The sequence below is a fragment of the Gopherus flavomarginatus genome, chromosome 2, assembly GCF_025201925.1.
Source record: "Gopherus flavomarginatus isolate rGopFla2 chromosome 2, rGopFla2.mat.asm, whole genome shotgun sequence".
In the NCBI taxonomy this organism is placed as follows: domain Eukaryota; kingdom Metazoa; phylum Chordata; order Testudines; family Testudinidae; genus Gopherus; species Gopherus flavomarginatus.
In genome coordinates this window covers 288,922,969-288,995,057 of record NC_066618.1, presented here as the reverse complement: position 1 = coordinate 288,995,057, position 72,089 = coordinate 288,922,969, and positions in this window count along the sequence as shown.

Below are 72,089 nucleotides of genomic sequence, written 5' to 3'. Positions count from 1 at the left end.
TTCTTCGGGGCAAGAAAGAGTATGATTACATTTGTCAATGGAGAAAAACCCCAGATTTTAAAAGAGTTGGGTCCCTTCCTGCATGAGAAAGATTAAGACAGATTTGCCGACCTTTACCTCCAGTGTTCTCTTCACACCAAGTAATTGCATATGTCTGCCCACGTGCAATCCCATGGCTTGATTCTGTAACCTGTGCCCACGTGTAGCCCCATTGAAGTCATTGTAGGATCAGGGCCCTGGTTGAGAAGGTTGCAGCCAGATCCGTTTCTGACTCACTGAATTTTCTCTGTTCTTAGTCTCTTGCAAGGCTGTATATCTCCCTACCTCAAGTAAAACAACATACTCTTCCATATATCGAAGTGCATGGATTAAATCCAGCTGCCTCCATAGTATGTCACGCACAAGTGATATCAGTCATATAATTCCATGCGCACAGCTGTCTGATAAAGTTACCAGGCAAGGGGCCCATCTTCTACCTGTGCTGGTATAGTGGTGCAGGCAGTGACATACTGCTGCTCCTTGCTGCTGCTTCTCTTCCTTTTTACATTTCTTTTTTCTCCTCCATTAAATCCTCCCTCCTTCCCCTTCCAGCGTGCAACACACTAAGAGCTCTTAGAATGACTGGGAGAGCATTTCCATGTGTGAAGACTCTTGCAAATACCTAGCCACACTTGTATTAATCAAATAGATAAAATGCTACTCACCAAATATTACAAGCAAATGAAAAGGGTGTCTCCTAAATCGGCCAACAGGATGACTGGGCTTGATTTGCAGGCAGAAATGAGAATAATATTCTCTTTGGAGATGTGTAGACCATAAAGCCAGAAGGGACCACTGTGATCATTTAGCATAACTTCCTGCCAGGCAATGGCCATAGGATTTCCTTGGATTAATTCCTATTTGAACCAGAGCTTGGCTTTTAGAAAAAAAATTCCATGCTGGATTTTAAAAAAAATTGCCAGTGATGGACAATCCACCACAGCCATGGATAGCGGATGAACCGGCCGCTGGGGGAGGCTAGCTCCCAACCCCTCCCCTTCTGCCTGAGACTTCACCCATTCTCCCTTCCCTTCCATCTCCTCTTCCCCTGCCGGAGCCCAGAGCACCCCCATCGCAGCCACTGCCCTCCCTGCTCCAGCCCTGGGCCGCCTGAGTGCCCCCAGCCCGGAGTGCCAGGTGGGCGACGTTGCCACAGTGCCCCTGTCCCCAGCCTGGAGTGCCAGGCAGGTGGTGTGGCCCCAGAGTCCCTGACCTCAGCTACGGAACGACAGGCAGGTGGCTCAGTCCCAAACCACCAAGCGGGCACTAGGTCCAGCCTCCCTGAATTCTGACAGTAGGTCATCCTGTACCTAGCCCCAGCCTGAGCCATGGGAGAATGGGAACTCTGGAAGCAGGCTTTCCTGGGGACAGAGAGTGGGCGGTGCCACACCAGGCTATTTGGGGAGGCTCAACCTCCATCAGCCTATGATACGCTCTGTTCATGACCATAACTCATGTTGAATTGTTCCAGTGGTTAATTACTCTCGCTGTTAAAAATGTGTGTCTTATTTCTAGTCTGAATTTGTCTCATTTCAACTTTCATCTCTACTCACTGTACAGCCTGGGGAAACTTATGATACACAGAGAGGTTAGTGGCTCGATCCTAGAGGGGCTGAGCACCTGCAGTTGCCAGGGAGACACCGAATCCTAAATACTCTGAAGTCAAAAGAACTTGCAGGCGCTCATCTTCTCTCAGGATCTCCATCTTAGGACTCGACCCTGTAAGGTGCTGAGCAACCTCAGCTCCCAGAGAAGACAGTGGGAGCTGAACGTGTTCAACTTTTCCCAGGAGAACTGAGCCTCTTAAAGGGCTGAGGCCCCAATTCATCAATCTGTCAGGAAGGCACTTAAGCTCATCCTTAAGTCTTGCTGGCTTCAGTGGAATGCAAGCATGTACTTAAAGTTAAGCATATGTTTATGCTAAACAGGCAGAGTTGAAGCATGTGCTTAAATGCTTTGCTGAACTGGGACCTGATTCCTCACTGATTTGTCCAAGATTGTACTATTCATTTTATATGGTATTTGTTATCTTTTGGAAATAATCCTCTGAAGACAGTGACAAATATTCATTAGCTTTGTGGGTTGTTGAATAGTTTATAGACTAAGGGCATGTATGTTTTTGTAGTAAAATGATAATGTGGAAACAAATAACTTTTATAGTTTTCTGGTTCTTCTTGGGTCTCATGGCTGCAATAACTTTCAGCATCCCTATTACTAAAGGGTTTCTTTCTTTTTTTAATTGTTTTATGTTTCCCTCTTTCTTTTTTTGTGGCAAGGATATTTTGCATCTCCTAGTTCTTGACCATTTTTTTAGTTGCAATCTAAACAGACAAGACAGACTGAGAAAATATCAACACCCCCATTGCAGAGATGAGCAACTCTAGCAGAGAGGGGTTAAGAGACTTCAATCCTGCAAAGGTTTATGCAGATGCTTAATGTGATTACTACCACTATGTAAAGATAAGTACACACACAATTTTTCAAAAGTACCATTGTAAATAAAAGGCTAGCAGGATTTCAGGGTAACTATAGGTACTTAGCCTGACATCGATCCCCAGCAAAAAAATGGAAAAGCAGACAGAGACTTCAATTGATAAAGAATTAAAGGATAGGATGCCAGCCAATATGGTTTTATGGAAAATAGGTCTTGTCAAAGAAATCTTCGATAACATGAAAAGTTTGGTTGATACAGATACTGTATCGATGTAATATACATTGCCATTTGTTCGGTATTTGACTTTCTACCACATGACATTCTGATTAAAAGTTAATCACTCTACAGTACCAAAAAAGCACAGGTTGAATGGAATAAGAGCTGGCTAACTGACCATATCTCAAAAAGTAGTTGCCAGTGGGCAATCATTTTGTTGCTCTAATGGGGATGTTTCTACTGGGGTTCTGCAGGGATGGGTACTGGACCCAATGGTTTTAAACATTTTTGCTTGATGATCTGGAAGTAAACAGAAAATCCCCAATAAGAAAATTTGCGGATAATACAAAGATTGGTGTAATGATAAATAATGAGGAGGTCAGGGCACAGAGAATCTGGATCACTTGTAATTGCTGGGCCCATTCTAACAAAATATGATTTGAATACAGCCAAATGCAAATTTATACATCTAGGAACAAGGAATGCAGGCCATACCTACAGAATGAGGGACTGTATCCTGGACAGCAGTGACGCTGAGGAGGATTTAGCGGTCACAGTGAACAAACAACTCAAAGTGAGCTCCCGGTGCAATGCTTTGACAAGAAATGCTAATGCAATCTTTGGATGTAAAACCAAGGGAGAAGGGAGGTGATTTGACCTCTGTATACTGTGTTGGTAAGTCTGATACTGCAATACTGCGTACAGTTTGAGTGTCTACATTGTTAAAAAAAAAAAAAAAGTCAGAAAATTGGAGATAGTGCAGAAAAGACCCAAAAAATAGATTTGAGGGGCTAGAGAAAATGACTTACAATGAGCGACATAGAGAATGCAATGTGTTTAGTTTATGAAAATGAAAATTGAGAAGTGACTTGTTGAAAGAGATGTCCAGTTCTGTTCAATATCTTGATCACTGATTTAAATAATGGCATAGAGAGAACACTTAAAAGTTTGTGGATGATACCGAGCTGGGAGGGGTTGCAAGTCCTTTGGAGGATACGATTAAAATTCAAAATGATCTGGACAAACTTGAGAAATGGTTTGCAGTAAATAGGATGAAATTCAATAAGGACAAATGCAGTGTACTCCGCTTAGGAAGGAAAAATCAGTTGCACGCATACAAAATGGGAAATGACTGCCTAGGAAGGAGTGACGAGTGAAACACTGCTAGAAAAAAAATGAACATCATTTTGGGATGTATTAGCAGGAATGTTGTAAGCAAGACATGAGAAGAAATTCTTCTGCTGTACTCTGCACAGATTAGACCTCAACTGGAGTATTGTATCCAGTTCTGGGTGCTACATTTCAGGAAAGATGTGGACAAACTGGAGATAGTCCAGAGGAGCAACAAAATGATTAAAGGTCTAGAAAACATGACCTGTGAAGGAAGATTGAAAAAAAAAATGGGTTTGCTTAGTCTGGAGAAGAGAAAACTGAAAGGGGACACGATAACAATTTTCAAGTACATAAAAGGTAGTTACAAGGACAATGGCCAAAAAAGGGTTCTCTTTAACCTCTGAGGATAGGACAAGAAGCAATGGGCTTAAATTGCAGCAAGGGAGGTTTGGGTTAGACATTAGGAGAAACTTCCTAACGATCAGAGGAGTTAAGCACTGGAATAAATTGCCTAGAGAGGTTGTGGAATCTCCATCATTGGAGATTTTTAAGAGCGGGTTAGACAAACACCTGTGAAGAATGGTCTAGATAATACTTTTCCTGCCTTGAGTGTAGGAGATAGGATTAGATGATCTCTTGAGGTTCCTTCCAGTCCTATGATTCTAATATTCTATGATTACCTTTATGGGGAGAAAATATACTGGGTACTGAAGGGAAGAGAAGCATAACAAGAACTGTTGGCCGGAAGTTTGAATCAGAAAAAATCAGATTAGAAATTGGGCAACTTTTCAACAGTAACATTCACTAGCATCTGAACAAACTACCAAGGGACACGATGGATTCTCCATATCTTGATGCCTTCAAATCAAATGACTTTCTGGAAGATAAGCTTTAGTCTGATAAGTTATTGGTCGCAATACAAGGGGAACTCAATGAAATTTAATTGCCTGTGGTATACAGGAGGTCCAACTAGATGATCTAAGGTCTCTTCTAGCGTCTAGGTATATCAGCACTGCAATGAAAAACCGGTGCCACTGAGTCTCAGAACCTGAGTTGGCTGACAGTCTGTGGGGTTAAAAATAGCAGTGTAAACATTCAGGCTTAGGCTGGAGCCCAGGCTCTGAGAACTATCCTCCACAAGGGGTCTCAGAGCCCAGGCTCCTGCCCGAGCCCAAAACATCTGCACTGTAATTTAATACCCATGCAAGCCTGAGTAAGCTCTCATGGGCCAGTTATGGCTGAACCCTGGGTCTTTTAATGAAGCATAGACATACCCTTAAACTCTGTGAATCTATGAGCAGGGCCCTAATCCCTGATTCACAGTCTCCTCCAAGACTACTAATAATCACAAGAACATTAATTGGATAAATGATTGGAAAAATAGATCACCCAGCTATAATCAATAGGACCTACCTAGTCATTTCTAATTCTTGGGAAAAAAAAAAAAAGAATCATTTTAGGTAGTCCAAGCAAATGTCAATACGTAGAAAAGGGTCTGAGGTTTTCTGAGCCTGCAACCAAACAGCAATAATACTGCATGCTCCTCCATGAATTTCATCTTACTGCTGAAGCCAATTTAATTTTCACTTTGCCTTTAAATCTAATGCAAATGTAATGTGTTTTTTTCCCCTTCAGTCCTCTAAGCTGCTACTCAGCCATAGTATTCCTGTGATGGAAACAATTTAAAACATTTAGAGAGAAATGCTAAGGTTAACCTTTCAATTTAGACTCCAGAAAAATAATTATTCAGCCATTACCAATAGTAAAATGTTAATATAACTGCCAGGAACTGTTAAAAGAAGAACATGAGCCACTATTTTTAAAAAAAATCTATTTTAGAGTAAAGGAAAACATATTGACCTAATTTCCTAAGGATTCTAAGGGGTGCATGAAGGAGACTTGCTGCTATAAATTATGTATTTCCCATGTCAGTAATGAAGGTAGGAATGAGGGTCTGGTGACCAACTTTCCCCCTGTTACTAATTTTTTTTTCCAGTGGCCCGTCAGTGAACTGGAAAAAATTAACCATGCCACATTATCAGCATGGAATTTAATGAAGCAGGTGACTTCAGGGATTAAAGTAAGAGGTGAAACTGAAAACAAGGAAATAAGAGATCGTGAAAGAAAGGTACAGAAGGCTTGTGTGTGACATAGGTGTTGGACCTAGAGGTGCTGCCGCATCCCCTGGCTTGAAGTGGTTTCTGTTATATATAGGGTTTATAGCTTTGTTCAATGGCTCTCAACACCCCCACTGAAAAAATTGTTCCAGCACCCCTGGTGGGTGATTGGTGTTGTGGAAGCAGGAATCTACAGTATGCTCAGGTACTGAGTACCCTCCCATCGCACTGGAAAGTGAGGGTGCTTAGCGCCTCTCAAGCTTGATCCCTAAAGCCATTGTTTTGCAAGATACTTAGGCAGGTGCCTGACTTCAAGTACGTGAATAGTCACAATGTCTTAAATGGGCTTGAATCATAAAATCATGGAATATCAGGGTTGGAAGGGACCTCAGGAGGTCATTTAGTCCAACCTCCTGCTCAAAGCAGGATCAGTCCCCAACTAAATCATCCCAGCCAGGACTTTGTCAAGCCTGACCTTAAAAACCTCTAAGGAAGGCGATTCCACCACCTCCCTAGGTAACCCATTCCAGTGCTTCACCACCTTTCTAGTGAATTTGTTTTTCCTAATATCCAACCTAAACTTCTCCCACTGCAACTTGAGACCATCCTCTTTGGAACCCCCTTTCAGGTAGTAGAAAGCAGCTAGCAAAGTAGGAGCCAGGACTCTGGGTTCTGTTTCCAATCCTTCCACTAGTCTGCTTTGTGAACATGGCAAGTGTGCTCTATACCTGTACCTATGTACATAGCTAGTTCATTGGAAAGGCGGCTGTAGATGATGCTCAACAGTATGCGATATTGCCCCCAGGGATTCATAGGATCAATACAACTTGTTACTGGCAATCCAAATGGAATCCTCTGGCAGTTCCTTACAACAGGGGAGTCACGTAACCACTCTATGCCTTGGTTTGCCCTGGTTTGACTGTAAATTGAGATTAATAAATCCTTGCCACATAGAAGTGATGCAAGGCTTAATTACTTAGAGAACGTGCCTGCTGTTAGTATGGATTCAAAGTGGAGGGAGGAGTATGAAAGGAACATCTGCTGCCTGTAACCCCTGCATCAATACCCGTTCCAGTAGAAGTCCCTGTACATGGATTACAGTGACTTCTCCTTCCTAGCATATTTGGTGACCAAAATTGTCCCAAAAGGCAAAATGTGGAGAAGTTCTCATGTGTGGTGAGGAGGCAGATTCATGAGAGTCCCCACCCCTCTGTATCATTCAAAGATGCCAGGTAGCTGAGGATCCTACACAGAACATAAGGTGGTACATAAATTACAAAGTGTTTTAGGTGAAAGCTACTAAATGTCACCCACATCCAGCCACAGTGTGACTCTCTCCACCACACTTACAAGCATGCGGAAACCTTTGAACTAACAGAACTAGGTGTTTTAGCTCAGGCAGCTGAGGTTCATTGTTTTAGACTGAGGAGGTCCCAGGTTAGAATCCTACTGCCAATGACCCAAACAGAGCATTGAGTTATATTTGCAAAAATGGTTGTTAAATCAAGAGAGTTGTGTAAATTTGAACTGCCTTCTGCTCTCCCAGCTCAGGCTTGAAGTGCCTGAGACTGTAACCTAAAAATACAAGCATTCCAAGCTGAATCTGTAATGTTAAGGTTTGGATCACTTCAATTCACCAAGTTCAAGTGGGTGCAGATTTCAATACAGATCGTTTCCCAAGCCTTATAATAAACACCTGCATAAATGAGATGTCTAATTTAATTACCCCTTAGCAACTATAAATCTGCTTAGCCCAGAAATGATAAACTAATTTATTTCATGTTCATATTTTAAAGTAATCTCAGGAGATGAAAATCAGGATGTTTAGATTTATACACTATGCTCCCAATATTTCTGTCCTTTCTCACATTAAACTCCAATTGACTTTAAAAATATCAGTATTTAGTAGCTCTAACAGAAAGCTGCTGGCCTTAAAATTATGTCTTATTTGCTGAGAGCCTTTTTATGTGGTCTACAATGTGTCTAGCACAGTGTTGGTCTCTGTAATCCGAAATGAAACAATAATAAATACTTATAATGACATGGGGAGGGTTTTTGGCGACAGTCAAAAGGCTCAGGCAGGTCGAAGGCAGCCCCTTATTCCCTTGCGCTGGCTACTTATATCATGATGGGGTGTGGTGTGGTCCCCAGAACTGCCACATCTCTCCTCCTCCTAACACAGATGGATAGAGTCTGACATAAGAACACGAGAATGACCATACTGGATCAGACCAAAGGTCCATCATTATCCTGTCTTCTGACAGTGGCCAATGTCCAGTGCTACAGAGGGAATGAACAGAACAGCTAATCCTTAAGTGATCCATCCCCATTGCCCATTCCCAGCTTCTGGCAAACAGATGCTAGGGGCACCACCCCTGCCCATCCTGGCTAATAGCCATTGATGGACCTATCTTCCATGAATTTATCTAGTTCTCTTTTGAACCCTGTTATACTCTTGGCTTTCAGAACATCCTCTGACAAAAAGTTCCACAGGTTGACTGTGCCTTGTGTGAAGAAATATTTCTTTTTATTTGTTTTAGACCTCCTGCCTATTGATTTCATTAGTTAACCCCTAGTTCCTGTGTTATGAGAAAAAAATAAATAATACTTCCTTATTTACTTTCTCCACACCAGTGATGATTTTATAGACCTCTAGCATATCCCCTCTGTTATTTGTCTCTTTTCCAAGTTGAAAAGTCCCAGTTTTATAAATTTAGCCTTATATGCAAGCTGTTCCTTATCCTTAATCATTTTTGTTACTCATGTCTGTACCTTTTCCAATTCCAATATATCTCTTTTGAGATGGGGGATCAGATCTGCACACAATATTCAAGGTGTGGGTGGACCGTGGATTTATGTAGAGGCATGTGCCCAATGGTATGGCTTCACTGGCAAATTGTGAGTTGTATGCTGCATGAAGATAGATACAGTAGAGTTACTCCCTCTTTGAATCAACAGGGAGACCAGGAGAGATTATGACTCCCTGAATCACAATCCCTTTCCCACACAGCTCCAGGGGCCTTCACTGCCCTGTGCTCATGGCCGATTGTAAAATCAAGATCAAGCCCTTAACCTGGTTAGTTCCCCAAAGGCCAATGGTTTTGAAGTCTAGAGTAATGTTAATCAATCAGATCACAGGTTTAGTAAATAAAAGGTTCCTGATTTGCTGGAGCTGAATTCAGAGGAAACTGCGCTTACCACAGGGTGAAAGTTAAGTTCTTTTCTGGATCTCTAAATTCATCTCCCCTTTGGCAAGTTAGCTTAAAAAAAAAGTCACATTTTGAAATCAATGGGAAGATTTCAAAATATTCCTTATGAAAACTTCCAGACTATACATAATAACACATGCTGTTTTGGTGGGAGTCACCAGATGATACTATTACTCAAGGTCTTACAAGTTTGTTTTCTTAGAGTGCAGGTTCTTTGGTCTGGGAAGACATGCTTGTGCTATTTTGAGTTTTGTGATCTGGTGTCTTTTGGGTGCTGTGGCAAGCAGCAAGGGTGCCTGTCTGCTATTTGTGACCACCTGTGTTCAAGGCCTGCTGTATATAGTATAAATAAACAAGTTGAACTAAAATATATACCGAGACTCTGCATCATGATTTCTCTTCCAACGTGATGCTAACTTGTAAGGCCTGGACAACAGCTACTCCTTGACAGAGGGGTGATGATATATTGATTATATATTTCAGTGAACAGCAAGATCCATGGTCCCTTGAGATAAATATTTACCTTTTGGTGTATATTTAAGGTCAGATTAGATATGCCCCATCTGCTTTGCACTACTCCAGCAATGCAAAGCAGCCACAAACTAGGCAGAAGTGGCCTGTTAAACCAGGTTTATGGATGCTTTGCATCACTGGACTGTAACAAAGCAGCCGGAGCGGACCAGCGAATATGGTCCATAAATTGCAAGATGCTCAGAGTAGGGATCTTCTTTTCATTTACATTTTGTATAGCTCTGAGGACACTGTTAGCATAAACAACAAATATGAGTGATAATAAAGCTGACACTCACCTCGACAAAAATCAGTGACTGCTTATTGTAACTGTTTTGCTGATGGAGACACTGAAGCATAGGCAGGTGAAAGGCAAAAGTGTTCAAAGCTGAGTGCTTAAAATTAGGCACTGGAAGCCATCAAATACAAATGCGGATTTTCAGGGGTGCTCCCATTATGCAATCTATCCTTTGAAAGTCAAGCTTCCTTTATTTAGGCACCTAATTATGGATCTAGGTCTTAACTTTAGGCACCCAAGCTTGCATAGTGCTTTGCCCAAGGTCATGCACTGAGCTGGGGCGGGGATAAGCATAAAATGCAGAAGCCCTGGGGTCCATTTCCATTACAGATCACAAAATAGAAGTGCAATCGCTGCCTGTTCAACAGTTCCGACGGAAATAAGAAAAAACAGTGATGTTACTCACCTGGGTGCTTCCTGCGGTGTAAACTTTGTTACTTGCTTCTTTGTGCAACACCTGGAGTTCCTGGGACTATGACCTTGATACCACATAATTATGATAAATGCACATATCCCTGCATGGAGCTCTGCAGGTTCAAGCTGAAGATAATAATGTATGCCTGACCCAACGAGAAAATTCCATCTCAGTTATAGCAGGAGCCTGAGCCATCATTTTTATATAAATAAACTTTTCTCTTTTTTTTTTTTTTAAAAAGGGACATACTGGCCTTTCATATACCTTTGGTATTCCCTGATCACAGCTAGCTCAGTAGCTTGTCCCTTGAGCTTCTCTGAATTTCATAGCCACTTGTTCTTCTGGTCTCACAGAGTGATGTACTATCCTAATAAAACTTGTTTTATTATTCTTACATCCACCTCCAATAAACTTTTAAGTGCTTAAACTACTCCAAGGGACACTGTCAAGGTTGGTAAGCCAATAAGAGCTCATGAGCAACCTTACAATAAAAGAAGCAGTAGGTAATACCCACTCCTGGGTGACAAGATTGAGATAAAATTTCGAAATATGTATTTCCAATTATGTTCTGCCTGCAGGTGCTCAATAGGGGATGAATGTAATGTACCCAAATCCACTCCATATCACTGAAACATCTAGCAAATCCTTCCCCGCTCTGGCAAACACCTTAGAGAAAAGGCAGCATAGTCCAAGTACATATAAGTGGTTTAACTCTCAGGACACTGGATAATCCCTTGGAGTGTGTGTCACCTTGAGGATTAACGATTTGACCGGGGTTCCATCTGAGCATCTGGAGGGCATGATGCCATGGAGATTGGTTGCTAGGCAATGGAGGAGGCTGGGACACATGGAATGAGGGAGTATCATCTACTATTCCCCTTATGTGGGGTGCTACCACACCCCCAGGTCTGATCTGTCAGTGACTTCAATGGGAGTTAGTTGCTTAAATACCTTTGAGGATTTGGGCCTGAGTGATCACTGAACACCTCAACCCACAATCCCTCTTGGCCAGCCCATACAAAATGCAGCTGCAAATATCACCTTGCCTCTCCATCCATCTAACAGTGTCACATGCAACTAATCAGCCATGGCCAAGTTTCATCTTCATCACATTACCAGTTTCCCATTTGAGAGCATAAAGTCTTCAGAACAGGGATTGGGGGTCTCACTGTGCCTGCGAAATGCTTATCATGGCTTGAGTGCTACTGTAATATAAATGATGACATATTTTCAGATGCAAACTTTGTAGTTGGATACCATCTTTATAAATGGCTGAAGCCAGAAGCCGAGATTCAAACCAAGCGCACCAACAAATCTTTGTGAAAGGTTCAGATCCAGAAGTGGATTTGCTGCTTGGACCTGATTCTGATATCCGATCAATACTGCAACTTTGAAATAACAACCAGCCAAACACACATGATAGAAGACAAAATATATATGGTGAAGAAACACAGATCACTCAGCTCAGGACAAAGCATGTGAGACGAAGCAGTCTTTGTTGAAGGGAATCAGACTTTGGAAAGAACTTCCAGAGGAGATCAGATAAATCCAGAGTCTGACCATCTTTAGGAAACACTGCAAAAGATTGCTCTTTCATCATTGCAATGACACACACAAAACTGACACTCTCTTCTAACTCAAAACACCAACCATCCCTCACACCTAACAAAAAAGAGTAATTTAATAAAATCTTTTAAAAAACACTCGCAAAATAGTTTGATGCTTCTTTTATGTCTGAGCTACAAATTCATGATGAAGACATTTTAATCAGTAGGCTACTTTGAGCTTCTTTAAAATGTTACTTTTGCTCTTCATTATGCATTCTGTTAATAACAGCAACACTGTTTTAGGGGATCAAGGTCAAGTATACCAGTTCTCCACTACAAATGAGGCTCAACTGTGAGTTTGCTGCTGTTATTAATTTAGCATGTTGAGCTCTGATCTGTCTCATTAAAATATTGTTAATAATTCCACGCATCTCCTAATAATTATGACAGCAACAGTTCATTTATTCCTTGTCCCCGTGTTGGCTGTTTGTTTTGCGTGTTCTCTGGTTCACCTCACTGGCTTGTTCACCTAAAGATTGAATCCAGCAGCCACCATGATAGCAGGTATCTTTTTTTATGTTCCAAATTAAACATTGATAAATGTTTTCAGGTCCTGGAGAAAAGCTGTTTGAAGCTGACGTTAAATTTTCTCTTGCTTCTTTAAAGCTTATTTGTAAAGGAATGAAAGGCTGCAATCACCTTAACTGGATCATGAGGCTCAAGCTAATGCAGAATGCAAGATTATTCTTTGCCTATGGCACGAGATGAATTTGCATGAGTGAAAAGCTGAGATGGGGGAGCCATTCACTCATAAAGCATAGCAGGCTGAGAATACTTTAAACAGGACCTCAGCTAGGCATGGATGGTTGATCCAGGATGTTAAATTAATCAAATAGATACAGTCAAAGGACAAAATACCCTTGGAATTATTACGGTTTGGTGGGGATAATGCAGAGTAATTACAGAGCATTGCATTCAGATGTTCCCTTTCTCTGGTTATGTCTACTCTAGAAACCTAAGTTGCATTGGCATACAGCCACCACCAATAGCACACTGCTTGTGTGTGTGCATACTCAGTGCCTTGTGTCGGTGGTGTGCGTACTCACCAGGAGTGCTTATATCGATGCAGAATGCAGTGCACCGTGGGTTGGGATCCCACTGTGCAACTCGCCATCATCCAGTGCCGTGTCTTTTGGGAAGTTTTTGCAATGTCTGATAGGTCTGGAACAAGTCGCACTGGGATGTTTGGGGTCAACTTCTTGTAATGCAGTGTGCTCCATCTCCTAGTTTCATCTGCATCCCATAATTTTCAAGCCTTCTTTTCAACATCCCACAAACCAGTGCATGCCTCTTTGCTGTCCGCCATCTCTGACAGAAGCATGGAGGTTGCACAGCTCTGCAATATGTCATGAGATTTGCAAGCACAGGGTGCATGGTCCTGCAGTATTTGCAAAACCTCAAGAGGAGCTGTGGGGGACAGGATGATTCCTGGGAGGCTAGCTTGCTGTGGGACATACAAATAAACAATTCAAGGCTGTTGGTGGTGTTCATGGAACAGCTGGAGATGGTGGAGAGCCAGTTCTGGCCCAAGAAGCAAGCACTGGCTGGTGGGATGACATTGTCATGGAGGCTTGGGATAATGAGCAGTAACTGCAGAACTTTCAGATGGGCAAAGCCACATTCCTGGATCTGTGTACTGAACTCGCCCCAGCCCTTCAGCAGAGGGACACCAAAATGAGAGCTGCACTTTCAGCTGATAAGTGACTGGCAATGGAACTGTGGAAACTTGCAATGCCAGATTGCTACCAGTCAGTCAGGAATCAACTGTGAGTCGGGAAATCCACTGCAGGGGCTGTTGTCCCATGCACGTGCAAGGCCATTAATTGCCTCATGCTATGCAGGACTGAGAGTCTCAGCAATGTGAAGGACATAGTGGATAGATCTGCAGCAATGGGGTTCCTGAACTGTGATAGACAAAACACATATCCCTAATTTGGCACCAAACCACCTTGCCACAGAGTACATAAACAGAAAGAACTACTTTTCTGTGGTTATGCAGGCACTGATGAGTCACCGGGGATGCTTCACAGACCTCAATGTGGCTGGTCAGGGAAGGGGCATGATGCTTGCATCTTTAAGATCACAGGATTGTTCAGAAAGCTACAAGCAGAGACTGCCAGTCCCACTTGGCAGATTACCATTGGAAATATTGAAATGCCAATAGTGATCCTGGGAGACCCAGCCTGCCCCTTGCTCCCCTGCCTCATGAAGCCATACACCAGCCACCTTGACAGCACCAAGGAACACTTCAGTGACAGGCTCAGTAGCTGCAGAATGACAGCGGAATGTGCTTTTGGTTGTTGGCATTCTTCTACTCACAAGATTGGATCTCAGTGATAAAACATATCCCAATGGTTATAGCTGCCTGCCGTGCCCTGCAGAATATCTGTGAAGCGAAGGGGTAAAAGTTTCTACCAGGGTGGAAGGCAGAGAGGGGCAGCTGTCTGATGAATTTTAACAGGCCGAAAGAGGGCAATAGAGCTCAGGGAGGCCTTGAAAGACTATTTCAATAGTGAGCCAGTGTAGTGTGTTTTGTTGTAATGTGCTCTGCCTGGCCTTGCTCTTTTGCAGCCTGGTATGAATCTTGTAGTGATTGCTGTGTATGCAGGAATATAATATTGTCAACACACCTATTGAAATTGTTTGTGAATGATGTTATGAGTTGTGTGACACAGTGCAGTAACAAGTAATTGGCTGCTTTCAGAACTGCTCAGCACCAGCCAGCATACGTTGGGAATTAATGAAGATGAATCATGTTCCAAAAACAAGAATTTCATTCTGCAACATGAACCAGCCAATTAAAAACATTTAAAACTTAATAAATTCAGCAACAGAACTTATGAAAGGGAAAGAAGAGTCACGTCTAGCTCAGTTACAGATACACCAACCGTGGCTTTCACGAGTCAGTGTATGTGGAGCTGTGATTGTCTTTGATGTCCCTGGGGTGGATTTATGGGGTAGCACACCAACCCCATATGCCACGTGGAATGTTGAGTGGGGTATAGGAAGGTTCCGATATTGAGTTCTCAACGGGCTGCAGAGAGAGATGTGCATAGGATTGTTGAACTTGCATGTCCACCCTAGTCTGCAGGATCTCTGAGAAATGCAAATATGGGAGGAGGGAGGGATAGCTCAGTGGGTTGAGCATTAGCCTGCTAAACTCAGGGTGGTGAGTTCAATCCTTGAGGGGGCCACTTAGGGATCTGGGGCAAAAATCTATCTGGGGATTCAGTTCTGCTTTGAGCAGAAGGTTAGACTAGATGACCTCTTGAGGTCCCTTCTAACCCTGAGATTCTATAATCCTTCTTGAGGCTGTCTGCAATGGTAATCCTCTAGATGCAGCAGTGGCTTGCAGGATTTCCTGGATCATGTCATCCCAAATTCTCTTCTTTCTCCTCCTTATCCAGCATAGGTGTTCCACAGGTGTGAAGGGGGGGAAACCCTGAAGGCCTCAGCAGTTGCAGATATATCACACAGAGATACCATTGCCAGTGTGTTCACAACAGAAAACTTCAGACACTGAACTCACTTCCCTGGCTCCCTGAAAATTGTAAGCACTACATTCTCACTTCTGCTTGGGATTGATTGTGTATGGCACCAGCCATGAGGAGTATGGCCCTCGGAGGGGTGGGTAAATGAGGAAGAAATCACTCGGTTGCATGATTCTAGATGTATAGTGCAAAGGCACTGAATACTGGCACCATTTTGCACAGGTGGTGAGTGATTTTAGCTGATATCTCACTCCTGAGGGTAACAGAGGGAGAGAAAGCAATGCTGCTGCTGGCATCCTGTAGACACCCCGGGCCCATATGTTGCTAGCTTGTGCACTGCACTGGTGCCTGCTGAAGTTATCACTGAATGGTATGGGAAAGTATCTTACCACAGTGGAAGGAATAAAGCAGCCCTCCTGCAGTGGAGTGGCTGCCCCACTCCATGAGAAAAAGGGCTGGACCAGGCCAGAGAGCCTGTGCAGACCAGCAGCCAAACAGCAAAGGCCTGTGGAGAGCCCATTAGGGCAAAGAAAGAGGCAGCCAATCAGGGCCGGACTGGGTCCTATATAAAGGCTGCCTAGCAAAGGAGAGGGCAGTGTCTCCCTGACTAGCAAGGGAGGAGGACTGGATCCTGAGGTAAGGAGGTAGCACCTTGGACAGAGCAGTGCTGGGCAGGTTTGCGAAGCAGAGGAGAGCTCTGACCCAGTTACCTGCCAGGCTGTAGCACCTGCTAAAAAGGGTCAAGAAGGTGCACAGGAGAAGTGGCCCAGAGAAGATAAGCAGACAAGAGGGGAGAGAAGGAGGGCAGAGGGAGGCTGCCGCTAGAGGGTCCCTGGGTTGAGAGCCAGAGTAGTGGGTGGGCCTGTGTCTCCCTCTTCCCCCTTTGCACTGCACCTGACCATGGAGGAGTGTGGCTGAGACTGACTGAAACTTGCCCCTGAGGTAAGAGGCTAGACTTTGGGGTTGTGGTTGGCCACTGAGGCAGGTGCAAGCCGAAGGCTGTTGTTACCTCCCCCCCAGAAGGGAGTGAAAGTGGAATAGTGGGCACTGCTGGAGGGCAGTGTCCTGAAGTGGACACTGCCGAGTGGGGAGCAACGTGGTTCCCAAATCTGCAGAGCAGACAACGGGTGAGACATCACATGCGGAGGGCACTCCACAGCTGACAAGAGCTAATTCCCGGAGCAACCAGCAGGAGACGCCAGCGGTGGTGAGTCCTGACCCTGTTATACCTCCCCAGAAACCTTCAGCAGAGGATTGCAGAGCGAATCCATGAAAATGAACTCCATGAAAGTTTCATCAAGATCGCTATGGAGGATTCAGGGAACATCTTGGTGCACATAAACAAACAGCTCTGTGTGGTCCCCTCTGCCTACCTTTACAGGGGAATGAAAAAGCAGATAGCAACTCTCTCTCTCAGTAGATCCGCTACCTTTTCTAGCACAAGTGAAAATGAGTAAATCCAAAAGATGTGTCCTGTCACTTTGGAGGTGCCATCCCTGTAAGGTCAAAGTAAACTGCATACTTACCAGAGGTTGCTTCCCCTGCATTGGGCTTGCTAGTCTGGTGAGACTGGCTGGACTGCGGTGAAGTCAAAAACAAGTCTTGGCATGCTGCACAGCTGTATCCTCTGGTCCCCTGTCCCACATACTCCTCCTCCTCTTCCTTGTCTACCTCCTCGTCCTAGCTGTTCGTGGCAAGGACCTATGACTCAGGCTCCTTGGAAGTATACATGGTGCTGTTGGGGGGTGGGGGTCTCCAGGGAGGATGGCTTGCAGCTCTTTGTAAAAGCAGCAGGTCTGTAGCTCTGCACCAGGTTGATTGTTGACCTCCCTGGCCTTCTGGTATGTCTACCACAGCTCCTTGGCTTTCGCACAGCATTGCTGCTGGTCCCTGGGGTATCTCTTCTCCTACATGCTCCAAGCAATCTGTTTGTAGATAGCCATGTTTCTATGGCTGCATTGGAGCTGTGGCTACACAGCCTCTCCTCCTCAGACCCAGGAGTCCCTAAACTTCCTGTCTACTCCAAGTTGGAGTATGTCTGGAGTGTGTAGCCAGCATTGTCACCTGAGCAATTGCCCTCAATAATGGAGCACTGCTAGGTGGATTTCCATGCTGGGCTATCAGGAAAAGTAATATAAAAAATGTGTGGGGCTTTAAAGAGGAGGAGGGAGCTTCTGGTCCGCCCCTGGATGGCGGAGTTCACAGTGGTGACCAGAGTGGTCATTGCAGAGCATTGTGGGATAGCTGCTGGATGCCAGTATTGGTTGATATGAGTAACTCGCTGTCTATGCTCACATTGCATCAATGTAACTATTTTGACTCTGACTGCCTAGGGACATAGTGCTGCTATTAAGTCTGCATGGCAGGGCACTTACATCAGCAGGAGACAAATTTTAAATGAACACATGCACAACTAGGTCATTGAAGCTTCCTTGCATTGACCTATCTTTGTAGTGTAGACTAGGCCTACAACCTCTGCTTCTGTATACATCTGTGACCTTGTTTTCTGCAACAGCAGATGTTGCTCTCCGTCCTCCTGCCTGTGTTCTCTCTTAACTGCTTTCTGTGTGTCCTCTGCCCACTATTGAGTCCATGTTTCTGTTCATGGAGCATTTGCCCTCGAAACCAGCCCAACCCTGCAAAAATCCCTGTGAGTAGTCCCATGGTACTCAATGGAACTGCTCCTGTGTGTACAGTTACTCAGGTACATATTTGCCCCCAATTCAGTGAAGTACTGGAAGACCCATTGAAGACAATGATCAAGGTCAAGTGTTGAAGTTCATAGAATTTAAGATGAAGAGGCACTTGAGTGCCTTGCCAAACCAGAGTCCAAACACCACGGCATTATCTGCTACTCCTATTATTTCTACTATATGTATATCCTTTGTCCTTTAGATTTTAAGCTCTTTAATACATAGCCTTAATCTTCTGCTGCGATATGTGTTGTTTTTTTAAATACTGAAAAAACCCACATCCATCTGTAGCAACATATAGAAGAAGATAAGATAAGCCCAAATGTCAAGTTTGGAAGATGCTCCTAAACTTGGGGCCCAGATTTTTAGAGGTGTTTAGGCATTGCTGCATTCGGCGTTTCAATGCCTAACTGATGTAGAAGCCTAAATCTCATTTTCAAAAGGGATTTAGCCACTTAGGAGCCAAACTCCCATTGATAGATAGTGAATGGCTCATTGTCTAGTTGTCATAGTATCTTTCCCCAATCTGAACCTTAGAGTCCAGAAGTTGGAGTACTAGCATGAATTCCCCTAAGCTTAATTACCTGCTTAGATCTGATAAGCTGCCACCAATCAGGAATTCGAGTGCCTGATACACTCTGGTCCCCCCAAAGCCTTCCCTGGGGACCCCCAAGACCCAGACCCCCTGGATCTTACCACAAGAAAAGTAAACCCCTTTCCTCACCGTTGCCTTTGTCAGCCTTCCCCTCCCTGGGTTACCCTGGAAGATTAGTGTGATTCAAACCCCTTGAATCACAACACAGAGAAATTAGGTCTCCTGGAGAGAGAGACAGATTCACGCTCCGTGAATCTAAAACAAAGGGATTCCACCCTTCCCCTCCCTTCTCCTTCTCTGTTAAGTACAGGCTTAATTCCCTTGAGCCTCAACAAGGGGAAAAAATAAGACAGGTCTTAAAGCAAAACTTTTAATAAAAAGAAAGAAAAAAGTAAAAGGTCTATCTCTGCAATTTAGATGGTAAAAAGTTACAGGGTCTGTCAGCTTAAGAAATTGGAGAAACAGCCTCCTCCAATAGAAATACAATTTAAAATACTTCCAGCCAAATACACATTTGCACATAAAGGAAAACAAATAAAAAGACTATACTGCCTTTCTACCTTTATACTTACAAAATTGGAATAGAAGATTAGAGAGCCTGTAGGTACGTGTGGTCACTCTCAGAGCCCAGAGAGAACAAATCAAAACCCAAAAAACACAAACAAAGGCTTCCCTCCACCGAGATTTGAAAGTATTTTGTCTCTTGATTGGTCCTCTGGTCAGGTATTGCAGGTCACTGTTTGTTAACCCTTTACAGGTGAAAGAGACATTAACCCTTAACTATCTGTTTATAACACTAGTTCCTTTCAACTTCCCCACCCAGTTTACAGATTGTATCTTTTCCCCATTTGTACCTCTCTGCATCTCTTTTTCTCTCCTACCTCATGGGATATTGTGAGACTTCTTTCATGTCACAGTTGAAATGCTTTGAGATCCTTGGTTGAGAAGCCCCTGGGAGCTCCCTAGAAGTGCAAAGCATTAATTTTGTACCACAGGGACTTGTATAAAATATTTTAATTTCTCTGCAACACCATTGTGATGTAGAAACCTCATACTATGGGTAGGGAGTAGTAACTAAGTGCAAATAGGCTAGTTGTTATGGTCCAGGGCCATGCTGTGGGTAGCATTTGTCTGCTAAGACCTGTCATCAGAACTGTACTGTAGTCTGCTCGTTGGCCACATGCAGTCCTCCAGTTGACATCAATATTGCTGAGACAGGAAAAAATGAACCAATATGTGTTCTTTGTAAAGCATCCGCTCACAGTTAGTGTCCTGCATGTTGCATTGCTATAAAGCCCAGCATCTTGGGCTAACTCTTGTCTTAAGGGAATGTGTGGAGCATCATGTGACATTCTCCTCTGGTGTTATCTCGACCGGTGATCTGCTAGGTCACTCCAGTCCTTGACTCTGGGAGCCAGCCTTACCCTGCTCCTGGGCTGTTCATGCACATAAACAGTCCTCCGGCATGTAAGCTGCTGGCATGTAACCCTAACCCAGACACAACCCTAGGAGCCTCCATCTTGCGGTGTCCAGTTATGCCCAATGAAAGCTGAAAGCTTACATGAGTTCATCAATTTAACAAAGAAATTGCTATGCACCAGGCTTGTTAGCCCGAGGGCAGTCTCTGACATACTTTAAAACAAATGCACTGCTTCAGGTGGAGTAAACAAACAGATTTATTAACCACAAAGATAGATTTTAAGTGATTATAAGTCAAAGCATAACAAGTCAGATTTGGTTAAATGAAATAAAAGCAAAACACATTCTAAGATGATCATAACACTTTGGATGCCCTTACAAACTTAAGTGCTTCTCACAACATGCTGGCTGGTTGCCCTTCAGCCAAGGTCTCCCCTTTGATCATCGCTTTAGTCACTGGGTGGTGGTGTCTGTAGATTGAGGTGGAAGAGAGAGGAAGTATATGGCAAATGTCTCTCCCTTTTATCATGTTCTTACTTCCCTCTTGGCTTTACCCCCCTCCCCTTCAGAGTCAGGTGAGCATTACCTCATCGTAGTCCCAAACTGACCAAAGGAAGGGGGTGACTCACTTGAGAGTCCAACAGATCCTTTATTGTTGCCTAGGCCAGTGTCCTTTGTTCCTGTGAGGCTGGGCTGGGTTTGTTCCATACATGCCCTGATGAGGTGTGAACTGCCCCTCTGCTGGAGAGTTTCTGCCTGGGCCTGCTTTAACCCATGAGGACACATTCTCAGCCTTATAACTATATACATGAAATTACAACCTATAACATTACTATGACCAGGGCATGCATCTGAAGAAGTGGGTATTCACCCACGAAAGCTCATGCTCCAAAACGTCTGTTAGTCTATAAGGTGCCACAGGATTCTTTGCTGCTTTTATGACCAGGGCTGGCTTTAGGCCGATTCTCCTGATTCCTGGGAATCGAGCCCCGTGCCTTAGGCGCCTTTTACATTTTTTTTACTTACTCCGGCTGCTGTCTGTCTGCTCCGGGATCTTCTGTGGCCCCACTCCCCTGACCAAAGCGCAGGCAGGAGAGCGGCTGCCCCACAGCCCCGCTCTCCCAGCTGGAGCTCTGACTGGAGCGCGGCAAGCCCCGCGGCCCCGCTCTCCCGGCTGGAGCTCCAGAGTGTGGCAAGCCCTACCCTGCAGCTCCGCTCTCCCAGCTGGTGCTCGGGGCCCTTTAAATAGCCCCCAGAGCCCTGGGGTAGTGGGAGGCTCTGGGGGCTATTTAAAGGCCAGGGCTCCAGCTGCCTCTGCCACCCTGGTCCTTTAAATAGCCGCCAGAGCCCGTCGCCCCCATGCATTCCCGAGGGCTTCCGCAGCTATTTAAAAGGTCCGGGGTGGGGTAGAAGCAGGGGAGCCCTGGGCCCTTTAAATAGCCCCCAGAGGCCTGGAATAGCTGGGGGCTTGGGGGCTATTTAAAGGGTCGGGGCTCCAGCTGCCTCTGCTGCACCCCCTGCCCTGCTCGCACCAGCCCCGCCCCCCCCTGCCTGCAGCTAGCTCTGCACCCCCTGCCCACAACCAGCCCCTGCCAAACCCCCTGCCCTGTCTCCAGCCAATCCCCGCCACACCCCCCAGCGGTCCTGCCCAAAGCCAGCCAGCCCCACACACACCCCTGCCCACACCAGCTCTGCCCGCACCCAGCCCTGCACTCTCTGCTCTGTCTCCAACCAACCCCTGCTGCACCCCCCTGCCTGAAGCCAGCCAGTCCCGCACTCCTCTGTCTCCGGCCCTGCCAACGCCTGCTGCACTCCCCTGTGGCCCTGTCTGAAGCCAGTCCGCCCCACACCACCCTGTCTCCAGCCAGCCCCGCACCCATTGCCTTGCCTGCAGCCAGACCCTACATCCAGTCAGCCCCTGCCCTGCCTCCAACTAGCCCCATGTCCACTGCTGCCCTGCAGTTCCCAGGGCAGTAGCCCTGCAGTTCCCAGGGCAGTAACCCTGCACATCTGCTTCAATGAGGGGGGCAGGGAGCAGCTGGGACCCACACGTGCACACCCTCAGGGATTGGTGGGGACGTGTGGTGGGGACATGTGAAACGACGGTCATTAATAACCAAACAACAGCATATATGATGCAATGTACAAAATGTATAATTTTATTATTTATATAGTTATGGAAAGTAAATAATATATGGAAGAAATGAAAGGCTATTTTTTTACATGATTTTTTTTTTTTTTTTTAGTCATCCCTGCCAGGGCCCTGCCAAAAATGTTTGAATTGGACCCTGCACTTCCTAAAGCCGGCCCTGACTATAACATTAATATAATAATGATTACAATAACATTATTATAACAACAATGCTCAGCGCATCATGAGCCTTCTGAGGACACCCAACATGACAAACTTCCCATTAGATACCACACAATCATATTATAAGGAGGAGCATGGGGGTGCTGGGTGTTCCCTGAGGTACAGAACATCACAATCATTCTTTTGTTTGAAGTGGACTGGAGGTTGCATCCATCTAAACCATTCTTTACTCATGTGCAGATGGGTTTCCTTTCATTATTAACATTTTAAAGTGAATTTAGTGCTCAGTTAACACCTCAGAGAATTCAACTCTCGACCTGTTTGTCCACAGATCAGATCTGTTCCTGCTGCCTGGGGTGTATTACCCACAGTCACCCACCGACCTATCTTAGGCAAAGAACGGGTACACCACAATCAGCAGCAGAGTACACCCAAGGCCACCCAACTATATTTGTCTGCACAAGAACAGCACAGGCAGCAGAGTGAGTTTCCTCCCTCGTAGGGCCCCAGAGCCCGGGCTCCAGCCTGAGCCCAAACATCCACACTGCAATAGTATATCCCCACAGCCCAAGCCCCATGAGCCAGATACAGCTGACACAGGCCAGAGGCAGGAGTTTCGCTGCAGTGTAGACGTGCCTGTAGCATGCAGTATAGACATTCCCTTGGAGGTGCAGCACAGAACTTGCAGCTGATGGGGAGTGCTATGGTGGCTGGAAGCCATCTTTGCATCCACCTTATCCTAGGCTGCTCCAGGGTCTGGTGAGGCCCTGTCATAAACAGATAGTTAAGGGTTAATGTCTCTTTTACCTGTAAAGTGTTAACAAACAGTGACCTGCAAACACCTGACCAGAGGACCAATCAGGAAACAAGATACTTTCAAATCTCGGTGGAGGGAAGCCTTTCTTTGTGTTTTTTTGGGTTTTGCTTTGTTCTCTCTGGGTTCTGAGAGGGACCAGACATGTAAGCAGATTCCTCCAATCTTTCTGAAAAAATCTCTTCTGTTCTAATTTTACTAAGTACCAGGGAAAAGGCGAGTTTAGTCTTTTGATTGTTTTCTGTATTTGCAAATGTGTATTGTTCTGGAAGTATTTTAAACAGTATTTTGCTGGGGGGAGGCTTCTCTCTAGTGTCTATAAGCTGAAAGACCCTGTAACTTTTACCATCTAAATTACAGAGACAACTTTTACTTTTTTTCTCTTTTTATTAAAAGTTTTGCTTTTTAAGACCTGTTTGATTTTTTCCCCTTGTTGAGGCTCAAGGGAATTGAGTCTGTACTTACTGGGAAATTGGTGGGAGACAGGGAGAAAGAAGGGAGGGGGGAAAGGAGGAATCCCTTTGTTTAGATGCACGGAGCTTGAATCTGTCTATCTCTCCAGGATAGCCCAGGGAGGGAACACCTGGAGGGGGAGACAAGGGGGGGGGAAAACCTGATTTCTCTGTGTTGTGATTCAAGGAGTTTGAATCACAGTGATCTCCTAGTGTACCCAGGGTGGGAAAGATCTGGGAGGAAGAAAGGAGAAGGAGGGGAAATGGTTTATTCCCCTTTGTTGTAAGACTCAAGGAATTTGGGTCTTGGGGTCCCAAGGGAAGGTTTTTGGTGGGATCAGAGTGCCCCAAAACACCATATTTTTGAGTGGTGGCAGCTTATCAGATCTAAGCTGGTAATTAAGCTTAGAGGAATTCATGCTGGTACCCCATTTTTTGGACTCTAAGGTTCAGATTGGGGAATTATACCATGACAGGCCCCTAGTGTATTTTAGGTAGCCTTGGGGGCCTGTCTAAGCAAAGGCAGCCTCCCCAGCTGCCTTATGGGCTGTAGTGCTGGCTGGAATCTCCGTACTGCTGCAGCCTCACCCCAACATGACCCTCACTCTCCTGCAGGCATAACCCTCTACGTTGGGGTGTGAGAGTGGTCCTCAGAGGGCAGTCTTACTGCTGTCTTTCTGCTTCCCTTTATTGAGAGAATCCTTTCCTGGCTGGATAGGGAGCTTGTAAGGGACCCTTTGCACCACTCCAACCCTTTTATCCAGGGGATAGGAGCTTGTCTGGGTGTGAAGATCTCATTGAAACCTCAGGGCAGGGGCAATGAAAGCTTGGCTAAGGGCCAAGGACCTTTTGAGAGAGTGTGCCCACTGTTTACAGTGAATCTGCGATGATTAATTCTCTTCACTGAACTTACCCTAATCTTCAGTTTTGCATGATTTAGATGAAAACCAAGCAAATGAGAAAAGTTAAATGCAGAAGCTTTGCCTGCTTTGCCTTTGAGAAATGCATTTTTTGGCAAATTTACCACTTGCTGAATAATTTTGCTTAGCTTTAGGGACAGCTTCTGAGGGAGAGGATGAAATTCACACTAGTCAGTGCGTATACACTATTCATCTCCCAGTTACATCCTAAATTGAACATTTGAATAGTATTTACAGGATACATATAGGCTTTAGCTGGTCCTTTCCATTGATGTGAATCTCAGTCTTGGCCTTTGCACTGACAAGGCTGTTTGTTCAGCCATGCTTATATTGTGGGTGCCTGCCAGTTGGGAACTGGACCAAAACCACCAATCTCATTTGAAGTGCACAGAACTCATTTCAAATAGGCTACCAAAGAGCCATCAGAGAGTGCTGGTGTCATGTTGCCACACCAATGTGGTTGCCACTCTCCCAGTGCCCTAAGGACACAGCCTGTGGCTACAAGAGGCACTCCTGGTGGAGTTCCTTCATGACAAACTCAAAGGAGTTGTCAGCAGCAGGTCATTCTCTGTGAAAACCCAGCCCCTTTGGAGCTCACTCCCCAAACCTGCTGTACTGGAGTCTCTACTTCATAACACTCCAGGCACAATGGAAAATCTCAGTCTGTTGGGATGGGGGCAGGTTGATGACTGGAGATACTGTTCTTGATTTTAATCATCTTATTGTATTTGCATGGAGGGCATTTCTCTCAAGGTGGGACAAGCAGCCCTTTTTTTGGGTTGCTATTTGCACTGTGCATTTCAATTAATGTGATGAGGATGCAGAGCATAGGATTGCTGGCAAAATTTAAATCAAGAATGAATGTTTCTCTAAAATATATGCTGAAATTCAAACAGGAATTGTTCTGGTCTGTGTTATGCAGGAAGTCAAACGAGATGATCACAGTGGTCTCTTCTGGCCATAGAATCTGTGAATCTGAGATGGGCATATAGATAGGCTGCTGTGGGTCATATATGTTATAGTAGAAATGTCCAAGAGAGTGTATAAATAGATTAAATAAATATTTTTAGATACCATCAGGTACCCAGAGAAAAGTCATCATCACAATTCTTTTACTACAATAGCACCTGGATCAAAAACCCTGTTGTGCAAGACACTTTATACACATCTAATAAAAGATGGTTCGTACCCCCAAGATCTCACAGTCTTAATATAATACAACAGTTGAAGGCAGCTTACAGATGTGGAGAGCACAGGGTAACAATGAGACAGTCATAATTAGTGTAATAAGCAGCAGTCACAATACATTAGCTGCCTTGCCATTGTCCCGTGTTTTGTGGACACTGCTGTAGGCACTGGTGAATTTAAAGGAGAGACATGAAAGGGAATATTATCTCCATACCTATCACCTGAGCAGCCCAGGCACCTTTGTAAGAGCTGGTCTTGACAAATGTTTGCAACAAGCTCTGGCTGATTTTCCAGGACAGGTTGCTGGGAGTTCATGACTGTTTATTTTCAGGAGCCTTTGAGGATATATTTCCCATGGTTTGCCTTTCACAACGTCAATGAATTATTCATAAACATTATGTGCTCATTTTATCTGTGCAGAAAATTCATGACCCTTTATTTACCTCTTTGCTACTGCCAGACTGCTCAGTGCTCAAGAACTGTTTTAACAGAATGTCATTCCAGGTACTAGACATCACAGGATATGTGATTTTTCTGAAGCGAAGGAAAGTACCAGTCACATCTCTTAGATTACATCCACATGGCTGTGAAAACAGTGGTCACATTAACGTGAGTGTATATTTCAGACCAAATATAAAACTACATTTTTTTCCCAGGGTTATCTTAAGGGAATGATCAGAAGAATCTTGTCAAAAATATGTCCTTTAAAAAGAGTTTAAAAATAGAACCTTCTGCCCGATATTTATAATCATCCTTTTTAATACATGGACTGGTACATGCGTTCCACTGCCCCATTGCTTGATGTAATTATGCCTGGTATTTTTTGAGAATGTCACCCTCTAGAGGCTGGAGTGTGAATAGGATAAAATTTAATATTAGAGACAAGTAGTAAAGAATCTGTGCCTCATGTCTGAGATTTAACTGATGATTATTGTTTCTGAATGGGCCATAAGTTTGTTACATCTCCTGATATCGTAAGAGAATTATCTTGGTGCTTAGGAGGAAAAAAAGAAGAGACTTATTGAAACAGTTCCTGCTTATCTTAAAGTCACTGACATTCTGAATCTGTGCTCTCAGATTATAAACCCTAATTGTTCCAATTTCTCTAGATCCACCCACAGTTCCTCCCTTCCTTCACATCAGACTCACAAAATGCTGTCTATGTCAGTAAATAAAACTGGTGATTAAATGATGATACTCTAGTATCGCTGCGCCTTATTTACATGAGAATGAAACACAGCAGAAAATAAAAGTAATCACATTCTTGGTTGTATTCGCCAATGTATGTGTGTGTTTAATTATATAAAACAAAATCTGTTGCAAATAAAGAAAAGGGGGAAAAAAAGCTTTCAGTCTTCAAAGTAGCTTGGCAATGTCAGCTTCTGGACATGAAGTGATGGCAGTTTACTGTATGGACACTCTGCTGTACACGGAACAAACACATGCTTTTTGCAGGGGGCTGTGAAACACCATTCCCATGTGAAGCACTGGAAAGGGCTACAGAGATAAAGATACATTTTTGTTTACTGGGAAAAATTATTACTTGAAAAGATTTGTTTTTCTTTCTGCACTTGAGCCTTTCCACAGACAACTGAGTTTAGAAAAAACACCTAAGGGGGGAAAAAAACCCAATGAAGACTCATAGCTTATATGCGTAAAGGGGGATCACATACTATTTAGAGAACTTTGCCATAGTTTGTTATTCTTCAGCAGCTACAATTTCAAAGCCCTCGTTTTCCCTTCTCATCGCCAGCCTGAGGCCCTGTTCCTATAGACACTTATGGAGGCAAATAACTTTAGACACATGAGTTATACCATTGATCCACAAGAGCAACATAACAAACCAACACACCAAGGATTGAACTAGGGACATCAACACATAGACAGCTCCCACCCTCACTGGAGACGGTAACAGCCTATATCTTCTGTGGCTCAGCACAGAGGGAGGCCTGTAACGCGCACTCAGCAGTGGGTTACACAAAGTTACTCATGCAGATGTTTCCAGGATCATGGCCTGATGGAAATTGAGATACTAGTTGATTGACATCTTCAGATTACACTAAACAAATCAACACAATTCATTTATTTTTTCTAAACCATCCTCAGGAATACTTTCTCTCCTTATTTTTGAGCAATTATCCATGAACCCTAGGATATTTTCTTCCTGTGAGGTCAGTTTGACTTTAGAATAGTCTTCCCAGCCTTCCTGGAAAAATTGAAAAAGCTTCATCATTGGATGCATCAGAAACTAGGTTTTTCAAAAACCCTGGGAATGTACAGAAGATACTATTCCAAGACAGGTGGATGGATTAGAATCTAGATCAATATAGGACTAGATCAGTATAGAACTAGAATCAATTTCAATAAAAAACTAGCTCAAAATAGGACTAAATCAGTATTTTGTAATCTTCTCCAGAAAATGTGGCAGTTTAGTAGACTAAGATCTGGATCCTGCAAAGATTTACTCATGTACATAAGTTTACTGAGATGAATATTCCTATTGACATCAAATGCGGCTGCTTATCTCGTAAAGGTAGAGCCCTGCAATTCCACGGATATGGATTTATACCTGTGGTTATCCGCATCCATAGATATAAATTTGTCTCCACTCAAGGCTCTACATAAAGGTTATGCAGGTGCGTATGCCTTTGCAGGACTGCTTCATAGATTCCTACATTATAAGGACATAAGGCACCACTGTGATCATCTAGTAGGACCTCCTGTGTAACACAGGCCATAGAACTTCCCTGAAATGATTCCTCTTTGAGCTGGAGCAGATCTTTAAAAAAAAAATCCCATTTAGATTTTAAAATTGTTGGTGATTTAGATGCCACCACAACCCTGGTTAAGCTGTTCCCATGGCTAATTACCCTCACTGTTAAAGAAAAAAATGTGCCCTATTGCCAATCTGACTGTATCTAGCTTCAACTTCCAACTTTTGCCCAACTCAACTCACTATCCACCTGTGGTAAACTTCCCCTATGCCAGCTATTTATGGGAGCCCATTACCACTGCTAGGTTCTCTGCTTGTTGCTGTATTCCCAGGGCTGCTAGTTTCTGGACTTGTAAGGGCTGCATCCTGCAAATCTTTATGCACCCAAGTAGTTCTTACACATGTGAGTAAAAAGCTAATCGTGTGAGCAAGGCTTTGCAACCATGGTTCATTGCCCAGAAACCCTTCAACACTCCACTGAAGTGCCGCAAACTCTGGGGTAGAACATGACAGCTGAAAGTAAATGAAGACTCAGCCTATATTCATTTGTAATTATTTCTCAGTTGTTTTCTTATTTACTTACAGTGAACTTCTAGCGAACTGAAGGATTTCCTCTAATTACGAAATTTTCCTGAAGCTTTTGATATTTGTATATATCAACATACTGTAGGCTACGGGTATCTGGCTGTGTATTGGCTTGTTTGTTTTGCCGTAAGTGAAGTTATTACAGTAAGATTCTAGCTTCTGACTTGAAATTAGTATTTTGTATTCAAGTTAAAAATAAAATCAGCAGAAAAGCTTCTCTCATTATCCTTTCATATTGGCTGCTGGCTTTGTGAGCTCTGTGACATCCTTCGGCAGTTGCAAGATGATTAGGGTGAAGAAATAAAATCAATTGTTAATCATTCTAAGCTACTTGTCTCTTTCTGTTTTAAACAACCTGGGCCAGATCCTCCATTGCTGTGAACCAGCCTAGTTCCCCTGGCGTCAGCTGACTGACTTACAACTGATCAGTGTACACCAGCTGAGAACCTGGTCCATTGAGTTTGCTTCTGGCTTGGACCCAAATGAACAGCAAAACAAAATCAAATATAATGTTCTTTTATCCATTTGGATTATTCAAGCTGCCCTCAAACTGTTCTTGTCACAGGGGCTTAAAGCAAAGCATGTATGTGAGAAAAACATTGTTATGGAAGTCGAATAACACACAAGCCTTTTTAGAGCTCTAGAGCAGCAGTTTATTGTGTGTAATGCACACATCATTATCAGAAAGCAGCGTGCAATGCCCACAGTCTGATCAGACTGAAATTAACTTCTGTTTCCTTTTAAATTTTTATGTCATTGTGACTGGGGTTCCAGTGGGGGCCAGCTGAGGTCACTTAATTAGAGTGAGCTGCAAAGAATGGGGCAGATAATCCCCAAAACTGGTGGATATTTTCAATACTTAGATTTACCAAGCCAGCATAAAAAAGCTTCTTTATTACCTCACTGGTTGCCCAGAACCCAACAACACAGTTCCCTTAAAGAATCAGGACCCAGCAGTCTTTTATACAGTTTTCTAGCAGTCACTTGACCATACATACAGTCCTGGGTAAACAATCAGCTTTTGATGTAACCTTCTGCTTTCTAAACACCACCAGTAATTAGTTACACAAATTAACATAGGGCAATTTATCCACTAGGCAGTCTATCACAAACTTCAAAGAGACATATAGAGAAATGACGTTTTTTCACCCAAGATTAATCTAAATGTTAATATTCCCTTTTGATCTTTGAATTAATAGTTAGAGTGACAGACAGGAACAGTTCACATGGCTTACTTCTAAGATACACACAATTAGTATCACTTCTAACTTCAAACAATATAAATTTGCATTTCAAAGTTCTAGCCTATCTACCATGAATGACCCTAATTACTATTTGCATACTTTTCTAACATGACTTTAAAGGTGGGCTTTGGGTCATGCAGGCTGCAAGTTGCTTAACTCTTTCTGGCCATGAGTTATAGTTTGTATAAGATTTGCTGGAATTATATAGCAGTGTAGCAACAATGGTTTGTATAATTATATTTTAATCAGATAATCTCACAGTCATTTAATGGCCTCATAGACAGATTAGAGGAGAGGGAGAAGAAGAGGACGACAACTTTGCACTTTATATGTGGAGCCTGTAACTCGGACCTGCTATTAGTGTGCTGTACCTTTAAATAGAGGGAAATCTTCCTCCTTTTCTGGCATGGTAGCTGTCATTTTGCATTGAGATGCCAGCCGCTTAAATTCAGAAGATATACGCACAGACTCGTGCTTTCTCATTGAGACTTAAGTTTTTTTTTCTTTCTTTTGCCTTTTATGCGTGACAATATAGGGCCTAACGCAAATCATATTAAAGTCCAGTGGAGTCTTTCCCCTAATTTCAGAGGCCTTTGATCAGGCTTGTAGGTTATTAGGCTCATTGATTTATTGTTACAATGTGCAGGTGAATTAGGTAAGTATTCATTGGCCAGATTATCAGATGGTGTAGAATGGTGTAGCTCCATTGGAGTCACTGGAACTTTGCTGAATTACGCTATCTGAGAACCTGGCATGGTTTCTCCATGGTACAACAAAGTGGACTGATTTATAGAAGGCCTGACATGACTTACCTAGGGGTACATCACCATCCAATGAGAGAAATGGGAATTGTATCATGATATTTGGAGTGAGAGGGGGAAATGGGTGGATTTATGCTGGAAGCAACTCAGCTACATGGAGACAGCAGGGCCCAGGGTTTAATAAAGTTCTGCCTGTTCAACTTAATCTGCATTCAGCTTCACTCTTTGCTAGTAAAACAGGAATATGGAACCCACAGGGAGTCCTGATTCCCAGTTCCCTATTTTAGCCACAGGACTGTAGAAATGGAGAAGACAAGTGGTGTTTTGAAAGAACGTCTAAAACCACGAGGCTGAGATTAGACAGGTTACAATACCTGCAGTTTTTGTCTAGTGCTGCACTTGTGAAAACAGTGGGGATGATGGATGAGTGAACAGGCAGGACTGAGTCACTCACAAGAGTGTGTATGAATTGTTGTGATCTCAAGCCCCAGAAATTTTCAGTACCATCATAACTCTCCCAATGACCATGCTAATTAGCAGAGGGGCACCATAACTGACTACAGATTAGTTACAATATATAGGTCTGTTTCACAATGAATTCGCCTAATCCCAATTCTAGTTTGGCTTCGGAGGTCTTTACCATCATAACCATAATGCATTGAACTCTCTCTTTCATTGAACCTGATGGCAGCATTTTGACAAGAGCCAGTTTTAGTGCAGAGATTCAAATGTCAGTGGTGAGATGGAAATGATAGTTCTGGCAGCCATTGCAGTTCATCCTCTTTGACACAAAGCACATTTTCCATTGACACTTAGCGATACGCAAAGACATAGTGTACTTCTCGATGTGCACACAACAAACTGCGACCTTCTGCTGAGGGACCATTCCATTTATTTGCCTCCTGAGCCTTTACTTGTCATCTCCACTTTGAATGGGCTTAAAGGAAAGTAAATCTGAGCAAGTGGATAACCTCAGGTTAATGAAGGTATGTACTCTGTCTTTGTGATGCTTATGCTGGCTGAGTCCCAGCTGAAAGCATCTGAGTAAGAGTGTTAGTGACGTACAGATACTACCGGGTGAAAAAACAATTACACTTTCCCAAGGTTCTGTCAAATTACAAGGCACCAGATACCAGTATGCTGAGCTGCAAATTAACCTCATTGTTGTTCGCTATAAATTTCCCAAGTAAAAGTTATTCTGAGAGACCAATCACATGGTGAAATGCTATGACAGGTATTATTCCTGTAAAGGGATGGAACAGATAGACTAATAACTACTTGATCTAAAAAATCTGAGGTCTTCTGCTCTTTGCCCTGCTAGATGTTGTTGCTATGTGATCAGTTGGTACTTCAGGATGAGATGATTATGACTCAGTATAAATGAGGAGTCTGGTGGCACCTTAAAAACTAACAGATTTATTTGGGCATAAGATTTTGTGGGTAAAAAACCCCACTTCTCCATGCATCTGAAGACGTGGGTTTTTTACTCACAAAAGCTCATTCCCAAATAAATCTGTTTGTCTTTCAAGGGGCCACCAGACTCCTCGTTGTTTTTGTGGATACAGACTAACACGACTACCCCTCTGATACATAGTTTAGTATGGAATTTACCTACTAGTTTATTTTATAACTTTTTGAAAATTGCCTGATACAAATTTATCAGTAGAAATTTATTCTGACTCACAGGCTTTCTGCATATCCACATCGGGCTTCATCTTTCTCTTTATAAGCCTGAGCAAAGGCAGCAAATGTTTCGTTCAGAGTAGCTGACAAAAGCAATCCATCTATCCAAGTTATCAAAGCATTTACAGGACCGTAATCACCACAGCAGTCTTGGATTGGAGCACCTGTACACAGACATTCTGAGCAGTTAATCTCAGTTACTCTGTGTTTACTTCTCAGTTGGAAGGAGTGTGTATTTTACACTGCTCCATGCTCCTTTGACTGTGAGTGCCTTCAAGCATGACATCGCTTATTGTATGCCTGGAAAGCATCTATCATAGTATAGGTGCTACTGCAAACCAGTAACAATCTAATAAAAATAACTGTGCTCCTGCTACATTAGGGCACTGGGCTAGCACTAAAGGATCTCTATAATTTATTGTAATAATAGCGTGCAGCCAGCTCCCAGATTCTGCATGTTAATTTTAGAGCCCTGAAAAAGATAGCAGAGAGTTAACTAGGTAGCCCAGAAACAGTGTTCTCATGAAGTACTACATAAGAATGTCCATACTGGGTCAGACCAAATGTCCATCAAAGCCAATATCCTGTCCTCTGACAGTGGCCAATGGGAGGTGCCTCATAAAAATGATCAGACAGGTTATCATCAAGTGATCCATTCCCTGTCACCCAATCCCAGCTTCTGGGCAAATAGAGGCTAGGGACACCATTCCTGCCCATCCTGGCTAATAGCCATTGATGGACCTATCTTCCATGAATCTGTCTAGCTCCCTTTTGAACCCCGTTCTAGTATTGGCCTTCACAACACCCTCTGGCAAGGAGTTCCAGAGGTTGACAGTGTGTTGAGTGAAAAAATACTTTCTTGTGTTTGTTTTAAACCTGCTACCTATGAATTTCATTTGGTGGCCCTTGTTCTTGTATTATGAGAAGGAGTAAATAACACTTCCTTATTTACTTTCTCTATACCACTCATGATTTTAAAGACCTCAATCATATCCCCTCTTAGTTGTCTCTTTTCCAAGCTGAAACGTCCTAGTCTTATTAATCTCTCTTCATACAGAAGCCATTCTTATACCCCTAATCATTCTTGTTGCCCTTTTCTGAACCTTTTCCAATTCCAATATATCTTTTTTGAGATGGAGCGACCACATCGGACCTGCTAACAGAGCTGCTAACAGGGGAGTTTCAGTGGGAGTTCTGTTGGAGGAACAGGTTTCTGTAGTTTGTGGATTGTATTGTGGAGTTTGTGTGTGAGTGAGTGTGTGTGCAGGCTGCTAGGGGCTGTGTGCTGAGAGCGAGGCTGAGCCCTGAGTTGGGGGCGGGGCTTACCTGATTAGGGGTCCTATATAAGGAGCCAGGCACTCAGGCAGCGGCACAGACGCCAGCCAACAGAGCTGCTAACAGGGGAGTTTCAGTGGGAGTTTCCGGGGGAGGTTACAGGGGAGACCAAGGCAGAAAAACCAGGAAGTCAGGCAAGGGAAGGGGCAGGGGTCTGCCAGTAGCCCAGTGCTTGTTGGTGGCCTGTGGTGTGGTGTGAGGCGTGGATTGCCAGGCACAGAGTTGGAAGGGTATGAGTGAGGCAGAGGCAGCAGGTAGAGACACACTGAGGATGACCGGATGCGGTAGCTGTGGCATGTACATGGTCCTGGAGGGGGCACCTGAAAGGAGTTTTGTCTGCATGAAGTGCCGCCTGATAGAGCTGCTGGAAGAAAAGATAAGAGGACTGCAGATGCAGGTGGAAACTCTGGCTGAGTTTAGAAGGGGGTTTGAGCAGATGATGGAACACAGACATGATGAGGCACAGGGGATAAGCTCAGACGAGCGGATAGAAGCAGGACCAAAGAACTCTGAGGAGGGGCTGCTGGGTGAGGAAAGTGGACGGTGGAAGCATGTGACTAGGAGAACCAGGCAGAGGAAAAGACGGGCCAGCGATGGAGAAATTGAACTCAGGAACAGGTTTGCTGAGTTGGAAAATGAAGATGGAGCACAGCAGGCTGCTGAAGGAGAGAGGGCAAGGAAAAAGAGACGAGCAGCTAGTCCTGCAGAAGGAGGGGAGGAGTCAATGGAGGCGACACCAAGTATGAGCCCTAGGAGGATTGTAAGGGTGAATACAAATCGAGAGGACTTGCGACCAGCTGGTGTGGGGGATAGACCGGAGAATCACACTGTCGCCAGGAAAAGGCAAGTCTACGTGATTGGAGACTCTTTACTGAGAAGAATAGACAGGCCTGTAACTAGACCTGATTGGGAGAACAGAAGGGTGTGCTGTCTGCCAGGGGCTAAGATACAGGATGTGGACCAGAGGCTGAAAAGGATCCTAGCGGGAGCGGGAAAGAATCCGTTGATTGTCCTTCATGTGGGGATGAATGATATGGCTAGTTACTCACTGGACTGTATCAAGGAGGACTATGCCAGACTGGGGAAGACGCTCAAAGAAATCGAGGCTCAGGTGATCTTCAGTGGGATTCTGCCGGTTCCTAGAGCAGGGCGACAAAGGAGTGACAAGATTATGGCGATCAACAGATGGCTCAGGCATTGGTGTTATAAGGAGGGCTTTGGGATGTACGGTCATTGGGAAGCATTTATGGATAGACAACTGTTCGCTCAGGATGGACTTCATCTAAGTAAGGAGGGAAATAGAATTCTAGGATGGAGGCTCGCCGACCTCATCAAGAGAGCTTTAAACTAGGAAGTTGGGGGAGATGGTTGGGAGATGTTCAGGAGATCTCCATGCCGGAATATAACCTGGAGAGGGAAGTAAAGAAAGTGAGAAGGGATACCCTTGCGGACCAAAGAATTGATCCAAGGAGGAATAGTGGAGTAGAAACCAGAGTAACGGGTGATGCTGGTGGTAGAAGGTCTGTGCACGATGGGGGAAAGAATGTCACTGACGCCAAACGCCAAAAATTAAAATGTCTGTACACTAATGCGAGGAGCCTAGGTAACAAGATGGAGGAACTGGAGCTACTGTGCAGGAAGTGAAACCGGATATTATAGGGATAACAGAAACCTGGTGGAATAGTACTCATGACTGGAGTACAGGTATTGAAGGCTATGTGCTGTTTAGAAAAGACAGGAAGAAAGGCAAAGGTGGTGGAGTAGCCTTGTACATCAATGATGAGATTAACTGTAATGAAATAAGAAGCGATGGAATGGATAAGACAGTCTGTCTGTGCAAAAATCACACTGGGTAAAAAAGCAACTAGAGCTTCCCCTGAGATAGTGCTTGGGGTGTGCTATAGACCACCGGGATCTGATTTGGATACGGATAGAGACCTCTTTAATGTCTTTAATGAAGTAAACACAAAGGGGAAATGTGTGATTATGGGAGACCTCAACTTCCCGGATATAGACTGGAGGACGAGTGCTTGCAAGAATAATAGGGGTCAGATTTTTCTGGATGTGATAGCGGATGGATTTCTTCATCAAGTAGTTGAAGTACCTAAGAGAGGGGATGCCATTTTAGATTTGGTTTTGGTGAGCAGTGAGGACCTCGTAGAAGAAATGGTGGTAGGGGACAACCTTGGTTCGAGTGATCATGAGCTGATTCAGTTCAAACTAGATGGAAGGATAAACAAATGTAGATCTGGGATTAGGGTTTTCGACTTCTCGAGGGCTAATTTTAAAGAGTTAAGGAAATTAGTTAAGGAAGTGGATTGGACGGAGGAACTTGTGGATTTAAATGTGGAGGAGGCCTGGAATTACTTTAAGTCGCAGCTGCGGAAATTGTCGAAAGCCTGCATCCCAAGAAAGGGGAAGAAAACCATGGGCAGGAGTTGTAGGCCAAGCTGGATGAGCAAGCAACTCAGAGAGGGGATTAGGAAAAAGCAGAAATCTTACAGGGAGTGGAAGAAAGGCGGGATTAGCAAGGGAAGCTACCTTGGTGAGGTCAGAACATGTAGGGATAAAGTGAGGAAGGCTAAAAGCCGCATTGAACTGGACCTTGCAAAGGGAATCAAAACCAATAGTAAAAGGTTCTACAGCCACATAAATAAGAAGAAAACAAAGAAAGAAGAAGTGGGGCCACTATACACTGAGGATGGAATGGAGGTTAAGGATAACCTAGGCATGGCCCAATATCTAAACAAGTACTTTGCCTCAGTTTTTAATAAGACTAATGAGGAGTTTAGCGATGATGGAGGGATGATAAATGGGAATGTGGATATGGAGGTGGATATTACCGCAACTGAGGTAGAGGCCAAACTTGAACAGCTTAATGGGACAAAATCGGAGGGCCCGGACAATCTCCATCCGAGGATATTAAAGGAACTGGCGCATGAAATTGCGAACCCGTTAGCGAGAATTTTTAAGCAATCGATAAACTCGGGGGTTGTGCCGTACGACTGGAGGATTGCTAACGTAGTTCCTATTTTTAAGAAAGGGAATAAAAGTGATCCGGGTAATTATAGGCCTGTTAGCTTGACGTCTGTAGTATGTAAGGTCTTGGAAAAAATTTTAAGGGAGAAAGTAGTTAAGGACATAGAGGTCAGTGGTAATTGGGACGAATTGCAACATGGATTTACTAAAGGTAGATCGTGCCAAACCAATCTGATCTCCTTCTTTAAGAAGGTGACGGATTACTTAGATAAAGGAAATGCGGTAGATATAATTTACCTCGATTTCAGTAAGGCATTTGACACGGTTCCACATGGGGAACTGTTAGTTAAATTGGAAAAGATGGGGATGAATGTGAAAGTTGTAAGGTGGATAAGGAACTGGTTAAGGGGGAGACTCCAGCGGGTCGTATTGAAGGGTGAACTGTCAGGCTGGAAGGAGGTCACTAGTGGAGTCCCTCAAGGATCAGTTTTGGGACCGATCTTATTTAACCTTTTTATTACTGACCTTGGCACAAAGAGCGGGAATGTGCTAATAAAGTTTGCGGATGACACAAAGCTGGGGGGTATTGCTAACATGGAGAAGGACAGGGATACTATTCAGGAAGGTCTGGACCACTTTGTAAACTGGAGTAATAGCAATAGGATGAAATACAATAGTGAAAAGTGCAAGGTCATGCACTTAGGGATTAATAATAAGAATTTTAGATATACGTTGGGGACGCATCAGTTGGAAGCGACAGAGGAGGAGAAGGACCTTGGGGTATTGGTTGATAGCAGGATGACTATGAGCCGCCAATGTGATACGGCTGTTAAAAAAGCAAATGCGATTTTAGGATGCATCAGGCGAGGTATTTCTAGCAAGGATAAGGAGGTGTTAGTACCGTTACATAAGGCGCTGGTGAGACCCCATCTGGAATATTGTGTGCAGTTCTGGTGTCCCATGTTCAAGAAGGATGAATTCAAACTGGAACAGGTCCAGAGACGGGCTACTAGGATGATCCGAGGAATGGAAAACCTGCCTTATGAAAGGAGACTCAAAGAGCTTGGCTTGTTTAGCCTGGCCAAAAGAAGGCTGCGGGGGGATATGCTTGCTCTATATAAATATATCAGGGGGGGTAACGTTAGGGAGGGAGAGGAATTATTTAAGTTTAGTACTAATGTAGGCACGAGGACGAATGGGTACAAACTGGATATTAGGAAGTTTAGACTTGAAATTAGACGAAGGTTTCTAACCATTAGGGGAGTGAAGTTCTGGAACAGCCTTCCGAGGGAAGTATTGGGGGCAAAAGACTTATCTGGCTTTAAGACTAAGCTTGATAAGTATATGGAAGAGATGTTATGATAGGATAGTTTAATTTGGGCAATTGATCTTGGATTATCACCAGATAAGTCTGCTCAATGGTCTGCGGGGAGATGTTGGATGGGATGAGAACTGAGTTACTGCAGAGAATTCCTTCTTGGGTGCTGGCTGGTGAGTCTTGCCCACATGCTCAGGGTTTAGCTGATTGCCATATTTGGGGTTGGGAAGGAATTTTCCTCCAGGGCGGATTGGCAGGGGCCCTGGAGGTTTTTCGCCTTCCCCTGCAGCGTGGGGCATGGGTCGCTTGCTGGTGGATTCTCTGCAGCTTGAGGTCTTCAAACCAATTTTGAGGATTTCAATAACTCAGTCCTGGGTTAGGGGTTGTTATAAAAGTGGATGGGTAGGGTTCTGTGGCCTGCCTTGTGCAGGAGGTCAGACTAGATGATCATGTTGGTCCCTTCTGACCTATGAGTCTATGAGTCTACATCTGCACGCAGTATTCAAGGTGTGGGCATACCATGGATTTATATAGAGGCAATATGATATTTTCTTTTTTATTATCCATCCCTTTCTTGATGATTCCAAATATTCTGTTCACTTTTTTGACTGCTGGTGCACATTGAGTGGATGATATCAGGGAACTATCCACAATGACCCCAAGATCTCTTTCTTGAGTGGTAACAGCTAATTTAGACCCCATCATTGTATACGTATAATTAGGATTATGTTTTGCAGTGTGCATTACTTTGCATTTATCAACATTAAATTTCATCTGCCATTTTGTTGTCAAGTCACCCAGTTTTGTGAAATCTTTTTGTAGCTCTTCGTGGTCTGCCGGGGATTTAACTATCTTGAGTAGTTTTGTATCATCTGCAAATTTTCCACCTCACTGTTTACCCCTTTTTCCAGATTGTTTATTAATATGTTAAATAGAACTGGGCCCTGTACAGATCCCTGGGGGACACCATTATTTACCTCTCTCCGTTCTGAAAACTGACCATTTATTCCTACTCTTTGTTTCCTGTCGTTAACCAGTTATCAATTCATGAGAGAACCTTTCCTCTTATCCCATGACTGCTTATTTTGCTTAAGAGACTTGGTGAGAGACCTTGTCAAAGGCCTTCTGAAAATCTAAATACACTATATCCACTGGATCTCCTTTGTCTGCATGCTTGTTGACCCCCTCAAAGAATTCTAGTAGATTGATGAGGCATGATTTCCCTTCACAAAAACCATATTGACTATTTCACAACAAATTATGTTAATCTATGTGTCTGACAATTTTATTCTTTATGATAGTATCAACCAGTTTGCCTGGTACTGAAGTGAGGCTTACTGGCCTGTAGTTGCCAGGGTCACCTCTAGAGACTTTTTAAAAACTTGGTGTCATATCCTCAAGTTATATCCTCAAGCTATCCTCAAGTCATTTGGTACAGAAGCTGATTTAAATGATAGGTTACAGATGAACATAAAAACATAAGAACAGCCGTACTGGGTCAGACCAAAGGTCCATCTAGCTCAGTATCCTGTTGTCATAAACCAGATAGTTAAGGGTTAATGTCTCTTTTACCTGTAAAGGGTTAAGAAGCTCAGTAAACCTGGCTGACACCTGAACAGAGGACCAATCGTGGGACAAGATACTTTCAAATCTTGGTGGAAGGAAGTCTTTGTTTGTGCTGTTTGTTTTGTTAATTGATCGCTCTTGGGGCTAAGAGGGACCAGACGTGCACCCCAGGTTTCTCCAATCTTTCTGAAACAGTCTCTCATGTTCAAAATAGTAAGTACTAGCTAGAAAAGGTGGATTAGTCTTATGTTTGTTTTCCTAACTTGTGAATGTGTATTTTGCTGGAAGGATTTTTACCTCTGTTTGCTGTAACTTGGAATATCAGGCTAGTGGGGAGGGAGTCCCTCTAGGCTATATAAATCTGACTACCCTGTAACATTTTCCATCCTGATTTTACAGAGATAATTTTTACTTTTTTTTCTTTAATTAAAGCTTTCTTTTTTAAGAACCTGAAAGATTTTTTCCCCCTTTAAGACCCAAGGGGATTGGGTCTGAACTCACCAGGGATTGGTGGGGGGAAAGGAGGCGGGGGAAGGTTAATTCCTCTCTGTTTTAAGATCCAAGGAGTTTGGATCAGTGTAGCCTCTCAGGGTAACCCAGGGAGCGGAACGTCTGGGAGGGGGAAAGGAGGGGGGATGGTTTATTTCTCCTGGTTTTAAGACCCATGGGGTTTGGGTCTTGGGTTCCCCAAGTAAGGTTTTGGGGGAACAAAAAGTGTGCCAAACACTATATTTTGGCTGGTGGCAGTGCTATCAGATCAAAGCTAGAAATTAAGCTTAGAAGTGTCCATGCAGGTCCCCACTTTTGGATGCTAAAGTTCAAACTGGGGGAAAAATACCTTGACACCTGTCTACTGACAGTGGCCAATGCCAGGTGCCCCAGAGATAGTGAACCTAACAAGTTCACCATTCCTTACCCATCATGGCTAATAGCCATTAATGGACTTAACCTCCATGAATTTATCTAGTTCTCTTTTAAATGCTGTTATAGTCCTAGCCCTCACAACCTCCTCAGGTAAGGAGTTCCATAAGTTGACTGTGCGCTGTGTGAAAAAGAACTTCCTTTTATTTGTTTTAAACTTGCTGCCTGTTAATTTCATTTCATGATCCCTAGTTCTTGTATTATGGGAAAAAGTAAATAACTTTTCCTTATTTACTTTCTCCACGTCATTCATAATTTTATATAATTCTATCATATCCCCCCTTAGTCTCCTCTCTTCCAGCTGAAAAGTCCTAGCCTCTTTAATGACAATTAGTAGTCCTGTAATTTCACATTTAAGTTCCTTCAGAACTTCTGGGTGAATACAATCTGGTCCTGGAGTCTTATTACTGTTTATTTTATCAATTTGTTCCAAAATCTCCTCTAATGACACCTCAATTTGGGACAGTTCCTCAGATCTGTCACCCAAAAAGAATGGCTCAGGTTTCGGAATCTCCCTCACATCCTCAACAGTGAAGACCAATGAAAAAAATAAATTTAGTTTCTCCTCAATGGCCTTGTCATCTTTGAGTGCTCCTTTAGCATCTTGATTGTCCAGTGGCACCACTGGTTGTTTAGCAGGCTTTCTGCTTCTGATTTATTTAAAAAAAATTTTGCTATTACTTTTGAAGTCTTTGGCTAGCTGTTCTTCAAATTCCATTTTGGTCTTTCTAATTATATTTTTACACTTCATTTACCAGAGTTTATGCTCTTTTCTATTTTCCTCATTAGGATTTATCTTCCACTTCTTAAAGGATGTCTTTTTGCCTCTCACGGCTTCTTTTACTTTGTTGTTTAACCATGATGAGTTTTTTCTGGTTTACTTACTATGTTTTTTTTAAATTGAGGTATACGTTAAAGTTGAACCTGTATTATGGTGTCTTTAAAATTGCTGAACTAAGGAAGGGGAAACGCAGTTCAATTGACATACTTTGTCTCTCACTTCCAATTGGTCAAAAAAGTCCAAGTGTAGCCCATAAGATTATTTTGTTAGCTATTATATCCTACTAATCCAGCCAGCAGCATCAATTAATGTGTTTCTTCTTCTGAAATTAATCCATTTTATTCTTATATTTTATCAGTATTCAGTCCTTGGAATTTAGCATGTGTTGAGGCATATATTTCCTAATAATAAGTTTTGCTGAAATGCAAGAATCCTACCGGCCTGTAAGATCCGGTAAGATCTGCTATATATCAGAAAGTATAATCAGTAATGAATATGTCAGCATAAAAGCTGGCAACCTTTGACACAGATAAGAATGGTCCCTGAACTTTGGGGAACCAAAGGGAGGAACTATCCACATCACATCACAGGTTTATCCGGCATCTACAACCAGTTGGTAACTGCAGGGTACACCACAACTTGGAGGTCATCAAGAGAGCCTAGGCTGGCAGTTTTGGAATGAGATAATCTTTATTAATATATCTAGAAAGTAAGTGTCATAATCCACTAACCTATAGGAGAAGGGTACCCATAAATTTCTTAGGGTGCAGAAATAAAATTTGGGTCTGAGTTACATAGGTCAGGATCCTATAAAAGAGAAGAAATATAAGGAGAAAGAATAAAGAGGCAGAATGAGTGGGTAGAAGCTGAAGAAGCAGAGACAAACCATAAAGAAGGTGGAAGGACTTAGAATCCTAGGCTACATCTATACTTAAAATATCACAGCAGAACACGTGCTGCACAGTTCTCCATCACTGTAGTTAATTCACCTCCCCAAGAGGGGGTCGATGGAAGAATTCTTCCATCAATGTAGCGCTGTCCGCACTGGGGGTTAGGTCAGCGTAGCTTTAGCTCTCAGGGGTGTGAATTTACCTCAGAGAGATGTCGCTATGCCAGCGTAAGTTTTCAGTGTAAGGCAGCTTGTAGGCCCTGGTTCAGCAAAGCACAAACGCATGCGCTAAAGTTCCATTGATGCCACTGGGAATGAAGAATATGCCCAAAGCGAAGCACCTGCTGAAGTGCTGAATTGGGGTCCTGGATAACAGAGCGGGAAAAGTTTGACGTAAATGGAAAGGGATGGTTAAAAGAACAGGAAAAGAAAGTTTGTGGAACAAAAAAGGGAGGGAAAAGGCTGGCTGCCTCACCTCAACTGCATGGATATTGAGCACCCCTGGGCCTTGCTATGTGTTGCTTCTCTGTTTTATTTACATTGGCTGCTAAGGTCAGCTTTCCCTTCTTTATGTTAACAGCCCTAAGGTGTCAGTAGAGATATAAAAGAAGCAACAACATGCAGGCAGTGGGCTGCACAGTTATTACTATACACTGGGGAAGATTCAGAGCAGGACAGCAGCCCTACTTTGTCATGTTTTTCATGTTTTATCATTTCCCTACACAAAACTGAAGAAAACCCTCCCTATTTCAGAGCAACAGAGCTCATGTTGTGATAAGGCTTCATTTTAGTGTATCTCAGCCAATAGCCACTCCTAGCTGAAAACAGCTCCTTCCTCTCCCCATCCTGCTCTTGTGCTGCCATAAAGACTAGACCAACAATTACTTAGAACATAATCATTCATGAGACAGTTCCATGACAGGATATCTTTTTTTTTATTAATCTTCCACTTAATTCTAACCTATTAACTCTTGGACTTGGATTTACATGATCTCTTCGAGGAATATTGACAATGATTTTTATAGGTATTTTACTAGCAAGCCAATCTAATTAACATCCCTATTAATGCTGTCTGAGTTATGTTGCTAATTAAATCACTGTTCACTCTAAACCTTGACAGACGTGACTTTTTATTATTCTCATTCTTTGGAGGAAGTGCAGACAACTTAGGTCCCATCCCTGGGGCTTGATGGCTAAAAAAAAATAAGTGCAAAGTATAAGGAGAAAGAAAAAGAAGGAAAGAAACAGAAGACAAAGGAAGAAAGAAAAACAAGAGGGAGCTCAGGAGAGGAAAACAGCGAAGGAAGAAGATCTTGCGGTCAAGATAATGGACTGGATTTCAGGAGAGCTGGGATCAATCTACAGCTCTTCCACAGGCTCCCTGTGTGACCTTGGTCATATCACTTAATCTCTTTATACCTCTGTCCTTCTACTGTAAAATGGAGATTATGCTTCCCTTCCTTTCAGGATAAATTCATGACCCTACCATAAACTACTATGGTAATGAGGGTTACGTATCTGGACGTAAGACTCTGTAGATTGTTAAACAGAGCGGTATGTATAGGGCTTGGATACCAAGGTGAATGGTGTCTTAAATAGACAGACAAGATGGTCTTTTTTTTTAATTAAATGAGGAAGAAAAGGCATTTGCTGCAACACTTTTCACACATTAAAGCACCATGATTCATTTGGACTGGAAATTAGCTGAAAAAGACTCCTCTTGCTGACCTCTGCATAGGTATCTCCATGCAAATCTGGCTTTCAAGAATAGCATGCCATAAATGTGAATGCTGCACTTTGCAAAATCCTGCATTTAAAGAAGGAAAATTGCTCTGAGGCGGAAGATTCTCATCATGTATGCAACCCCTCCTGATGGCGATTTTCCCTTCTGCCAAATTAGAATGTTGCACAGGAGGGCTTGTCTATATTTACTCAATAATAAATATTGTTTAACCTGGACACGCAACTGCTGTGACCTCCTGTTAAGTGATTTACTAAACAAAACACTGGAGACTTGTTTTCTTCTTAAGACTGAAAGAATTATTCAGCCCCAGGGAGCAGTTTGGTGCATAGATTAATATTCCATCAGGTCACAGTCTGTTTACATCATGGCTCAGGCTAAGCCCAGCTGAGATGGGAATGACCAAAAATCAATCTTTTCCAAAGGTTGTAAAAACCAGAAGCTTAATAATTGTGCTCGCCATTATTCAAGAAGTATACAAAAGTGTGTTTCTGCATAAATCTGCCATAAATCAGCACAGAATTAGGTGCTACTGTCAGCTCTTGGAAGGAAGAGAAGGACATAGTTTATGAAATGACACAGTGTTTTTGCTTAAATTACAGAAGAACGGGTCCTTTCAAAAGATGTGGAATAGAGTCGTACACAATATGCATACATAAAATGAAGAGAGGACTGTCAGCTTCCACATGTTAATGTTTCCCTAATGCTGCCTTTCACAGGTGCCACACAGTTCAAGAGCAAGGACAAAAAGGGGTAGAGGCCATTTTTCCTTTCACTTGCCAATTCATATCCAGTCCAGGTCAGTAATAATGAAATGTTGTTACTTTCTGATGGCTATCTGGTAGCTTAAAAAAAATGAGTTTGGAGGCCTCCATCCAGTCCCCAGTGGACAAGTGGGTCCATATCACAAAAACAACCACCAGAATTTATGTTAATCCATCCTTTATTGGAAGTCTCAGTGGAATGTGCTTGGGAAAATATTGGGTTCTGCATGTCTTCTCTCTCCAACACCATCATTCCTCATCCTCTGCCGTCAAGTCAGGTTTGCTTCCTCCTCTCCATGTTGCTTGGGTACCAGCTGGAGGGTTGTTAAAAGCACATGACAGGCAGTTTCTCTGTTTTCAGTTCTGCTGCTGGACATCACAGCAGCTCCCCAGCTGCTGGGAGGAGCAATTTCAGGGAAAGTCTTGCTCAGGCCCTGTATCCCTGGGCTGGTGCATACCCAGTCACTATGTAGGGATGGCACAGGTGCAGACTGGATAACACTAGTTGCTGTGAGAGGCTGGGGCATTCTCAGTACAGGTGGACTCTTTGGAGAATTTAGCTCTCAGTCTCTAGCATGTATGAATTGACATTTTTCTGAAGCTCATATTGTGACCAAATTTGGGAGGAGTTTCACAGAGACAGCAAACATCAATTCCCTGATGTTGTGGTGACCGCTTTGCCAAATTTCAATTCTCTGCACCAAAGCATGGAGATGTTAGAGCTTCTCAACACAATAACTATACAAATGATTTAACATGGGCAAAACAATGTGTTTCCCGATGCTTGTTTTTGGACATGATTAAACAATTTTAGCTGACAGTTTCCCAAAACACTCAGCTTCGGGCAGCTGCTCAGTATGTACAATTTCAACTCAAACAGCATAAGTTTGGTGATATTACAAGCAACTGAAACCTGGATCTTATAATCAAAAGTGCAGGCAACTTTAACTAAAGGTGGCCAGCTATAATAAAATGACCATGATGCACTGAGAAACTTTAGGATAAAATGAATGAGTCCCCCGCCCCCCCACCCCACACCCAAAAAACTTGACCCACACATCTCTGACTGGACTGCTCCCTCGTGCACTGATGACCTTCGCTTCAGTGTCCTGAGGCTTTGCCATACTCAGATTGGCAACTTTTCCCACACCTTGTTTCACCTTTGTTGTTGCCTGGGGTCTCTCATGGTCTTCCCCTACCTCCAGAAGTCTGGGGACCTCACACAGCTTCTTCCCTGGCCATGTACCTCAGTCCCTTCCATTCATGTTTTGATGTAGCAGCTTGGTTATTGTAGCTTAACCACTAAGCTGACATGCCTATAAGCCAATTCTCCCTTCCACCCAAATTAATGGCTTCAAACATGAACATAAATGTATCTGATGCAAGTGTATGTTGTTGCATTGTGTTCTTTGTGGCTTCGGTTGTTAGGGATCCTGGCCCCAATCAGCTCAAGAGCTGACATGTTTTATGAGGGCATAATCTCTTTATGTGATAGTGACCAAAGGAAAGTGTGACTCAGATATGACAGTGGTGTGTCTGCTTTTAACATGGCAGGCACTTCTTAGGCAGAAAATGCACAACTTCAGTTAAAAAAATGAGTGTTTAAAGTTTGCCAGCATGATTCCAAAAGAGAAGACATCATCAGATAATTTCCAGGAATTTCTAATGGATGGATGCTCCTTGCCATAGCTCACAACCTCGATACAAACCTCCTTAATGTCCAAGGAAGTTCAGATCCAGAGCTGAACTTTAGGGCTACTTATGTAATAACTGTTGATCCAAACTTTCTCAGACTTCAGGCAAGGTCGGATACAAATCTCGACTCGGTTGCATGGGTCAGAACCATATCTAGACCATCTTTACTTACTAATGCCTTTATTAATTATTATGATTATTTATTATTAAATCCAATAGATACTTGTGCCATTGCATATTACTTGACAGCCCTCTATGCCAGTTTGGTAGGACATCTACAGTCTTAGTGACTTAGGTGTTCCTTTGTGTACTCTCACCAAAGGTGGTCTCTGGTGTGAGGGAAGAGAAATGGCTACACATTATTTGAACTCCTTGACTTGTGCCACAGAAAGTTAGCAGCCCTGGTGTTATTTGCATTATCCCACAACTGTGATGTCTGGACTCATTTTATGTACTTGTACTAACAAAAGTGCACGATGATCACAAGAGGAAAGGATCATGCACGGAACATGCACGAATGTTAAAAATAGGCTCCATCCTTGAATTTTTTTTGCATGAAACCCTGAATTCTTGATCCTTGTATGTTCTATGTCACTCACATGTGACCCCTTCACTTTTGCCGGGTAGGTTATCTTATACTTGTGAAACCATCATGAAAACATACCAATGATGATGCAAAACCTACTCACTTGCTTTTTCCAGGATGACTCAAAAAATATATATTTTCCTTGCCTGACAAAAAACAATTATTCACCAGAGTGAGTGGGTGATAGAATTCTGCATGGTTTGAGCAGAACCAGTGCAAAAGAACTATTTCCCCAACACTGGGAACAAGTAGGGATGGCCTATGAAGTGCAAAAAATGAATTTATTTGAAGACTTGACAGCTTCCAACTTTGATCTTAAAGTGACCAGAAATCAGCTAGGTAAAATGGTAATTGCTATGTCCTTTCAGGGAGAGGGGGAAAGAACCAGAATAGGATAAACAGTTTAACCTTTTATTTAAGATGAAGGTTGTCCCCAAGAGGTGCTAAACTTCTTCCCTTGTCATCATCCATCCATTTATGATGAAGGAAGGGAGGTGGCAGGGTGGGCTTTTAAGTCACTGAGTATCATGGGTTAGTGTTTCTGTGCAGCTTCAGTTGTATAGGAAAGTGATGTAGCATCCTTAATTTATAGTGCTAGCTATAGAAAGAGATGTGAAATACTCTTTCAGGCCTGTCACCTTAATTATAATCTTTTGGAGGCTTTTCAGATAATAGCTCCCATTTCTTTCATTCTAAATCATTGAGTATGAGAAAACTGCATTGGCTTTCAAAGGCCCAAGCCAAATAAAGCTTTGACTTTCCCATCAGAAACTTTGACTCTGTAAACAGAAACATGTTCAGATGAGGGACTCGTGATTACATATATTGTTACATATACTGTAAGTTTTCACCTGTAGGGGAGGGGAACACCCCTCACACTGCCACAGAGTTTCACTTTTTGTAAACCGAGAATGATAATGCTTAATTTTTTGTACCATTCTTTTCTCTTAGAGTTATTTTACTAGTTTTCCTTATCAAAAAGCTCAGAGACTTTTTATTATTCACTGCTAGGTGTTCAGTTTACTGAATTTCTGAAAACCTTCACTTCAGAGATGATGACTATATTAGCTATGCCAGCCCACTTCCCCATTGCTCTGACTGAGGTTCAGGAGACTTGCTTTAGTGATTTGATTGGTTATTAAATAAGTGCTTAAAGTTAAGCATGTGCAAATGCCTTTCCTGAATGGATGACCTTTCCTGAACTGGACCAAAAATACACACGAAGAGAGGTTGGGGACTGGTGTGTGAACCTGATAGTATGGGTCCCTTTTGAGGGCCTGGAACACCAATTGCACATCCTCCTCTCTCCACTGTTAAAGAGTAGAGCTAATTTTGATTCCATTAGGAGTCTATTTAGAGACTGCTGAGCTGAATTCATGTTGGGCCAATGGTGCACCAGCACTGGGGCTCCCCTACTAAGAGCTGAAATCACTAAAAGAGCTGAGCTGAGATCACTGAGTGCTGTGTTAACTAATGGGGGAGCCTGAAGACCTATTTTTTTGGGGGGGAGAGGGATAGCTCTAGTGGTTTGAGCATTAGCCTGCTAAACCCACAGTTGTGAGTTCAATCTTTGAGGGGGCCACTTAGGGGTCTGGGGCAAAAATCAGTACTTGGTCCTGCTAGCAAAGGCAGGGGGCTGGACTCAATGACCTTTCAAGGTCCTTTCCAGTTCTAGGAGATTGGTATACCTCCAATTATTACCTATTACAGCTCCTTCCTATAGAGCTAATTTAAGACCCAGATCCTGCAACTTGTAGCACAGGACAGATTTCTGCACCTGCAATAACCCTCATTGAAACTAATGAGGCTGCCACCTGCTTATGTGATAAGCATGATAGAATTGGGTCCCATTCATAAATTCATGTATCAATGAATCAATTTTCAGGCCAAAAGGGACCATTATGATTATTTAGCATGATTTAAAGTGACATGTGGCACAGTTTCCCTAGCCACATTGCTAAGGAAGTTGTTCCAACAGTTAATTATCCTCACTGTGAAAAATTCACACCTGATTTCTAGTCTGAAATCATTTTATGTCAGTTTCCTGCCATTGGATCTTGTTATGCCTTTTGTCTGCTGGATTAAAGAGCCCTCTGCTATCAGAAATCATTTCCTCATGTAGATATTTATGGACTATGATCAAGTCATCTCTTAACCTCTACCTGGATAAACTGAATAGATTGAGCTTCTCTATTCTCTCCCCATAAGGCAGATTTTCCAGACCTGGAATCATTCTTGTAACTCTTTTCTGAAGGCAGAAACAGGGCTGGGAGTGGGGGACACAAATGTGATAGTCAATGGGAACACATGGCAATATCGTTCTTTGTAGAGTTTTTTTTTAATAAGATAGGCAAAATAGAGCTAATGATAAATCAGTAACAAGCCACCTACTGAGTCATTGTCTTTAGACAGTTTAGGCATCATGGAAGAGATTTGGAGGAGGACAGAGTAATGGCTGTGAAAACAGGCTTGAGAAAGGCATTCCAGGAACAAGGGCCATCATGAAAGAAGGAGCAATGGTGGTGACGGGGTTTAGTGAGCAAAAAAGGCTGTCGTCCTTTGGGCTTGTCTCCACTTACCGGGGGATCGACGCTGCGGTGATCAATCCACTGGGTGTTGATTTAGTGAAGACCTGCTAAATCGACTGCTGATCACTCTCCCATTGACTCCGATACTCCATCAGAACGAGAAGCATAAGGTAAGTCAATGAGAGAGTTTCTCCTGTTGACTCAGCGTGGTGTATATACCACAATAAATCGACCTCAGGTATGTCAACTCCAGCTACGTTATTAACATAGCTGGAGGTGCATAACTTAGGTCGACTTAACTCCGTTATGTAGATCTGCCCTTAGTGAGCAGAAAGGTTAGGAAACAATGCAGTGAAACAAGAGATCAGATAAGCAAAAGGGAGCTAAACTGTGAAAGTCCTGCATGATGGAAAGGACCAGAAGTTTGTGTCTGATCTATCTGAGAACCAACGTGGTCTAGAGGGTTGGGCCCTGGATGGAGGCCATTGAGTTATTCTCGGCTGTGCCACTGACCTGCTGTATGACATTAGGCTAGTCCAATCACCTCTGTGGGTTAGCTTCACAAAGGGATGTATGCAACATAATGCAAAGCATTACCATGCCTAACTTTTAGATACCTAGAAAATCACTAAGGGAAAGTCTGCACTGCAAAAAGATCTGCAGAAGTGAATCTTAGAGCCTGGATCAACTGTTTGGGCTTGTGGGGCTCAGCCTATGGGGCTCAAAATAGCCATGTAGATGTTCCTGCTTGGGCTGAAGTTTGACGTCTGAGACCTGCGCCCCTTGCTGGGTTTCAGAGCCAGAGAAGGAAAGTCTGCACTGCTCCTTTTAGTCCCATAGAGTGAGCCCAAGTCAGTTGACCCAGGCTCTGAGACTCCCTGCTGTGGGGTTTTGTTGGTATATTTTTTGCAGTATAGAAATACATGGGACTCAACAACACTGAGTTCAGTGCCTTGGCTCCCTATACAATGAATGGGGAGAGATAGACACCTGAGACTGCAATTTATACTAGGAAGCTCCTTGCCTAAGCCTGCCAATGGGAGATGATAAGCCCAGGTTGCCTGATCTTTAGCTTATGTATTAATTATATTGATTACGTAAGAATCCCCAGTTCTCACTTTGAGGGTTGCCAGGTTCTTGCCCCAAGATTAGGCCCGGTATTGTTCAAATTATTATATAGTTGGGAACCCTGATGTGCACAGTTGCAACACTTACACTAAAGAGACTCTTTTATATTTATAAATATGGTTTATTAATACATTTAGCACAGTCACAAACCCCCCAACTCAGTAAGATAAATAGAGATACTACAGAATGTACATTTGCACACCCATACACTCACACCATCCCTTGTAGAACAATTTGAAATGTTAGCCATCATCTTCCTCATCACCATCACCTTCTCCATCATCACCAGTGGCCATCATTCTGGCACCTCCCAAGGACTACATCTCTCCTCCTACTGCCACTAGGATGTGATGCCACCTTTATAATATGTTACGCTGACGCCGTTACGTAAGATGCATATTCAGTAGGGAATTTTTCCCTTCTGCTGATTTATATTTCCTCATCTTACTAATGTTGGAGTGTCTTTTTTCCTATAGGTTATTATACCAATGATCTCAACTTATTATTTATGTCCATCCATTACCATGGCCTTTTTCTGGTTAGGTATCACATTTTTTTTTGTCCTAATTGGTTATTTTGGTTCTTTCCAAGTTTTAAGTTGTGGTGTATCTATTAAGTTTAAAAGAGTATGAACCAAGAAAGCCCCTATGCCAACCTGCTTTAACATATACTCTGTGTTAAAGGATGCAGCCATATATGGATCTTATGCTTTAGCTCATCACCCTCTATCTAGGTGAAAGGTCCCAGACATACATATGCTAACTTTACCTTAGCTCAACATACAGAATGTGGCCTCCAGGTCCCTTGTGTTACAGCCAAAATATATTCTAATATAGACATATAAACCTATTATAATAAAACAAATAATCAAACCCATAATGTCAGTGTGTTACTAGGACATGTCTGTGGTTTAATTATTTACCTGTGGCCCGAACTTCCTCTTATATTCTATTTTCAGCTCCCCAAATACTTGAGGTTTTCCGCTGGGCCGTTTATCTGTGCAAAGTTTATCTGTTCAAAGATCATAGGTCTCAAGCCTTATGCTAACTTGCTGAAGCTAATGTCTTAGAGGATAAAGGCCTGTAGGTTGCTTGCATTACTGCTGAATATAATGCAAAGCAGAATATAAGGCAAAGCAGTAAATATAATAAAGGCAAACTAGCCCACTGGGCTACACCAAGGATGCATACTAAGTCCCATCCCTGTCTCAGACATCGGCCTCCAAGTCCATCCTGCAGAAAGGCACCTCCCTCTGCTTGGGATTCTCAGCTGCAAACCCTCTCTTGGAGTAAGGCACTTATGCCATTTTGGCAAGAAGCCTGGAGAAGGGGGAACTCTCTCTCCTAACTTTTAACCCTGTGGTTGAGGTGCTCACCTGGTTTTAATCCCGCCTCCACCTGAGAGGGAGAAGAGATTTAAATAGGGATCTAGCCCGTCTCAGGACTATGCTGTAATCTCTTTGCTAGGGGACATTGTGACAAGGGGCTTCCTTACTCTCTCCTGTTGAAGCTGTTCCACTGAGGATAACTAATGAAAAAATGACTGGGCCAGAATGAGAGAGAGCGTGAGAGAGAGTAAAAGCATAAGAATGACTCTGACTCTGTAGCCTTATGGTTAGAGCCCTCACATGAAGACCCAGGATCCAACCACTGTGCTTCAATTACACTTTATTTATCCAAAATGGAACAGTTTCAACAGGAGGGAGACCATCTCTGCCCCAGCTCAATCAGCCTATTCCATAGTCCAGCAATTAAGGCACTTATCTGAGGTGGTTAATCCCAGTTTAGAACTCTTCTCTCCTCTCAGAGGATGAACCAGAGGTCTCAAACATCCCAGGTGAGCTCTCTCCCTACAGGACTAACATTAGGGTTGCCAACTTTCTAATACTACAAAACTGAATACCCTAGCCCCGCCCTTCCCCAAGGCCCTGCCCCACGCTTATGACATTCCACCTCTCTTGATGGCTCGCTCTCCCTCACCCTCACTCACTTTCACTGGGCTGTGGCAGGGGGTTGGGGTGTGGGATGGTGATGGCTCTCACTAGGGGTGTGGGACCTGAGGTGGGGCCAGAAATGAGGGGTTCAGGGTGTGAGAGCGGGCTCCAGGCTGGGGCAGGGGTTGGGATGCAGGAGTGGGTGATGGGTTTGGCTCGGGGTGTGGACTCTGGGATGGGGCTGGGGATGAGTGTCTCAGAGTGTGGGAGGGGACTTCAGGTTGAGGCAGAGGGTTGAGGTGCAGAGGGGTTGATGGGTCTGTCTGGGGGTGCAGGGTCTAGCGTGGGGCCAGGGATGAGGGTTTTGGGGTGCAGGAGGGGGCTCCAGGCTGGGGGGTGGGACAGAGAGGTTTAGGGTGTGGGAGGGAGCTCTGGGCTGAGGTAGAGGGTTGGAGTGCTGGAGGGGGTGAGGGCTCCATCTGGGGGTGCAGGCTCTGGGGTGAGGCTAGGGATGAGGGATTTGGGGTGTAGGAGGGGGCTCCGGGTTTGGGGGAAGGACTCAGGGCTGGGGCTGGGGTTGGGACTTGGGGTTTAGGCATGGGCTTACCTCCATCAGCTCCCGGTCAGTGGCGCAGTGGGGGTGCTAAGGTAGGCTTTCTGCCTGTCCTGGCACTGCAGACCCCAGAAGCAGCCAGCAGCAGGTCTGGCTCCTAGGCAAAGGTGTGGCAGGCAGTTCTGCATGCAACGCTACTCTCGCCCGCCAGCACCGCCTCCACAGCTCCCATTAGCCACAGTTCTCAGCCAATGGGATTGCAGAGCTGGTGTTTGGTGCAGGGGCAGCACACGGAGCCCCATGTCCCCCCTGCCTAGGAGCTGGACTTGCTGGCTGCTTCTGGGGCAAAGCCTGGTGCCAGGACAGGTAGAGACTAGCTTGCCTTAGCCCTGCAGCACCGCTGACCAGACTTTTAACAGCCTGGTCAGCAGTGCTGACCAGAGCTGCCAGGGTCTCTCTTTTACCAGGTGTTCCAGTCGAAAACCGGACACCTGGTCACCCTAACATTCCAGCTGGTTTGGGTTTAAGCTTGCCTACAGGGGCCCAATCTGGTGTGCAAGCTCTGCACACACTTACTGGCTTGGGCCTCACAGGTGAGTTCAGGGGAGGAATGTCTATTGTGGATTTCTCTGGGGCTTAGGTGTCTGACACCTAGAAGAGGCTGCACTGTGCATGCCAAGAGGCAGAAATATAGAAACCTAAGAACCTTTTTCTGCATAAATGTAGGTGCTAAGTGAATGTAGGCACCTACAGAGTTATGGGGCAGCTGAACAGGGGTTTTGTGAATCCCAATGTGGCCTGATTCTGGGATTTAGGTGCCTAAAGTGGCAGATAAGTTCTTTTGGGAAACTCACCCTCTGTGCCTCTGGTTTTGTTCTTATGCTTTGTCAGCCTTTTCTGTTTAAATTGTAAGCTTCTCGGGACAGAGATTGTTTCTTCCTCTTTGTTTGTACAATACCTGGCATGGCAGGGTCCTGATCTCAGTTGGTTACCCTACTCACTACCGTAATACAAAGAAACAATGCAAATATGCATTTGTATATTGCTCATCACTATGTTATCCTTTCAGGCCTTACTCGCATCTAGTTTCTGGCTGGCAGCCACGCAGCTGTTAATTATTATTATTGATCGGTATTACAACAGCACTTAGGAGCCGTACTCATGGACCCACATCCCACTGTATTTTCAATATTGCAAGTATCTATTTCATGGTCGAGCATGGGATTCTAAGGCTGCTACAAATGCTTTTGTTGCAATCATTTCAGTTTAGCTGTCTGGGTAGTTTTCTAGCTCTGTGTTAACAGTCGGTTGATTTTCCTGTTGGTGGGCACTTTGGTAGACTCCCAGAAAAGATGGTTTAGTGAGAATTTTACTGGATATCTTCTTTCACCTTCAATTTCTGTTTTTTTTTTTTTCCAGATGAATTATTTACAGACCCTTTTGGAAAATGCTGAGCTGGTGTTGCCTTTCTCATATTCCATTCATAACGTTTGGCTTTTGTAAACTGGAGTGATCATTCATCTGTTCCACTCATTATTTGTCTATGTTCACTCCTTCCCTTAATTCCTGTGCCCTTTTCCCTTTCCCAAGTCTGTGTTCTCCCTTCCCTTAATTCCTATGCTGAAAGCTATTACGTTGCTGCCCAGGGCTTGGCAGGCTCCTGTATTTCCTTTCTGATTTGCAGATTTGTCATTTTACCTAGGAAAGTTTGCAGTCTGGGTATATTTTCTTTCTCCTCCTGCACTGTGGTTGCAGACCTCAGTGGGCCTGTCTGGGAAGCTGGGGAGTTCTGAGAGTGTAAGAGATTTATTCTTAATTGGCCCAAAAATAGACATAACTCATATGTGAATACTGCATAAGTAGCTTGTGTTTTGCATATTGGCATTACAAAAGATCACACACTGTGTGACTGGCCCAAATTCAAATCTGTGCTGAGATGCACTTGAGGTTGTACTGGAGAAGGCAGCAGGGAGAAAGTTTTAGCTCCCTAATTCTCGTGGTGCACGAATGCCAGGCCCACCTCCCGGACGTTGGCATTTCCTAACTTTGAAGTGTTCAACTTTGCAACCTGAATAATGCTCCTTAAACAAGATTTTTTCTTTTGGTTTGGTTTGGGTTTTCTGATAATATGTACGCCCTATTGCCAGAAGCTTCCATAGGGGAAAGAGCTCTCTTTCCCCTATGGAAAGGGGACAGGGTCAAAATTCAAAATGATCTGGACAAATTGGAGAAATGGTCTGAGGTAAACCGGATGAAGTTCAATAAAAACAAATGCAAAGTGCTTCATTTAGGAAGGAACAATCAGTTTCACACATACCTCTATTGGTGAAAAGGGAAAAGTGTTGCCCTGGAGAGCTTAATTTCCATAGGCTATGGTCCAACAATTCCTCTACTGATACTTGGGGCGTCAACGTTACTTGAACTTGGATTTTGTGGGACAGTGGGCTCCCAGAGAGGCTCGCAGAGGTTAAGAAGTTTGATCTTTTAGTGAAGAGTCCATTTCCAAGGAGCCAGATTTCTGTTCAAGGTTCTTCAGCTCTCTCTTTTGTGGTAAGAAACAATGCAGATTGAGGACTTTGCTCTGAGGACCACCGAAGAAGACAACAGCAGAGATGAGTGGACTCCAGTGAGCCTGCCCACGCAGTTGAATGAACCTGACTCCATAAGGTAACTTAGGTTCTGGTGCCTCCAGATGGGACTGGACACAGACCTGAAAAGAGACACTTGGACTACTGCTACTCACTGGTCTTGATAGGAGTGAGGTTTCGTGGACAGAGGAGGTGGCGCAGCCAAAAGCATATCAGCTGTGGGATATTCTCATTGGTGAGTGGGAAAGGAATTACACAGACTACCTCCAATGTTACTAGAAGGGGGAGTTTTTTCTCTTTATTTCTATGTGTGTGTGTGTGTATAGAGAGAAGCGAGGGAGGAGAGAGAGAGAGATTCTGTTGCTGTGTTTTCTGGCTGTCTCTTTCCCTAATAACAATTCCTCTGTTTGGAAACCATCTCAGAGCACTTGCAAGTGGGGAAGTTTTGCCTGTTACATGTACCCAGGCAGGGTGTGTTTAGTTTTTTCAGGTTTCCACGTGAGGGCTCAAGTCAGTTTAATTATTTAACAAGAAAGACCCTAGATATTTTGAACAGAGAGCACAAGCAGCAAACAGGGGAATTTTTGTGCTGGGGAGTTCTCCCAGGGAGGGATTGCAACTGCTTTGGAGGACAGGGTCAAAATTCAAAATGATCTGGACAAATTGGAGAAATGGTCTGAGGTAAACCGGATGAAGTTCAATAAAAACAAATGCAAAGTGCTTCATTTAGGAAGGAACAATCAGTTTCACACATACAGAATGAGAAGAGACTGTCTGGGAAGGAGTATGGCAGAAAGAGATCTAGGGGTCATAGTGGACCACAAGCTAAATATGAGTCAACAGTGTGATACTGTTGCAAAAAAAGCAAACGTGATTCTGGGATGCATTAACAGGTGTGTTGTAAACAAGACACGAGAAGTCATTCTTCCGCTCTACTCTGCGCTGGTTAGGCCTCAGCTGGAGTATTGTGTCCAGTTCTGGGCACCGCATTTCAAAAAAGATGTGGAGAAATTGGAGAGGGTCCAGAGAAGAGCAACAAGAATGATTAAAGGTCTTGAGAACATGACCTATGAAGGAAGGCCGAAAGAATTGGGTTTATATAGTTTGGAAAAGAGAAGACTGAGAGGGGACATGATAGCAGTTTTCCGGTATCTAAAAGGGTGTCATCAGGAGGAGGGAGAAAACTTGTTCACCTTAGCCTCTAATGATAGAACAAAAAGCAATGGGCTTAAACTGCAGCAAGGGAGATTTAGGTTGGACATTAGGAAAAAGTTCCTAACTGTCAGGGTAGTTAAACACTGGAATAAATTGCCTAGGGAGGTTGTTGAATCTACATCTCTGGAGATATTTAAGAGTAGGTTAGATAAATGTCTATCAGGGATGGTCTAGACAGTATTTGGTCCTGCCATGAGGCCAGGGGACTGGACTCGATGACCTCTCGAGGTCCCTTCCAGTCCTAGAGTCTATGAATCTATGAGTCTATGAATCTATGAAGGAGGAGTGACAATGTGACCCTTGAGGTGAATTTGTTGCTTGTTAGGTTGCGGCCATGTGCCTGCTTGATTGAAGTTTATAATGTGATCTGGCTGGGGGGGGCTGAGTATAGCTAGGCAAGGCTGAGAGATTCCTAATGAAGTTCTGGCCTGTCATCCTTTGACCCCTAATACCTTTAGGATCCCTTGACAAGGGGGCAGGGCTAACTCAGGGAGAATGAGGGTTTGAAAATCCAGCAGCCAGGGGAGCTAGTGAACAGGGGAATTTTGCGAGGGAGTTTAGAGGAGCACAAAAGCCAAATACAGATAACAGACATATTCTAAACCTAGGCTAATAAACTGTCCCCCGCCCCACCCCACCCCCCAAAAAAACCCCTACAAAGTGTAAAAATAATGCATAAATAAGTCCAGCAGCAGAGTGAGGGCTATCCAGTTTATTGCACTAAATGCAGCATATATGATTACATGCCTGGAGGGCGTATATAGTGTATATGTGCATTCGGTGAGGCAGCTCCTGACCCTCAGAGACCAAGTACAAAGTCTTGAAACCAGAGTGACTGAACTGGAGGAGCTAAAGGAGAAAGAGAGGTGCCTAGATGAGACCTTCCAGGGCAGCAGAGTGTTCCCACCCCCAGCCTGACAGCTTCTGTGCTGTTGAGGAGGATTGAAGTCTCAGGGAAGGAGAACACCAAACTGGAGTGGAGGAAAATGATCCCATAGTTGGAACCCTCCTTCCAGATGATGTCGTGTTATCACACTGAGCCCAACTCTCCAGTGGAGGTGATCCCAGTTATTAGGAACAGACAGGTAATAGTAATATGGGTTTTGATTAGAAATATAGATAGTTGGGTTGTGATGACTTACAGACCTGCATGGTGAATTGTCTGCTGGCTGCAGATCTCAAGACATCTAGACAGATGTTTCTGCAGTGCTGGGGAGGAGCTGGGTGGTCGGGGTGCATGTAGGTGCCAATGACATAGAGAAAGGTAGGAGAGAGATCCTGCAGGCCAAATTTTGGCTGCTAAGTAAGAAATTAAAGTCCAGGATTTCCATAGTAGCATTTTCTGAAATGCTTCCAGTTCCACACACAAGGCCATGTCGAGAGGCACAACTACAAGGTCTCAATGCATGCTTAAGACAATGGTGTAGGAAAAAGAGCTTTGGGTGTATTAGGAACTGAGTAATCTTTTGGGAAAGGAGGAGACTAGACAGAAAAGGATGGGATCCACTTAAACCAAAACAGAATCAAATTGCTGGCATGTAAAATTAAAACGGTTGTAGAGGAGATTTTAAACAAAGGGCCAAGGGAAAGACGACAGTTGCAGAGCAGCACAGAGTTCAGGCGGAGACGTCCCTTAGAGGAGGATTTATCAACAGGTATGTCCTAGTAAAGAGAAGAGGATAGAAGTTGATAAAGTACAGGTAGGGGCTGAAGAGAAACAGTCACATGAAAGAGAGTCCAATTCAATTACATCACATGAAAGCAGACAACCTAAATTTTGACCAATTTTATAAGTGCTTCTGTACAAATGCTAGAAGTCTACATACTAAGATGAGTGAATTTGAATGCCTGGCATTAAATGAGGATATTGCTATAACAGGCATCACAGAAACTTGGAGAAATGATGATAATCAATGGGACACAGTAATACCAGGGTAGAAAATATATAGGAATGACACAGTAGGTTGTGCTGGTGGGAGAGTGACGCTATATATGAAAGAAAGCATAAAGTCAAATATAGTAAAAATTGTAAATGAATCAAACGGTACCATAGAGTCTCTATAGATAGAAATTCCATGTTTGAACAATAAGAATATAGCTATAGGAATATACTACTGACCACCTGACCACGATCGTGACAATGATTGTGAAATGCTCAGAGGAGTTACAGAGGCTCTAAAAAAGAAAACTTAGTAATAATAGGGGATTTCAACTATCCTCAAATTGATTTGGTACATGTGATCTCAGGAGGCGACACAGATTAAAAAAATCTAGAAATCATTAATGACTGCTCCTTGGAGCAGCTAGTTCTGGAACCCACAAGAGGAGAGGCAATTCTTAATGGCACACAGGGTCTGGTCCAGGAGGTGGATATTGCTGAAGTGCTTGGTAATGTCAACCGTGCTGTATTTGAATTTAACATCCTTGTAGGGGGGAAAATGCCAAAGAAACCCTCCACAGCTGCATTTAACTTCAAAAAGGGGAACATCACAAAAATGAAAAAACTGGTTAAAGAAAAATTAAAAAAAGGAACAGTCATAAGAGTAACATGAATGCAAGCTGAATAGAAACTTTTTAAAATCACCACAAAAGAGGCTCAAATTAAATGTATACCCAAAACGGGGGAGGGTGGAGGGAAATAGGAGAACCAAAAAAAATGTCATGGCTTAAAAAAAAGAGTAAAAAAGGTTAGGGGCAAAAAAGCATCCTTTAAAAATTGGAAGTCAAATTCTACAGAGGAAAAAAGAAAGGAACATCAATTCTGTCAAGTTAAGTGTAAAAGTATAATTAGGCAAGCCCAAAAAGAATTTGAAGAGCAACCATCAAAAGACACAAACAATCTAACAACAAAAATGTCTTTAAGTACATCAGAAGCAGGAAGCCTGCCAAACCATCAGTGGGGCCAGTGGATGATCGAGTTGCCAAAGGGGCACTCGAGGAAGACAAGACCTTTATGGAGAAACTAAATGAATTCTTTGCATCGGTCTTCATTGCAGAAGATAAGAGGGAGATTCCCACACCTGGGCCATTCTTTTTATGTAACATATCTGAAGAACTAGCCCAGATTGAGGTGTTGATAGAGCAAGTTTCAAAATAAACTGAAAAATTAAACGTTAATAAATCACCAGAACCAGATTGTATTCACCCAGGAGTCCTGAAGGAACTCAAATATGAAATTGCGGAACTACTAAGTGCAATAAGTAACCTATTCCTTAAATTAACCTCTGTGCCAGATGACTGGAGGGTAGCTTAGTGTGACACTGATTTTTAAAAAAGGAAGCATCTTTGGATTGGAGAGGGATCCTGGCAGAAAGGAATTCAGCCAGTAAAATAGCCAAACCGCATGGTGAGAGAGACTTTTGCCTTGAAAGCATTTAGCCTGTTAAATCAGGTGTTAGTTGTGCTTTACCTTTTATTTCTTTGTAGCCAATTCTGACTCTTATGCCTCATTACTTGCAATCACTGAAAATGTACCAATCTGTAGTTATTAAACTTGTTTTATTGTTTTATCTAAATCAGTGTGCTTGGATTGAAGTGTTTGGGAAATCCACTTGAGATCAAATGATCTTGCATAGCATTTTCTATGAATAAAATAATGGATTTTATATGAGCTTGTGTTGTCCAGGAGAGGCCTGGGCAGTACAAGATGCACATATCTGAGAATGGGGCTTTGCTTGTGTTGCTCTGCAGTGTAATTCAAGAGTGATTGGCCATAGCACTCATACTCTAAGCTGGAGTAATTTATATGCTGGAAGCTGTATGTGAGAAGACCAGGAGTGGTTGTTGTCCCAGTGAAGCACTGTAAAAGGTCCCCTGGTTGTATAATTGAGAGGACATAGCTGTTCAACAATCCAGATTGTATACTGGGTAATGTTGCATGTAAATGGTGTGGAGAAAGTGAATAAGGAAGTGCTATTTACTGCTTCACATAACACAAGAACCAGGATCACCTGATGAAATTATTAGGCATCAAGTTTAAAAAAATTAAACAAAATACCTCTTCACACAATGCACAGCCAACCTGTGGAACTCATTGCCAGAGGAAGCTATAAGGGCCAAAAACATAACTGGGTTAAAACAGAGAATTAGTTAAGTTCATGAAGGATAGGCCTGTCAATGGCTACTAGCCAAGTTGGACAGGGGTGCAACCCCATGCTCTGGGTGTGCCTAAGTCTCTGACTGCCAGAAGCTGGCACTGGACAATATAGGGATAGATCACTGGAAAATTGCCCTATTCTGTTAATTCTGGCCCTGGCCACTGTCAGAAGACTAGATGGACCATTCATCTGACCTGGTAAGGCCATTCTTATGAACCTGACATATATTGCTGCACTTAACTACCAGGCATTAGATGGATGCAGATAGGATTTTTTCTGCTCCTGCAATGATTGACATGCATCTATCAGTCCTTCAGATTGATTTCATTTAGTTTTGTGTAGATTAACTACTTCTTAATTTTTGGAATGGAAAGGGATCTGGTTTAGGGCAGAAAACTGAGCACCTATACATTATTTGTAATCCTATAGTTCTACAGCTTCCATCATAGAATCATAGAATCATAGAATATCAGGGTTGGAAGGGACCTCAGGAGGTCATCTACTCCAACCCCCTGCGCAAAGCAGGACCAATCCCCAACTAAATCATCCCAGAGAGCTTTGTCAAGCCTGACCTTAAAAACCTCTAAGGAAGGAGATTCCACCACCTCCCTAGGTAACTCATTCCAGTGCTTCACCACTCTCTTCGTGAAAAAGTTTTTCCTAATATTCAACCTAAACCTCCCCGACCAAAACTTGAGACCATTGCTCCTTGTTCTGTCATCAGGTACCACTGAGAACAGTCTAAATCCATCCTCTTTGGAACCCCCTTTCAGGTAGTTGAAAGCAGCTATCAAATCTCCCCTCATTCTTCTCTTCTGCAGACTAAACAATCCCAGTTCCCTCAGCCTCTCCTCATAAGCCATGTGCTCCAGCCCCCTAATCATTTTTGTTGCCCTCCACTGGACTCTTTCCAATTTTTTCACATCCTTCTTGTAGTGTGGGGCCCAAAACTAGACACAGTACTCCAGATGAGGCCTCACCATTGTTGAATAGATGGGAATGATCACATCCCTTGATCTACTGGTAATGCCCCTACTTATACAGCCCAAAATGCCATTAGCCTTCTTGGCAACAGGATCACACTGTTGACTCATATCCAGCTTCTCGTCCACTGTAACCCCTAGGTCCTTTTCTGCAGAACTGCTTCCTAGCCATTTGGTCCCTAGTCTGTAACAGTGAATGGGATTCTTCTGTCCTAAGTGCAGGACTCTGCACTTGTCTTTGTTGAACTTCATCAGATTTATTTTGGCCCAATCCTCCAATTTGTTTAGGTCCTTCTGTATCCTATACCTACCCTCCAGCGTATCTACCACTCCTCCCAGTTTAATGTCATCTACAAACTTGCTGAGAGTGCAGTCCACGCCATCCTCCAGATCATTAATGAAGTTATTGAACAAAACCGGCCCTGGGATCGACCCTTCGGGGACTCCGCTTGAAACCGGCTGCCAGCTAGACATGGAGCCATTGATCACTACATCCATGATTGCCTATCTGTTGCACATAGTAAAAGATAGTCCCTGCCCCCAAAGCAATGCAGTCTAAATAGACAAGCCAGACAAACACCGAGAGAATGGAATCAATGGGAGAATAGTGGTGCATGAAGATAAAGTGACTTCCCTGAAGTCAGAAAGGAAATCTATGGCAGAGATAATAATTGCACCCAAATCCTGAGCCCCAGTCTGGTGCATAAACAACTAAACCTTTTTTCTTCTCCATGCCTTAGTTTACCTATAAGTAAGATGTGTGCTATATCACTAGACCCCTGTAACTCATGAGTAAATTGAGACACAAAGAATTCACGTCACATCATACTATAGTGTTACAGCAAGAAGACCAAATGCAGAAATCTTGACTTGCATTCCCTTACACCCGCCACACTACACTTCCTCCTGAACAGGGTGTCAGTCTGCAGCTAGTCACTTCCACATTCTATTCCTTCAACATGTTTCTCATCATGAATCTGTGTTTCCTACCACATCCTGGCTGAATGTAGGCGCTAGATGTCTGATGACAAAAACTGGCCGGAGGATGGCAATTCCAATGTGGAGCAACTAACAATCTCATCCACCTTGCATTTTGCTGGAAGTTCCTTTCCCTCACCTGTGTAGCTCAAAAGCTTGTCTCTCTCACCAACTGAAGTTGGTCTAATAAAAGATACAACCTCACGCACCTTGTCTCTAATATCCTGGAACAACTACACTGCATCCGACTCTGCAAAACATTTTGCCTTTGATAAAGCAGCACATGTCATCCAAATTTCACTGAGTCGAAAATGTTCCAACTAGCTGTAATGATGACCTTTCACCCCTTGGAAGGTCAGCGCTACATATATGTGTTAGGCTGAACAAACAGGACTCGATTTCATGTATGCAATCACAGGCTGAAATATGCAGAGACATCATAAGTACTTATGCAGTTAGCCAAAGCAGAACAGCTATTAGGACTTCTTTTGCTCAGTTCTTCTTGTGACAAATGATACAACTCTATCGCTTTTCACACATTCACATGCAGGAAGCCAAAGAAGTACATTAAAAAAAAAGTGAAAGCTCCAGGCACCAGGCTTCAGGCCAATGACACAGATTGCAAAGAAAGAATCAGAGCCCCAGCATCACTATGTTTGCCAGCTTTGACATATTGGTTGACAGCGTAATACATTTAGCTCTAATCTATCACATAACCCCATTGTAATTAAAATCTAGCACATTTTACACAAGGTCACATTTAGTTTTATTGACCACTGTGACGCAGGAAAAAGATTTATGAAGATTGCTTGTAGTGCCTCAGGTGCTAAAGCAAATAGACTTAAAAAATTTCCTGCTCAAAATCCCGCTGGGTAATTGTCCTTTTCTTTAGTGATGATTCTGAAGAGAGCTCTCTTTTGTCTGTTGACTGCATTATATCAGCCAGAAGATTCTCTGTGCCTTTATCTGCAAGCGTAAGGCTTTTAAAATGGGGACTTTCATGTAAGGATGAGGCAGGATATTAGAGCAAATTTTCCAAATTTCCCATATGAACTTCTTGGGTATTCTGGTAGTATTGGGACAAACACGTAGGGCAACACATGTGTGATGTGACTGCTTTGAGTCTTTTGATGGAGTAAGCATGAGTGTGAACAATCATTCTGTTAGCATGCTAAATACTCATCGAGTTCATTCCTTCTGATGCAGCTCATCCCACAAACTTGCAGAAGAGGATGAAAGGCAGATAAAGTCAGTGTTGGCTGTCCAGCTAGACTGATACTTCTGTGGTGGTTGTATATCACTAGACCCCTGAAGAAAACTAAACTTTCATTTAAAAAACAAATACAGCCCTAGTTCTCAGGTTTGTCTGAGCTGTGATTGGTTAAGCAACTGAAGAGGCGAGGAGGAAAAAAGATGGCTTTATGTCACCTTTGTGGCACTTTGATTTTAGGTTTAGTCTCAGAAGTAAATTAGAGCAGCTTCAGTCCTGCTCTAATCTGCACCTAGCAGGGCTGGAATGTAGAGATGTTCTGGCCACCTATCCTTTTCCTCTGGCTGTCCCTGCTATGCTGGAAATCCCAGGTGCCAAAATCTGCTGGGTTTACAGCCCCTCTGCACTGCTGGAATGATACAAAAAGGCTGTAGCAGTCACTAAGTTTCTAGCTTTAACGATTGTAAAGAAAACCTTATGAGGAAATTAATCCTTTGATGCAGGGCTGGCTCCAGCATTTTTGCTGCCCCAAGCGGCGAAGGAAAAAAAAACCCACGATCGGCAGCACTTCAGCTGCTGCTTCATTCTATTATTTGGCAGCAATTCAGCGGCGGGTCCTTCCCTCTGAGAGGGACAGACAGACCCGCTGCCGAATTGCCGCCGAAGAGCCCCTCCTTTCCGTTGGCCACCCCAAGCGCCTACTTGCTGCGCTGGTGCCTGGAGTGAGCCTTGTTTCGATGACAATGGTAATTTGTGATAAATTCCCCTGCAAAAAAGGTCTGACTGCCAGTGTGGGTGGGACAAAACCATTTTCAACACAGCTACTGAAGCTGTGATCGAGACTTGGCAAGTGCTAAGCAGAGCTGCCCAAACTCTCACGGTGAAATCTCAAATCAGGATTTTATGTCCCAGACTTGAGATAAGTAACAAACCTTGCAAACAAACCTGGGACTTTCTCATAATTCACAGTTTCAGTGTGAAAGGAAGCAAAGCACTGTGGTTTCAACAGAGATTTCCTTTGAAATGATGGGTTTGTTGGAGCCTGAAAATCTAAATGAAACTTGAGAGAATGGGAAAGGCAGGTGAAAACCAATGTGGATCAAGGCCAAGGGAAAGTTTGATGTCAGTCTAGGTGAAGAGAAACCTCCAAGCTCAATGCAGCTCACCTTTGACCCTTGTTTTATTGACTATCCATCCAGCTATTATGCACCCACCACAGCAGCATCTTAGAGCCCATCAGATCACATACATCTCCCTAAGAAGTTCTGCACAAGGTCTAGTACCTTTATTGAGCCTACATATGTGGATGTAGTCATATTGCCCTGTACTGGGTGCAGTTCACAGAGCTTGTAAGAGCCCTGCAGAATGGAAGCAGGAGGGAGAAAAGAAAAGGAAGGCAAAGCTGGAGAATTAGAACAGGATTCAAAAGGAGACAAAGAGCAGATAGGGAAAGTTACCAATGATGCTTAAAGACCCTCCCCAGACCAACTAGTCACATTGGCGAAACACCTAAATCAAATGAAGGTTGGCATTTGTGGCTCTTTTGTTTCCATAAAGAAAATGTCAGCGTTTGGCTGAATGTCTGAGGCACGTGTGTGTTATTTCCTGTTAGGGACTCACAGTACAAACAGGGAAGGGTAACAGTGTTCAGTCCATTTGGCTGATGTCTCTGCACAGATAGCCTGGGTGATTGGTACCCAGGTCTGAGCACCTGTGTTAGCCTAGCACAGAAGTAAGCATCCCTACAGCACATCCGTACCCATCTGACTGTACCCTAAGTTCCTTTTAAGCTGCACAGCTGGGTGGCCGCCCAGCAGGCTATCAAGTGCTGAGCCCTTCAGGTGTCCATCCTCCTACTGCCATGCTGCTCCTGCCCTCTGCTTTGGAGCTGCTCCTGCCCTCTGCTTTGGAGCTGCTCCTGGGAGCCTCCTGCTTGCTATGCAGAGTGGGCGGGGGAAGGTAGGGGTATTGCGCTGATGTCAGGGTGTCCCCCTCCCCTGCCCCTGTACCCCATCTCCACATAGCAGGGGGAGAGACGACAGGGCTCAGGACAGAGGGAGATTGCTGGCAGCTGCTGCTATGTCTGAATGTGCTGATCTACTTAAAAGGGCAGTGTTCTTAAAGTGGGGGCAGCATACTTGAAGGGGCAAGGCCTGTCTCTGTCTCTCACACACACACACACACACACATACACACACACACACATATACACATACACACACACACAGTATGTGTCTCTGTCTCACACACACATGGTGCGTGTCTGTCTCTTTCTATTTCATGCTAACACTCTGTCTTTCACACTTTTCCCCCAACACATATTTGTATTATTGTTGTTGTTACTTCTTGATACTTCTATGAATTTCATATTTTTTATTTCTCTCTTATGCTTTAATTCCTTGAGGAGTGAGCTCTAAAATGCCTAACGTGTCCTGGCTGGACTAATTATCCCTTTGTTAACTTGTTAAAATATATATTATACCTAGGTTTTTGATGTCTACTCGTGATGCACATCCACATATTACTCAATATGGTGCGCATACCAAAATTCATTCCGCACATGGATGGAAGAAATTAGAGGGGACATTGACTGTGTCCTCACTGTATCTGCACTCTGACGTCTGTGTCTAGGGGCATATCCTCTTGCTCTTTGTGCTGAGATGCTCTTGGATTCTTTCCTTTTAAATTGTGTTAATTGCGGGAGAACTGTGGGAAGGCATTGAAGGGCTATTAGTAGTGGAGTGATTTTGCCGGTGTCCGCACTGCAAAATTACCGGGTCAAGCATGAGTTACAGCAGAGTTCAAGCTCTAACCCAGCCTCCAGCTAGGTCAGCTAGTCCCAGCTTAAAGCTCCCCCAAACTGAGATATGATCTTTTAATGTGGATGGTAGGCAGGGCTATATTAAAACTCAGGTCAAAGCCCAGGTTAACTGTGCAGGCCAGACACATTGTTCAAATAGTGGCATTGTAAACGGGTGAGGTAATCTCAGCATGATGCCATCCATGCAGCAGGCCAAGCGGAACAACTGACGCAGACTATGGCACTGTGGAGTTTCATAAGGCAGAGCCAAACGGCAGCAGTTTGTAGTTGCGGACGAGTGACACCAAGATTTACAATGCACGGCGGGTGGCATTGCTTCCTTTTAATGGGAGCGAGTCAGGAAAGAACTCAGTAGATGAAAAGCCATGGGTTCAATGGTGGTGGTAGGAGCTATAAAGCAGCTCCCAAGCAGGGTCCATATGGATGGTGCAATGATAATCTCTCCAGACAGGGAAAGCTGGATGGCTGCAATAGCTGTATTGTCGCATTACAGAAACCTGCCGGCAGGAAGGAAACCATAACTGGCAGCTATGAAGCATTTGGTGCTGTTTAAAAGCATTTTATATGGGGAAATTCTGCAAGAAGAGTTATGGGGGCTTGTCAAATGCTAACAGCCTTGCCACGCATCAGGTAAAACAGCGATGAGACACTTAAATGACAAAAAAAAAAAAAAAAAGCTGAAAAAAAAATAGCAGCAGAAGGATTGGGAAGCATTCAGGAAGCCAAATAAGTAGTGAGATTAACACCGGGCTGGGACATTTGTGTAAATCCTTAGTGTACAGCTGGCTGTTGCCGGTGTGCAAAGGACTCAAAGTCTTTGTGGAAAGCATACAATGTGGAGACTAAGGCTGGCCGGAAGGATTCCGCTTCATGAAAAATGGGAGGGTTTAAAGGTTTTGTTCTGAATCAGAAAGAAATGGAGGTCCTTTGAATTTTTGTGTGTGAATAAATATATGTAAGTGAGACAGAGAGATCCATCCCATAAAAACCCAAGAGCCCAGCAATTAAGGCCCTCCCCTTTATTGTAGGGCACTGAGGGTCCTTGGTGAGTGCCCTAACAACCAGACTATCGTGTAAATTGCTTCTGTTGTCTCTCTCTTGTTGGAGCCTATTCAGTGGGCAACAGACTGAATCAATAGCCTTATGGGTAGGTGCTCATAAGGTGAACTGAGGCAGTTGCCTCAAGTGCCAGGCTGTGGGGGGATGCCACCAGGGCCCAGAGTTTCAAAGCTTTGGCCCAAGTGAGGGGACACGGGGGTGTCATTTGAGCTCCCCGCCTCAGGTGCCAAAAGGTTGTGGGCCACCCCTGGGTGCTCTCCCGGGCAGAGCTGTAAGGCAGGCTTACCGGGCACTCAAATCTGCCTCTCCCACATTCCAGCTGTGTGCCCGACCCAGCAGGCTATGCCGGGGTGAGTTCCTCTCTGCTTTTCAACAGAAATTCCCATCCTGAACCTGAGAAATGGTCCGTCTAAAGATTCCCAACTGTTTCTAGTTGATACAAGTTTTAAAAGGTTTATTGTTGTTCACTTCTGTGAACTCCTGTCCGCATTGCAAAAATATAACCATCATTGCCATCAGAACAGATACCTCTGCTGGAAGTCTCAACAGCAACATCAAGGTTTGGATAGGCATAGAGGGTCTGTCCAGATAGAGTTCAGGCTCCGACATAGGTAATGTGGAGAAACCTTGCACTGCTATTCATTGTGCTGTATCCATTCAGCGGTGGAAGAGAACATTTCAGGCTACGTCTTCATTACCCGCCGTATCGGCGGGTAGCAATCGATTGCTTGGGGATCGATATATCACGTCTCATCTAGACGCGATATATCGATCCCTGAACGCGCTCCTGTCGACTCCGGAACTCCACCAATGCGAACGGAGTTGCAGAGTTGACATGGGAAGCCGTGGACATCGATCCCACGCCGTGAGGACGGTGAGTAATTCGATCTTAGATACTTCGACTTCAGCTACATTATTCACGTAGCTGAAGTTGCGTATCTGAGATCGATTTTCCCCCATAGTGTAGACCAGCCCTTAGACTGCAAGGCTTCTGACTTGGCAGCTTTCACAGACACTGTATTTATTTACCCTACTAATCTCATGTACTCACCGAAGAGCAGTTAAAAGACAAAGGAATACATTTTCTGCTGATGTGACTATCCTTCTTCTTAGCCATCTGGTGCTAACCCCTGTCAGGGACCGGACACAGGAATAAGTGGACTAGGGGTCTGATTCAGTCTGACAATTCCTATGTGACCATTTGGCCTTGCCTATATGGGAAATTAGCTCTGGTTTAATTTAAATTGGGTTTAAAATAATTTTAGTTAAACTAGTGCAGTCACCTGTGTGGATATTCTTATTTTGCTTTAAGAGTGGCTTATTTGGGGTTAGCTTAAACCTGTTTCAAACTGACAAGCTAAATCAGTTTAAATTCACATCTGAGGTTAAACCTAACCAGATCAGCCACACCATCACTGGTTCATTCACCTGCACATCCACCAATGTAATATACGCCATCATATGCCAGCAATGCCCCTCTGCTATGTACATCGGACAAACTGGACAGTCTCTACGGAAAAGGATAAATGGACACAAATCAGACATTAGGAATGGCAATATACAAAAACCTGTAGGAGAGCACTTCAACCTCCCTGGCCACACTATAGCAGACCTTAAGGTGGCCATCCTGCAGCAAAAAAACTTCAGGACCAGACTTCAAAGAGAAACTGCTGAGCTTCAGTTCATCTGCAAATTTGACGCCATCAGCTCAGGATTGAACAAAGACTGTGAATGGCTTGCCAATTACAGAACCAGTTTCTCCTCTCTTGGTTTTCACACCTCAACTGCTAGAACAGGGCCTCATCCTCCCTGATTGAACTGACCTCGTTATCTCTAACTTGCTTGCTAGCACACATATATATACCTGCCCCTGGATATTTCCATTACATGCATCTGAGGAAGTGGGTATTCACCCACGAAAGCTCATGCCCCAAAACGTCTGTTAGTCTATAAGGTGCCACAGGATTCTTTGCTGCTTTTACAGATCCAGACTAACACGGCTACCCTCTGATACTTGAGGTTAAATTGGTTCAACATTCCCATGAAGACAAGGGGTAACATTTTCAAAAGCGCCTAAGTCTCACTTTCAAAAGTAACTTCGCAATTTGGAAGCCTAAGAGCAGGTCTACACTACCGCTTAAGTGAATCTAACTTACGTTGCTTAGGGGGGTGAAAAAGCTCCCTCACCCCACAAGAAAGGCAAGTTTTGTGCTGTCCACACTGGTGCTATGTTGGTGGGAGACACTTCCCCACCGACATAACTTCCATTTCTCACCAAGGGGGAGTCGTTATGCTGATAGGGGAGTGCTCTCCAGTTGGCATGGAGTGTTTTCATCAGATGCACTAATGCGACATAGTGGCATCGGAGCAGCTGCGCCACTGTAGTGCTATAGTGTAGATGTGCCCTAAGTCTCCATAACCAAAAGAGTGATTTTCTATAAGACCCAGTGTCCAAAGTGCCTAAGTCACTTTTGAAAATGAGACTTAGCACCCAGATACTCAAAGGTATTTAGGTGCTTAACTCCAATGGGGGCATGTGGCTTTGACATTTACCTAAGGATTTTGTTTCTGTCCCTTCCAACTGTTCTTCTGCTCATTGCAATAGACTATTTTTTAATATTTGATTTGTTTTTATCCAATTTTCATCCACTTCAGGCACTAAAGCAATAAAGGAAAATATTTAAATAAATAGACAGGAACAGAATGCACATTTCTCTGCAAAGCTTTCATGAGTCATTTATCTCTGTTTCGAAGAGACATCAGATATGTATTGAATAGGAGATTTATTGTAACTTAAATCACATAATCTGGTTTCCTTATGACCTTACCACAGACGAGCATGCAAGGGGGCTGCATAACTGAACAATGAGCGAGGCATGTATTCTGTACTGTGCCTCAGCTTTCCTAGCCCAGTGATTAATGCTGGAATCAGACTGCCTATTGTTCATCCCCTATTATGGCTAGTTTATGAGCTCTCTGTCCTGGAGTCCAGTACAGTGATGTAATTGCAAAATTATAGCAGGTCTTGGTAGGATAGTATTGATGTGAATTCCCAGGTAATTAATTACCATTTTTTTTATGGAGTTATCATGCAGAAAAATCAGTGGGAGTTAAATAGTGATCACAGCAAGCCATATCTAAATTTTGGATACAACCAGCCTATTTCTATCATGGGCAAAATTAAACCTCAGCTATGTGCACTCCTGAGCTTAGGGGTTTCAAATTTGGATCTGAATCTGAACTTTACTCAATACCGGGGTTTGCACTTGGCTTGTAGCTCTGAGCTGTAAACCCAAATCTGTGGCTGATCCTGGGGTTTATCTTGATATGGATGAGGTGCCTAGGTTGAAGCACTTAACAAATCTCTCCTTTATATTGTAAGAAAATGCCTTCATGGTATTGTACATCAGCATTGGTCACCTCTCACTCTCCAGCAACAAAGCTTGCTTTGACATTCTATTTGTCTCCCATTCCTACTATTATCTGGTCCCACCCTTTATATGGTAGACCCTGAGGAGGGGACCTGAGGCACAGGGAGATTAAGTGACTTTCCCAAGGTCACACAGAGAATCTGTGGCAGAGCCAGGAGCT